This window comes from Oncorhynchus mykiss, chromosome 17 (genome assembly GCF_013265735.2).
Source record: "Oncorhynchus mykiss isolate Arlee chromosome 17, USDA_OmykA_1.1, whole genome shotgun sequence".
In the NCBI taxonomy this organism is placed as follows: Eukaryota; Metazoa; Chordata; class Actinopteri; order Salmoniformes; family Salmonidae; genus Oncorhynchus; species Oncorhynchus mykiss.
Genome location: NC_048581.1, coordinates 52,723,127 through 52,795,215, shown reverse-complemented (window position 1 = coordinate 52,795,215; position 72,089 = coordinate 52,723,127). Strand labels below are relative to the sequence as shown.

Sequence of the window (72,089 nt, the reverse complement as noted above, 5' to 3'; positions counted from 1 at the left end):
GTTCATTTGTGTGCAAGCATGAGAACTGCATGTATGTGTGCCATCGTGGGAGTGTTCGTGACTCCAGGGTTCTTTTTCACAGTAGAAGTAGAATATCTACAATCTAGAAAAAAGTCTCAGAAAAGTTTACTTGAATGGGAATGTCCATTTTAGTAATTATATTTCTAGGTCTAGTATTGTGTGGATGTGTCAGATTTTAACATCTCAATATAGTGTTTCCTGGTCCCCATAAGGAAATTATATGGATCATTCATCAATGATTTAAAACTTGCGCAGTTGAGGTTGATGGATTAGCCATTTGGAAAACGACAATATTCCTTTTGATTAATTAAAGCTTTGCAGTACGTAGCACAATCCATCCACAAACTACACAAACTCTGACAATATTTGGGTCTCCAATGTGAAACAGCACTCTGCATACTATTAACTAAAGTATTACATAATACCCAGCTAGCACATTGGTTCCTTGGAAGTTGTGTTTTGGGTTTCACATTGGTTGTGGTAACGAAGCCATAGTTTTGTAAATGTTCTGAGAACTGACGTGAACATTTAGCCTCTTCTTGGAATGTTTATTTTTAAGTTGCAGGGAGGTTCTGAGAATGTTTTATTCTGATCCCTGGAAAGTTTTACTGGGAGGTTTTATTAAAGCTCTGATCATGGAAACTATAGGTTATTTGGAAGGTTTTTGAGTAACTTCCTTAAAACTTTAACTGAATGTTTCAGTCAAACTTTTAAGAACTCCAAGCACAGATAGGACACATGGACATTTATTTCCTTAGGCACTTATCATGCAAACATTTATTTTTTTCGTCCACTGTGCCACAAGGATGGAGCTAGCATGCCATGTTTTATTACGCACACAAAGCCCATTCCAATGGAAACAAGCACTCATTAAGATCAGGTGTGGCCAATTAGTGGACACGGCCAACACACCTGAACACACTTAACAAGCTAGAGGATAGAGAGAGTTTTATTGATGCTGAGAACAGAATGTATATGTTTTTAAATAACATTCTTAGAATGTTCTCTGAATGTTACTGCATGTTTGTTGTGGTTTGTATGGGAAGTTTTCTTGACATTATCATATCAAAACCTGTAGGAAACATTATGCTGAAGTAATGAAATTCCCACAGAATAGCGTTGTTTCTTTTTCTGTGACTAACTTGTTATTTCGTTATGTCATTACAGGCACAAAAACATTCAAATAAAGGCATGCAAAGATAACCCCGGCCCATTCCCCCCTCTCAGTCCCCATCCATTCTCCCGCATCCTCCCTCCCCACAGAGAAACCATGCTTTCCAAACCCCCTTAACCCCCACCCTTCCCACACCGAAGAAAGCATGACTCCCATCCCTTCCCATTCCAGCGAGCAACCGAGGAATCCCCTTAGATTCCCTCCAATCCCCCGCCCTTCTCCACAAAAACATTCTCTGAACTATTTGAGAACATACCCACTGTCAAACCCGAGGAGAGAATGCTCTTCGAACATTACCAAAATTGAAATGAAATGTAACCATGTTTGAACTTTTAGGAAATATTCTGTTAAAGTAATGAAATACCAATTATTATTTTTTGTCAAGTTCCTTAAACGTTGTGAGAATGTTCCAAAGCCAAGCAACTACCACACTCTCACCAAGCTCTAACAAACATTTGGTTCTCAGAACATTATTTGCTAGCTGGGTAGTCTTATATGCAATTCATTATACAATCTGAGTTTGTTTTTTCATTTGGGAGCTTATGAACGTTGCTTTTAGAAATCTCCAAGCTAATCACCAAGCTAATCAAGTTACACAATGCTCCACCAAAGAAAACTGTACCATATTGTATCATTACTCCCCCTTAAGCAGGTTGTTATTGTGTAAGGTAATGTATTCTCTATAGGTTACCTGGTCAATTAAAGGCAATAAATAAATCAATAGAACAAAGATAGCCATTTTTACATAGCCAAGAACATATTGCTGAGGAGCCCTAAAGAGGAAACAAGGATCAGAGAAGGAACCTCCTTGTAATTACACCATGGGGTTCAACAGTTCTAACTAGTTCCTTTAGCTACTAGTCCAGCACGGTGGATCCTTCTCCCCTGTAGTGAAGTAACTGTGCACCTCATGCAGGCACAGAGCAGTCAAGCCTCTCTCTCTCTCTCTCTCTTTCTCTCTCTCTCTCTCTCTCTCTCTCTCTCTCTCTCTCTCTCTCTCTCTCTTTGCACTTAGACTAAAAATAAGAAATCCCGCTGGCCCTGATATGAGTGCCAGATGCTCAGCGATAGGAGGAGGTAGCAGGTCCAACCGCAAGTACGTTCACACTGTTTCACACAGGCAGTCTGGTACTGTAGCAGAGCTTGGTTGGTGTAATGGTCTGTTAAACAGAGGGATTGTTCCAGATCGATCAATGGTGCTAAAGGAATAATAAAACCATAGAAGTGACACTTTGTTTACGCTCCACTGATACACAAACACATGTACTGCTTGTGGGGAAAACAAGCTGAATTCACACCATACAACTCGTCTTCACCATGCTACATCTACAGTGCAGGGCAGTGGACTTTGTTCCATTTGTTAGGTAGACTCCTGAGTGAAATGAGGTCTAATAGTAAAGTTTTGTTATTTTTCTTGCGAAAGATGCCACCTTCTTCTCCTTCTGGACCATGCCCCTACTTCATTCGTTCTACTTCCTTCTCTTCCTCCCCTTTCCCCCCTCCTCCCTCCCTCCATCCCTTCCGCATCCTCACCCCATCCTCCTCCCCTCTCCTCTTTTAAATCTATTAGTTAGGTATGAGAACAGATACAATAGTAAGGTTTTGTTCTCATTCTAACTAAAGATACCACCTCCTCCTTTTCTATCCTCTCCCCTTCCTCCCCTCTCTCCTCCTCTCTCTGTACTGGACTAATGCTACCCATGGTGCTGCAGGCAGAAGGCTCGGCTCAAGCTCAGCTCAGTGTGTGCTGGATCGGCAGGCATGACGCTTTCATTCTGCTGGCTGTTGGCACAGATGACCTTGAATCTGACAGGCGGTCTGGTGAACTGACTGGCTGACTCTTTCAGATGTTTCCTCAGTGAGCGCTTCTCTCTCTCCAGCTCTCCAGCTACAGAAACTCCCTGCAGGTAACAAATCATGCTTTCAAGGATTCCACATCCCCTTGACGACCCTTTAAGATGCTCTATGCCCTGGACGTTATATCATCTATGGGGACTGGACAGAGTCTACACCTCTAGCCTGAAAGGACGTAGATCTTATGTAGATCTAAAATGAGTGGACTGGTAATAATAGCCAGGATGATAGTATCCGTACAAAATAATATTTTTAATCTTCACATGAGTTAGACCTGTGGTTTTCAAACAGATTTGGTCTCTCATCCAGGGATTGACCAGGACCAACCCTGCTTAGCTTCAAAGGCAAACCAGCAGTGGGATGCAGGGATGCATGTAGATATTACCTCAACTACCTCGACACCGGTGCCCCCACACATTGACTCTGTACCGGTAACCCCTGTATATAGCCTCGATATTGTTATTTACTGCTGTTCTTTAATCATTTGTTATTTTCATCTCTTACTTTTTTGGGGGTATTTTCTTAAAACTGCATTGTTGGTTAAGGGCTTGTAAGTAAGCATTTCACTGTAATGTCTACACTTGTTGTATTCGGCGCATTTGACAAATACAATGTGATTAGATTTGCTAAGTTGCGAGACTGAATGTGCCACAGCTTGCAACTGGAAAAAAGCAGCGAAAGCAAAGGCCGGGTAACATAACCAAAAATAGGGAAAATTGCAGCAAAGAGGGAGGCACTTTATTTAATCACATTATCAAAAAAAATAAAAGATTGTTTTTGCACCCCCCCAATTTTTTGGGTTTTAAAGTATTTAATAGCAATATTTTGTTTTGCTATCAATACTTTTGGGTATTTTTTCCCCTTTTTAATATAATTATTTTTGTTTATACTAAGAATTGTTTGCAATACCAAGAACCTTTTTGGATTCCATGTAGAACCCTTTCCACAGATAGTAGTACTACATGGAACCCAAAAGGGTTTACCTATGGGGACAGCCTAAGAACCCTTTTGGAACCCTTTTTTCTTTAGATTATAGCTGATATTTCTCTTTCAAATCAGTTATGGCATGATAGCAATAGCCAGGGCCTGGAATGTGTTTCATAAGACGCTCGTTCTACAATGCCTTGCGTTGTATACCGTGGAAACAATATCAACTACTGCCAGTCGAATGCCCGCGGCCTTCAGTCAGCTCCACTGTCCTATAACACAATATTCTACAACTGGCTAGTTTTGTCTAGTCTCGTCTCTCCTTATGTCCGCTGTTATATCTTTCCCGGGAGACAAATCCCAGAACTAACATAACTTTCAAGTGTAACAGTTTCATGAAGGATAAACCATCCTTCACATAATATTGTAGATGCAGTGTTCTGCTAATATAACAATGTGCAAATATTACACTTGTTTTTCATATTCAATTGTCATTCACAGCCAATACAAATATGTCTGTAAATTATACTTTAAAAAAAAATACTTTTGGGTAATCTCTTTCCTTTTAATATAATTATTTTTGTTTGCAATACTAAGAATTGTTTGCAATACTAAGAACCTTGTTTTTCATATTCTATTGTCATTCACAGCCAATACAAATATGTCTGTAAATCTGGACTCTATCACATCATCTTGCCAGTGTCTCAAGTGCTGGCTCCAAAAAGGTATCTGTGAACACATACACACATAATCACTGTTCTATTGCCAATGTCTGTTAGAATATGTGATATCTGAAACACAAAAAAGATACTATGATGACCTTTGAACAAGTCAGACTAAACTACCTAATTCTGATCGCGAGTGACCATTGGTGAGCAGGTGAGAGGTGAGGCTGAAGGTGACGTCTTTGCCAGACCGTGCACACACACACGATGACATTATCAATGGTGGTTATGATTAGGATGGTGGAACCAACCTGATGGCAGCGTTCACCTTTCTATTTCAGGTCAGATATTATAAAATGTCAAGTGAAATAGAATGGTGAACACAGCGATCAGCTGGTTCCACCAGGCTAGTTTATGCTCTGGACATTATACGCATCTAAGAAGTAGAAAATAAGCAACAAATAATGTCAGTTTATATAAATTGTGTTTTGCAATGGGGTTATCAAAGTAATGAAGTGGGTTAACGTCTGTATTTGTACAAATGATGAGCCTCTGAAAGCTGTTGACCACTGACATTAGCAATGCTAATGTTAGCTAGCTAAAATATGGTGGTCCCCTCAATCTCAGTTAGCTGACTAAAGTTATTTGGCATCTAAAGTTAATCTTGCGACAAAAGGTTTTCCTACTAAATATTTGCCTTTGTTATCGTGTTTCAAAGCCAAATCCAAGTTGTGCAGGTTCCTACTTAAGTATCTTGCAATCTAGTTAGGTACCTACTTAGCAAGTTAAGAGGCTAGCTAGCTAGCTAACGTAAACTATTCTAGCGATGATAGTGATAATAATTATCAAAATATACATAACAACAGTCTATGTTCCAGCTACCAGTATATTCTCCACCACTGGGGACCAACAAACTCCAACCACCTGTTCTGCACGGGTAGGATCTTTCAGCAGAGCATGCAAACCACATTTGACTGTGCATTCTGCTGGAAGCAAACATTGTCGAACCGGAACCGGAGGTATGGTCAATCCGTATAGGTCTTAAACGGCCGTGATCCTATGAACGTGTTGGGGGCGATGAAACAACAGCCCCATTCAATGAAGGGAAAGAAAGTGGGTGGAGGGACCATTTGTACGTGGAGCTTGGTAAAAAAGGAGCGTGAATGGTTAACATAATTGTAATCCAAACACAATCTCCATTTACTGGTTGTGACACACTCAGGTTCCAGACTCTTTTTTTGAAAAGACTGACCTTGACTAAAATGATCCTATTTACACTTTGTGGTCAATTTTGACAATTGAATAAATGTTTCGGACTCATATCGATGCCACATAGGCTGTTTCAACGGGATAAGTTGGTTTTTAGGGGCAGTCATTCTTTAAAGCGGCAATCTTTAATAAAATAATTAACAAAGTGTTGTCCCCGCCACAGTTTCAATAAAAAGATGAGGGATGGGGCTGGAGAAATTACGGTACAACAGTTGAATTAAGCTCATGCAGCATTTAGACTTCATATCCTTCACGAATCACTGGGTACATATAATTAATTTATACGTGCAAAAATGGATGCAGCAACTAAGGCCCTTTAACAGGCCAGTGACCTAAAACAAATCTAACTTGCTATTTCAAATGTGAAAAACTTTCACAGGTAAACATCTCACTTTCACATGGGGATTACAAGTTCATATGTGAAAAACCATCACATGTGGAAGTTATTTTAATATGAAACGGCAAATTATGGTCCACCCACACAGACAGTTTGGTGAAGAACCTCAGGAGGCTAAAGAAATTTGGCTTAACACCTAAAACCCTCACAAACTTCTACAGATGCACAATTGAGAGCATCCTGTCGGGCTGTATCATCGCCTGGTATGGCAACTGCACCGCCCACAACCGCAAAGCCCTCCAGAGGGTGGTGCGGTCTGCCCAACGCATTACTGGGGGCAAACTTCCCGCCCTCCTGGACACCTACAGCACCCGATGCCATAGGAAGGCCAAAAAGATAATCAAGGACATCAACCACCCGAGGCACTTCCTGTACACCCCCCTATCATCCCGAATGTGAGGTCAGTACAGGTGCATCAAAGCTGAGACCGAGAGACTGAAAAACAGCTTCAATCTCAAGGCCATCAGACTGCTAAACAGCCATCACTAGCACATCAGAGGCGGCTGTCTACAGACATAGATTAGGAATCACTGGCCACTTTTAGAGATTGATCACTAGCCACTTTAATAATGTTTCCTTATCTGGCATTACTCATCTCATATGTGTATATTGTAATCAATACTATTCTACGGAATCTTAGTCACTTAACTTGTGTGTAAATATTGCAACATCCATCTCATATGTATATTTTTTCCTTTAATTTATTTGATTTCACCTTTATTTAACCAGGTAGGCCAGTTGAGAACAAGATAAAACAAAGCAGTGCGACAAATACAACACAGAGTTACACATGGGACTAATGTACAGTCGATAACACAGTAGAGAAATCTGTATACAGTGTGTGAAAATTAAGTAAGGAGGTAAGGCAATAAATAGGCCATAGCGGCGAAGTAATTACAATTTAGCAATTAACACTGGAGTGATTGATGGGCAGATGAGGATGTGCAAGTAGAAATACTGGCCAAAGAGTAGAAAAACAAAAACAAATATGGGGATGATGTACAGTAGGTAGTTGGATGGGCTATTTACAGATGGGCTGTGTACAGCTGCAGCGATCGGTAAGCTGCTCTGACAGCTGATCCTTAAAGTTAGCAGAGAACTGGAAGGAAAGGCTGCCAAAGAGGTGTTGGCTTTGTGGATGACCTGTGAAATATATCTGATGGAGCGTGTGCTATGGGTGGTTGTTGCTATGGTGACCAGTGAGCTGCGATAAGGCATAGCTTTACCTAGCAAAGACTAATAGATGACCTGGAGCCAGTGGGTTTGGTGATGAATATGTAGCGAGGACCAGCCAACAAGAGCACACAGGTCGAAACGGATGGCTCTGTGATAGACTGCATCCAATTTGCTGAGTAGAGCGTTGGAGTGTAACGCTTGTCTGTGGTGGAAGAAGAGGAGGACCAATGCGCAGCGTGGTAAGTGTTCATATCTTTTAATGAAGTAATAGAACTCTGAACAAAACAATAAACGACCAACCAACAGTCCCGTACGTACAGTGAATGACAAACACGAAACAGGAAAATAATCACCCACAACTCAAAGGTGAAACCAGGCTACCTAAGTATGGTTCTCAATCAGGGACAATGGTTGACAGCTGCCTCTGATTGAGAACCATACCAGGCCAAACACCGAAATCCCAAATTATAGAAAAAAGAACATAGACTGCCCACCCCAACTCACGCCCTGACCATACTAAAACAAAGACAAAACAAAGGAACTAAAGTCAGAACGTGACAAGGAGGCTATTTTGTAAATGACATCGCAGAAGTTGAGGATCGGTAGGATAGTCAGTTTTACCATGGTATGTTTGGCAGCACATGAGTGAAGGAGACTTTGTTGCGAAATAGAAGGCAGATTCTAGATTTAATTTTGGATTGGATATGCTTAATATGAGTCTGGAAGGAGAGTTTACAGTCTAGCCAGACATCTAGGTATTTGTAGTTGTCCACATATTCTAGGTCAGAACCGTCCAGAATAGTGATGCTAGTCGGGCAGGCAGGTGCGGGCAGCAATCAGTTGAAGATCATGCATTTCGTTTTACGAGCATTTAAGAGAAGTTGGACGCCACGGAAGGAGTGTTGTATGGCGTTGAAGCTAGTTTGGAGGTTAGTTAACACAGTTTCCAGAGACGCACCAGATGTATACAGAATGCTGTCATTTGCGTAGAGGTGGATCAGAGAATCACCAGCAGCAAGAGTGGCATCGTTGATATATACAGAGAAAAGAGTCGGCCCGAGAATTTAACCCTGTGGCAACCCCATAGAGACTGCCAGTGGTCCGGACAACAGGCCCTCCGATTTGAAACACTGAACTCTATCTGAGAAGTAGTTAGTGAACCAGGCAAGGCAGTCATTAGAGAAACCAAGGCTGTTGAGTCTGCCGATAAGAATATGGTGATTGACAGAGTCAAAAGCCTTGGCCAGGTCGATGAAAATGGCTGCACAGTACTGTCTTTTATCGATTAGCGGTTATGATATCATTTAGGACCTTGAGCGTGGCTGAGGTGCACCCGTGACCAGCTCGGAAACCGGATTGCATAGCGGAGAAGGTACAGTGGGATTCGAAATGGTCGGGGATCTGTTTGTTAACTTGGCTTTCGAAGACTTTAGAAAGGCAGGGCAGGAAGGATATAGGTCTGTAACAGTTTGGGTCTAGAGTGTCTCCCCCTTTGAAGAGGGGGATGACCGTGGCCACTTTGCAGTCTTTAGGAATCTCAGACGATACAAAAGAGAGTTTTAACAGACTAGTAATAGGGGTTGCAACAATTGCGGCGGATAATGGTCCAGGTTGTCTAGCCCAGCTGATTTGTAGGGATCCATATTTTGCAGCTCTTTCAGAACATCAACTGTCTGGATTTGGGTGAGGGGGAATAAACGACCAACCAACAGTCCCGTACGTACAGTGAATGACAAACACGAAACAGGAAAATAATCACCCACAACTCAAAGGTGAAACCAGGCTACCTAAGTATGGTTCTCAATCAGGGACAATGGTTGACAGCTGCCTCTGATTGAGAACCATACCAGGCCAAACACCGAAATCCCAAATTATAGAAAAAAGAACATAGACTGCCCACCCCAACTCACGCCCTGACCATACTAAAACAAAGACAAAACAAAGGAACTAAAGTCAGAACGTGACAAGGAGGCTATTTTGTAAATGACATCGCAGAAGTTGAGGATCGGTAGGATAGTCAGTTTTACCATGGTATGTTTGGCAGCACATGAGTGAAGGAGACTTTGTTGCGAAATAGAAGGCAGATTCTAGATTTAATTTTGGATTGGATATGCTTAATATGAGTCTGGAAGGAGAGTTTACAGTCTAGCCAGCTTGCAGTCTTTAGGAATCTCAGACGATACAAAAGAGAGTTTTAACAGACTAGTAATAGGGGTTGCAACAATTGCGGCGGATAATGGTCCAGGTTGTCTAGCCCAGCTGATTTGTAGGGATCCATATTTTGCAGCTCTTTCAGAATATCAACTGTCTGGATTTGGGTGAGGGGGAGGGCTTGGGCCAGTTGCTGTGGGGGGTACAGAGCTGTTGGCCGGGTTTGGGATAGTCAGGTGGAAAGCATGGCCAGCCGTAGAGAAATGCTTTTTGAAATTCTCGATCATCGTGGATTTATCGGTGGTGACAGTTTCCTAGCCTCAGTGCAGTGTGCAGCTGGGAGGAGGTGCTCTTATTCTCCATGGACTTTACAGTGTCCCAAAAACCTTTTGGAATTGGTGCTGCAGGATGCACATTTCTGTTTGAAAAAGCTAGTCTTTTGCTTTCCTAACTGACTGTGTATATTGGTTCCTGACTTCCCTGAAAAGTTGCATATCGTGGGGACTATTCGATGCTTGTGCAGTCCGCCACAGGATGTTTTTGTGCTGGTCAATGGCAGTTATGTCTGGAGTGAACCAAGGGCTATATCTGTTTTTAGTTCCAATTTTTTTGAAAGGGGCATCCTTATTTAAGATGGTGAAGAAAGCACTTTTAAAGAACAACCAGGCATCCTCTACTGACGGGATGAGGTCAATATCCTTCCAAGATACTCGGGCCAGGTCGATTAGAAAGGCCTGCTCGCAGAATTGGTTTAGGGAGCGTTTGACAGTGATGAGGGGTTGTCGTTTGATCGTGGACCTATAACGGACACAGGGAATGAGGCAGTGATCTCTGAGATCCTGGTTGAAAAAGGCAGAGGTGTATTTAGAGGGCAAGTTGGTCAGGATGATATCTATGAGGGTGCCCATGTTTACAGATGTAGGATACTGTACTCTACACTATGCCGCTGTATCTTAGTCCAATGCCACTCTGACATATATGTACAGTATACTGTATATATTGTTAATCCATCCCTTACTTAGATTTACGTGTATTTTGGTATATGTACTGAAACTGTTAGATATTACTTGTTAGATACTACTGCACTGCTTTAGGTAGAAGCACAATAATTTTGCTACACCCGCAATAACATCTGCTGAACACGTGTATGTGACCAATAAAATTAGATTTGATTTGATTTTCAAATGTGATTTTTTTTCCACATTTGAAATTGCATATCTGATTTTCACATGTGAAACTGCACATTTTACGTGTGAAACTGCGAACTGAAAGCATGTTATTCTCCTTAGATGTGAAAAGGTGGTGTTAACATACAAACTCTTAAGTGCAATGTGAAAATGTGGTTTCATTTGTGGAATTTAAGCTCAACGTGTTGACAACAGCTATTCCACCTGTGAAACTTTATATTTGACAAGTATTATTTTGAAAGGGTACAGCCCTCTCTTTAGAGTCCTGCACGTGTCAGTTTTTTGGAGCCGCATCCGCCCCGGGCCGGCCACATCAATTCCAAGCCCCCCCCCCCCCCCCCCCCCCCGATACCCGACCCACCTACATAGAATTGTTCTGAGAGCCGATCTGTGACCTGACAAATAACGGACATATATGAATGACTCCAGAGTAGGCCCTTTTAGGCTATTCCCCTTCCCCACATGAATTCATCTGTCTAAATCTGTTAAACATCTGATAAAAGGTAACCATGCCATGAGTTAAGAACGATATCTTCTGATTTTCACAATGCGAAGCAGTACATTGGAAATTCTAATTGCATTGTAAAAGAGCCTTCGAATAGGCTATAGGCTGCAAAAATAGCCTACATTAATTTTTTTAGGCTATAGGCTTCTCAAACGTTTACCAGCCACACAGATTTAAACTTTATGGGGAGGTTTCGCAGGCAGAAATCGATTTATGTCAGGACTTGGCTAATTCTACTTAAATCCATCCAAATAAAATAATGGCTTTCTGAGATGTTGCTTAACTTCAGATGAATTAGTTATAGACTAGGGAGTCCCAGACTAAGGTGACTAAGTTAAGTTAGGAAAAAGTAAGTAAGTGAAACCTGATTGGATTAACAAAGTGCACTTGGTACTGACCTGAGGATGCTTCAAAAACCAGGGATGGGACACTGTTACATGAGCATTGTGTGGAATTTGATCAAGTCACCTAAACCAAGCAATGGACGGAGGTAAAAGTAAACGTTCAAAACATTTCAATGACTGAAAAAACCTTTGTGAGCGAATTGTGTCAAACCACCCAATTATCGAGAACAAACAGCATGATTCATCGACAGAAATCAAGAAAAAGAATGCCTGGACTACCATTTGTAAAGAATTCAACTCAAATGAAAAAGGAAACAAAAGGATACAACAACAACTTCAGTTAAGGTACTGTATTTATTGTTGGCCCACTTTTACAAATCAGTCACTTTAAAATGTTTTTTTTTTCTTGTGTTACACAACACAGTGGAGCCTAAATGCATTTGTGTGACAGAAATGTAACACAAAAAATATAATACATACAGTATAATCAGAAGGTGTTCAGACCCATTCCTTTTTTCCACATTTTGTTACGTTACAGCCTTATTTTTAAATTGATTAAATAAATCAAATCTATCTACACACAATACCCCATAATGATAAAGCGAAAACAGATTTTTTTTAAATGTTTGCACATTGGACATGATTTGGAAAGGCACACACCTGTCTATATAAAGTCCCACAGTTGACAGTGCATGTCAGAGCAAAAACCAAGCCATGATGTCAAAGGAATTGTCCGTAGAACTCCAAGACTAGATTGTTTCACAGCACAGATCTGGGGAGGGGACGAAAACTGCAGATTGGAGGTCCCCAAAAACACAGTGGCCTCCCTCATTCTTAAATGGAAGAAGTTTGGAACCACCAACACTCTTCATAGAGCTGGCCACTTGGCCAAAATGAGCCAATGGGGGAGAAGGGCCTTGGTTAGGGAGGTGGCCAAGAACCTGATGGTCACTTTGACAGAGCTCCAGAGTCCTCTGTAGAGATGGAAGAATGTCCCAGAAGCACAACCATCTCTGCAGCACTCCATCAATCAGGCCTTTATACTAGTGGACACTCGGAAGCCACTCCTCAGTAAAAGGCACTTGACAGCTTGCTTGGAGTTTGCCAAAAGTCACCTAAAAGGTTCTCAGATCATGAGAAACAAGATTCTCTGGTCTGATGAAACCAAGATTAAACTCTTTGGCCTGAATGCCAAGAATCCCATGTGGAAGAATCTAGGCACCGCTCATTACCTGGCTAATACCATCCCTACGGTGAAATATGGTGGTGACAGCATCATGCTGTGAGGATGTTTTTCAGTTGCAGGGACTGGGAGACTAGTCAGGATCGAGCGAAAGATGAATGGAGCAAAGTACAGATAGACCCTTGATAAAAATCTGCTTCAGAGTGCTCAGGACCTGGGGCGAAGTTTCACCTTCCAACAGGATAATGACCCTTAGCACACAGCTAAGACAAAGCAGGGTTAGGGTTAGGGTTAGGGTTAAGTCTCTGAATGTCCTTGAGAGGCCTAGCCAGAGCTCGGACTTGAACCCGATCAAACATTTCTGGAGAGACCTGAAAATAGTAGTGCAGCGATGGTCCCCATCCAACCCGACAGAGCTTGAGAGGATCTGCAGACAAGAATGGGAGGAACTCCCCAAATACAGGTGCCAAGCTTGTAGCATCATACCCAAGAAGACTCAAGGCTGTAATTGCTGCCAAATGTGCTTCAACAACGTACTGAGTAAAGGGTCTGAATACTTATGTAAATGTGATATTTCACGTGTTTTTACTTTGTCATTATGGGGTATTATGTGTAGATTGATGGGGGGGACAATGTAATCCTTCAGAATAAGGCTGTAACGTAACAAAATGTAGAAAGTCAAGGGGTCTGAATGCTTTCCGAATGCACTGTAATTACTAATATCATTGCTATATTGTCTTGTCTTTCTAGGGTCCTGTGGAAAAACACAGAAATCTACTTAAAGAGGACCAATGCTGTTTCCCGTAGGGAGCGTTTCAAGACTGGTGGCGGACCCCCAGTAAGACCAGAGACAGATGAGCTGGGGGACTTGTTGACCGGGATCATTAATAGCCATCAACCCCTGGAAGGTATCCCAGAGGATTACCATTTGGACAGTTAAGATGGGGGACTGTTCCGATCCTCATTTGGTAGGACAGATTCCTTCAACATGTGCCGTTCCTGGACTGCAGGGATAATGTAACGTTGTCAGTCATCTCTTGCACTCCCAAAATAAGAATTATGTAATGAACTCAACTCTTGAAGAAATAATGTTCTCTAATGCAGCAATGTAATCTTTTTTCTAGAGGCAGATGATCACCATAGCTTGGAGGCGATTTGTCTTAACAGGATAAAGGTCGGCCCGCTACATCGGCAGCAGCCATGAGGGAGGTTGAGTCACTAACCTGGGCCAGAGGACAAGGGCAAAGAGGCTGAGCATGCATGAGAAACTGGCAATGGAATGTCATGAGTGTAACCTAATGTATTTAAAAGAAGAGCGTGATGTGACAATGTAAATCTGGCTATGAAGGAGGAGGGGAACATGAAGCAGCAGCAGTAGCAATGTTCTTCTCGAACCAGCACCAGTTCTGGGTCCTGATATTTCAATTTGTGATTTTTTTTGTTACCAATCCAGGGCTGTAGTTTGCTTCAATCACTTGGGCTATCTTTATTGTGAGAAGTGGTGCATAGCAAATGCATCTCTGCAGGCTTGTCCATTTTTATTATCGTTTGCCTCAACCATGGGAACATCTGGGTCATCCTCAGCTTCAATGCGAGGATCTGTACAGCCATGTTGTTTGAGGTAATTGGGAAGCACTGCTGTTGAAATTATGACAATACAGCATCTTTTTGGTTGAAAGTGCAATGTGTTTCTGAGAAGCTGGAAACGACTATTTCATACACCAAACATACGCTCTACTACACCTCTGGTACGGATATGAGCTTGGTTGTACCGTTGTTGCTCAGGTCCTATTGCCTGAAGGTAGGGGGTGAACAAGAAGTTGGTCTGTGCATACCCACTGTCACCAAGTATGATTCCACTATGATGTCCTCCTTCAAGCTGAGCATACAAAGAGGAATTTTGGAAAATCATTTAGTTGTGAGTTGCACCTTTCCAACATGCAGCAATGTTGGAGAACTGCAAATTGGGAGTGCACACACTTCATACATTTATTGAGAACCAATTTTGAAGATTCCTGTACCCTCATCATCTGCTGTAGAGGGATACTTGAAAGGAATTTGACATCATCTATACAGCCAATGACTCCAGGAAAGTTTCCATATTCATAGAACTCTACCTTGTAGTTGACTTCGGCAGCAGCTTCAGGGATCATGATGAAATTGTCTTTCAGTTCACATACAGCATTGCAGAATTTGTGGACTACTCTGTATACGGTCGGTTCACTTACACCACACAAATCTCTTGTTTCACAATGGAAGGTTCCAGATGCCGAAAACCTCAAGGTGATCAGTACTTGTAGGGAAGGATGGTTTGGTCTTCCCTGAAAAGAGTCAGCTGAAAGCCTTGGCTCAAGTAAACAAATAATGTCAGCTGTGTTTTCTTTGTACTGTAGATACGGAAACGGTCACGGAAATGGATGCAATCAAAATCATTCAGTGGGTTACTCCTGTCTATAACCCCCCTTCTGTCTGACCCTGTTGGTGCTCTCTGATCTGCATTGAAATAGTCCAGGTAATCAATTTCCTCCATTGCCAATGTCAATGTGGGACAATCCATTGATTGGAAGTTTAATGTAAGCCTTCACTTTGATCTAGATTAACACCAATCGTCCTTCTGGAAATCAAACTTTTTAAATCTAGACTAGTGCAAATCGGAGACTATTTTAAACCGTACCTGAGAAATGCAATTTCAGTTAGTCCAGTTTAAAAGTGCTATTTATTCTGGGTTTAGGCTTGATCTTTATCCGCGAAACCAGCCCTAAATGGCCTGAGTATGGCCTAAACTAACCACTAAGCCTGAATTAACATCATAATTAACTGATAATTAACTGACTTAATGTTAAATAAATGCCTGCTTTGTATCCATCTACCGGGTTGTTGTTTTCCTTGTCCACAGTGAGTCCAAAATCATTCCAAACATGGAAATTCACTTGGCAGCACCTGTTTCCACAAGGATGTATTACACCACAATTATCATACTTTTTGTTCTCTGGTTAGGCTACGTTAGCCATTTTAGCTAGGCTAGCCACGGTAAGTAAACTTGGCAATGTAGTTGTGCGTGGGGGGGGGGGGGGGGGGGGGGACATGAGCTCTGCATGTGGACAAAGTAGTAATGTTTCAGCACTACAAAAATAACGGACAGTTCCCTGCTCCACTCTGTGCGTGGCTGGTAGACCAGGCCTATAAACTTGCCTACGATGTCTGCCTCACCCCTCAAAGAATGGAATTTGCAACACAACAAGCTCCTGGGTAAAAAATGTTTTTATTTAAAACGTTTCCTACTCGCAATGTAATTGTTCTGTACCGCGAGCCGAATTCACCCACCAAATACCCACAGGGAACCGTGGGTATCCCACCAGATGCAGGACTCTACTGGGAGATCTAGCACTTGTTAGCGTACAGCTGCAGCACAAACTCTCTCTGTCTCTATTTGTCTCTTTCTGTCTCTCTCTTTCTCTGTCTTTCTCTCTCTGCACATAACAACATCAATAATAGATTGGAGTTTTCTCCCTTGGTCTGAGTGTACACTTTAATCTTCATGTGCATCAAAGTACGACCAGAGGAATGCAGGAGCTAACACAGACATTTAATTTCACTTTGTTTTTTATCAGTTGTGGAGTGGCAGGTAGCCTAGTGGTAAAGAGCATTGGGCCATTAACTGAAATGATGCTGGTTCTAATTCCCGAGCCGACTAAGTGAAAAATCTGTCAGTGTGCGTAAGCAAGGCACTTAGTCCTAATTGCTCCTGTAAGTCGTTCTGGATAAGTCTGTACCAGTCAAACTTTTGAACACACCTATTCATTCAAGGGTTGTTCTTTATTTTTAATATTTTCTACACTACAAATAGTGAAGACATCAAAACTATAAAATAACACGTATGGAATCATGGAGTAACCAAAAAAGTGTAAAACAAATAAAATTATATTTTAGGTTTTAAATTATTCAAAGTAGCCACCCTTTGCCTTGATGACAGCTTTGCACACTCTTGGCATTCTTTCAACCAGGTTAACCTGGAATGCTTTTCCAACAGTCTTGAAGGAGTTCCCACATATGCTGAGCACTTATTGGCTGCTTTTTCTTCACTCTGCGGTCCAACTCATCCCAAACCATCTCAATTGGGTTGAGGTTGGGTGATTGTGGAGGCCAGGTAATCTGATGCAGCACTCCATCACTCTCCTTCTTGGTCAAATAGCCCTTACACAGCCTGGAGGTGTATTTTGGGTCATTAACCTGTTGAAAAACAAATAGTCTTCTAAGCACAAACCAGATGGGATGGCGTATCGTTGCAGAATGCACTGGTAGCCATGCTGGTTAAGTGTGCCTTGAATAAAATAAAATGAATCACAGACAGTGTGAAGCAAAGCACCTCCACACCTCCTCCTCCATACTTCATGGTGGGAACCACACATGCAGAGATCATCTGTTCACCTTCGCTGTGTCTCACAAAGACACGGCCGTTCGAACCAAAAATCTCAAATTTGGACTCATCGTACCAAAGGACAGATTTCCACCTGTTTAATGTCCATTGCTCATGTTTCTTGGCCAATGTAAGTCTCTTCTTCTTATTGGTGTCTTTCAGTAGTGGTTTCTCTGCAGCAATTCGGCCACGAAGGCCTGATTCACGTAGTCTCTTCTGAGCAGTTGATATTGAGATGTGTCAATTACTTGAACTCTGTGAAGCATTTATTTGGGCTGCAATATCTGAGGCGCAGTTAACTCTGATGAACTTGTCCTTCTTTCCCCATTTTTTTAACCTTTATTTAACCAGGTAGGCCAGTTGAGAATAAGTTCTCATTTACAACTGCGACCTGGCCTTTGCAGCAGAGAGATCTCTGGGTCTTCTTTTCCTGTGGCGGCCCTCATGAGAGCCAGTTTCATCACAGAGCTTGATGGTTTTTGTGACTGCACTTTAAGAAACTTTCAAAGTTCTTGAAATTTTCCGCACTGACCATGTCTTAAAGTAATGACGGACTGTCATTTTCCTTTGCTTATTTGAGCTGTTCTTGTCAAAATATGCACTTGGTCTTTTACCAAATAGGGCTATCTTCTATATACCAACCCTACCTTGTCACAACACAACTGATTGGCTCAAATGAATTAAGAAGGAAAGAAATTCCACAAATTAACTTTTAACAAGGCACACCTGTTAATTGAAATGCATTCCAGGTGACTACCTCATGAAGCTGGTTGAGAGAATGACAAGAATGTGCAAAGCTGTCATCAAGGCAAAGGGTGGCTTTTTTGAAGAATCTCAAATATAAAATATATTTTGATTTGTTTAACACTTTTTTTTGGTTATTATATGATGCCATATGTGTTATTTCGTAGTTTTGATGTCTTCACTAGTATTCTACAATGTAGAAAATAGTACAAATAAAGAGAAACCCTTGAATGAGTATGTGTGTCATAACATTTGACTTGTACTGTATGTATGTTTTCCTATAGATACATTCAGTGGACATACAGTATCTTCTGATTTTTAAGTTTATTTTGTTATACCTTATACCTCAAGAGCAGGTATTGGATGTCTACAGTAACACTTTGGAACATGTTGCAAAAATGCATATTTTTACACTCCAAGTCACCTCACAGACTTGGAAGTTATAATAACTTTGCGGGAGTTAAAATAACTTTGCAGAATAAATTATTCCATTCTCTCGACAGCAAAAAGGGAGATAGATCAGTTAAAGATATTGTGATTTAGTGTGGCCTTGTTCTTGAACCTCTTCCCCTCCCCTACTCTCTATCTCGTTTTACTCCCTCTGATGTGACTCTGCCTTGAACACCCCACTACTGACACTGCTATAATCACTTCCTTTATAGGACTCTTTTGTAATTCCCTCTCAGTCCATCAGCCCTTTATTTCCCCGCTCACTCTCTCTACATCCCCCTCTCTCTCTCTCCCTCTCTCCTCTGCATATCCCATTTCTCGGTTTGAATACAGAGGAGTACTAATCACGCGGTTGAGAAGTTTAATATCTTTCTGAAACATTTCCTTCTTTTATAGGCCAATATTGACTGTTGGTCAGGGTGGTGTGAATGTTAGCCAATCAGCACCCTCTCTCTCTCTATCTCTCTCTGTGTCCTTGAATGTATGATTGAATCTCCTGAGTTCTGCTATAATTGCATGAAGAAAGGACTAAAAAGCAACGAAAACACATTTGACGTGATCCATTCATAGTTGTGAAATGGGAATTGACTGTATTAATCATCAGTGCTACATGTTTTATAGAGAATGTACTTACCAAAACAAAATTATATTCAACGGAAATACATAGACTATTTTGTTTTGAAACTTCAAAGCTGTATGTTTTTGTTCTCTCGTCTCCGTGATGCATTTTTCATGCAAGGCCTTTCTTCTTTCTTTTTCCTGTTCTCTCCATCTCTCTGTTCCTTTATTACCCCCCACACCCACCCCTCCGAGTGCCATTGATTGACACAGAAGTGTTTAGTAAAGTGCCCCGCTTGAGTGGCCTTGCCTGAGATCCAAACACTTGCATTGGCTCCCCTAGCTATGGCCTAGTCTAAAGATCAGTGGGCTGTAACAGTCTTGTGATTAATGAAGACACGGCTTTCAAACCCCAGTCAGACACAGAATTTAAACAAGGAGGAAGAATGTAGCTTCATCATAGTGTCCACTCAGTCACAACTCCTGTAAACCAGAACTGGGTTTCAAATACTTGAAAAAGAATGCCAAATACTTTATCTGTGCCTGTTTGAGCTTGTCTGGCTTAAGTATGTGTTATAAAGGTTTTGTATAATTTCAGCGAGTAGTTTTGAATCTAGTGTTTATGAGCCAAAACGAGCCCCGTACGCCCGAATACACAATAAATTACTCTGTGGTGTGCATGTGGGGTCTCATCCCGCAACTTCATAGGACAATACTGTGTTGACGTGATCCTGCCTCCCACTTTAACCTTACCACCTCATTGGTCATCCTTCTACCTGCCAATCAACATTGTCCATCGCGTTTGGCTGTTGCAGGCTAGTTCCCATTGTAGCTTCTGTTGTAGCGCGTGATCTCATCATAGCAAAACTATCCGTTAATAAAATCCCCAAACTGCAAATCCCACCCAGCTGGCACTCCCAAGGCAGATGCAAGCAAACGCTCAAAGGATTTTACAAGTATTTGAACCTATGTCTATATTAAACAAAAAGACAATCACATATCCTAGACTTATCTTCCCTCCAATCCAACATGGAGGTCAATTTCTGAAGGTTTCTCACACATATTTCATTAAATACCCCTTCATATCCTTGACAGGGGTTTGAATCTTCTCCTGGTTGTTAATTGTCTTATAGTAAGTACTACAGGGATGGGGCTCAGTCATTATTGAGACATTCAATATGTTTAATCTGCACATTTTTTAATTGCTTTACATTTCTGTGTGGTTAACAGAGACATTTTGAAAACCCGGAGTAGAAAAAAAATCACATGACGCTATACTGGTAATCAATCACCAGAACAAGCATTTACATATTCATGCTTTGATCTGCTGCTGTAGCTGCCTGCCCCGGGTACAGGCTGAGATGGTGCAGGCAGTGGCTCAGCGATTTACAGCTAGCTTCATTCACTCTTTTTTTCTCTTTGTCCCTCGCTCTCTGTCTCGCTCTCACCCTCTCTCTCACCCTCTCTCTCTCTCTCTCTCTGTGTCCTCTCTCTCTCGCTCTGTGTCCTTTCTCCCTCTCTCTCTCTCTCTCTCTCTCTCCCTCTTTCTTTCCCTCTTTCACACACATGCACACACACACACACGCACACAGTCTATCTCTCTGCTCCAGACATTCATCAACGAGAACCATTTTAAGCATGCTTGGGATTTTTCCAATGCATTGTTTTTAGGGCATGTGCTAAATCTACATACTTTATGTATCATTGTTATTTTACCTTACCTTACATTGACGTCTGGGCTTGCAATGTATATAAATAAGATTAAGTGTTTTTTAAAAGTCCTGCACTTCATGAATTATGTATGTCACCTTTAATTTACCATCTGTGTTTTTGAAATGTTGTGCTGAAGCTGTCTTTAAGCCCTCATTTCTATGACATTTATTCACATTTAGCATTGGTTATTTTTTCTGAAAACTGTGTTTGTTCTGTTTCATCAATGCATTTTTGTTTGTTTATACACCAATATGGTTCAGGGATGTGGTCTGAGGGTTCAGGGGTGTGGTCTGAGGGTTCAGGGGCGGAGTCTGAGGGTTCAGCTACATGTTAAGGTAAAGTACCAGCAGAGGGCAGCCTGGTTGGTTAAATGATGGAGGCTTTGAAAGTCTGCACAGGTACAGTAGTTGTAGCTGTCGCTGAGGATCTTTTGAAATATTTAAATGCTGGGAGTTTTTTTATGTGAGATTGACGGAATAGGATCAGTGTAGTAGAGTAGCTATCTCACAGAGTGCTGCTTTGCTCTACGAACAGACGATGCAAGTCACTCGCTTTGGAAAGGATATTATTCACATGAAGGTTCATTCTACAGCAACAATACGTAATTAAACGATTCCTGTTTTGTGTTGAGTGTGGCAATTTTGCATGTATGAGGTTAACACGATTGTTAACATTTGACAGTGTCACAACTGAGGTGACTTTAGAGCGGGAACCCTTATTTCAGAAGGGCTAACACAAATCCTTCTTCCCAGAGATTGTATCACCCTACTACCCACAATCCCTCATCATAAGCTAGCTTCTTATGTCTGTCTGTTTTCCCAAGCCCCTGACCCAAGGACCGAAACAGAGACTGGTTTATCCAAATCAAATCCCAAACCCAACAGAACACACACTCTCTCTCTCTCTCTCTCTCTCTCTCTCTCTCTCTCTCTCTCTCTCTCTCAATTCAATTCAATTCAATTCAAGGGGCTTTATTGGCATGGAAAACATATGTCTTTTCTACTGTCAAGTTTACAACTTCACTATTACAGTGGAATGTTTTGTCCAGAAAGTTGTCTAAAAGGGATTGGATTAGTTGTTGCCTAATTGTTTTTTGTTAGGTTTCCACACTACATTCCTTCCATCTATAGCATTTCTTAATATTACTCAGTTCCTTTGGCTTTGACGCCTCATGATTGAGTATTGCTCTGTTCAAGTAGAGTGTGATTTTGCTGTGGTCTGATAAGGGTGTCATTGGGCTGACTGTGAACGCTCTGAGAGACTCTGGGTTGAGGTCAGTGATAAAGTAGTCTACAGTACTACTGCCAAGAGATGAGCTATAGGTGTACCTACCATAGGAGTCCCCTCGAAACCTACCATTGACTATGTACATAACCAGCGTGCGACAGAGCTGCAGGAGTTGTGACCCGTTTTGGTTGGTTATGTTGTTGTAGTTGTGCCTAGGGGGGGCATATGGGGGAGGGAATGCTGTCACCTCCAGGCAGGTGTTTGTCCCCCTGTGTGCTGAGGGTGTCAGGTTCTTGTCCGCTTCTGGCATTTAGGTCACTTCAGACTAGTACATGTCCCTGGGCCTGGAAATGATTGATTTCCCCCTTCAGGGTGGAGAAGCTGTCTTCATTAAAGTATGGGGATTGTAGTGGGAGGATATAGGCAGCACACAGGGGTACATTTGTCTCTTTTAAGATATTTCCTTTTGAATTTCTAGACAAATGTAAATTGTTCCTGTTTTGATTAATTTAATGGAGTGAGATAGGTCTGCTCTTTATCAAATTAGCATATCCCCTGAGTCCCTTTCCTGTTGTTTCACACCTGGTAGTTTGGTGGATGGGACTACCAGCTCTTTGTAACCTAGAGGGCAACCAGTGGGTAAGTCTCATCTATAGCATGTTTCTTTTAGGATGACAATGTCTGTATTTCTGATTTCTTTGATGAAGTCCAGGATCCTGCTCTTTAGGCCAAAGGCAGATGACCTCAGGCCTTGGATATTCCAGGATGAGATAGTGAAGGCTTTGTGTTCCATAAAGTGTCTGATGTTGTTGGTTGTGTGGTTTGGCCTCCGGCCAGTAAGTGTGAGCAGAGCCTGCTGAGCATCTGCTACATGCCATTGGCTTGGGCTAGTGTAAGAGGGTTGGGCTAGTGTAAGAGGGTTGGGCCTGTTTGTCTGCTCACGACCTGGGCGTATGTGCGACTTCCATGTTGAGGCCCTCTTTGCGGGGCTGGGGTGCATGGGGTGGGCAGGAGGGGCATAGGTCTGATCTGAGGGGGCCTAAATGGGGTGTGGGCATGGTTGACTTGGGGGGGGGGTGTGTGGATGTGGCTGGTGGTGTTGTGGTCTGGATGTAGGTCCTGTCGTTGTGGGTATGTGTAGGTCCTGGGGGGTCCCGCAGGTCCGGGAGAGTGTCTCGCTGGTCTGGGCGGGGTGTCTATTGATATGTTGCTCCTGTGTGAAGTGTTGGGGCTGCGTTTGAGAGCAATGCCCTTTAGGGTCCGGGCGAAGGTGGGCACTGCTGCCTTGTATAGGTGGACCTGGTCATAAAGGCTGTTCAAGTCCAGGGTGGAGTGGTGGGCCAGGTAAACATTTGGTTTTGAGGCACAGTCACAGGAAATACTTGCGTTTACCCGCCGTATGGTAGCAGGGTGGAAGTATTTTCGTGGTACGTGGGTAGATATAACCACTTGTACATTGGGGAAAGTAGAAGAAGCTTTTTCAGTCACTCCCTTGAGTGCTATAGCCACCCTTTCCTGCTGTGCTCTCAGGTTGTTTGTGCCTGTGTGTATTATTATGTGGCTGGGTGAACCTAGTCTCGCTCTGTCTCTCTCTCATTCTCGCTCTCTCTCTGAAAGTAAATACACACACACCCCTTATGAACGTTACTACATGCATTCAACATTTCTACAAATCACTAGGTGGTGTCTAGGTTGATAATGACAGTTCCACCTCTGTCGTACTTTCCATGACTTTCTGGATACATATGATAGATTATTTTAACGACATATTGCTGAGGCAGCCAATCAGAACTCCTCTCAGCTAGCCCCTGACCAATCAGTACTCCTCTTAGCTACCCCGTGCTGTCCTTTATTCTTTCTGTCCTTTTCACTCAGTCTCCCTCATAAACAGAAAAGAAACACACACAAGTCATTGGCTGATGTTTTTACACGAGTCATGTGTGTCGATATCAAACCATAAAAATATGTACCCTGCACATTCTTCGTGTGTTAGACTCGTTTGCCTCAGATGTCAGATGGCTGTTGGTTTTACTCTCTTCAAAAGGGAAGGGCTTAAAGATACATTTTTATAAGAGTCTGCATTCTGCTCCATTTTAATGTGAAGTGGAACTGGAAGCACCAAAGATCCTCTCCTCTCCTCTAACCTGAGCCTCAAGCCTGCTGTCAGCTGTTTTCTAAATATAGCATCCCATCCCATCCTGCCCAGGGCCTTGGCTGGTCTTATGTACAGTTATTAAGACAACATTAACTCCTTTCGCTCTCATCTCAATGTTGTGCATTTCAGAACTTAGTGTGAATCATCATCTCTGCTCATCATATCTCTTTTGGGTCATGGAGGTTTGTGGAAACTGGCTGATTTCCACCTCCGCTTCTCCTCTTCTCCCCCTTTCAGTTTTCAGGCTGAAGAGATGGAGGGGGTAGAGGTGGAGGGAGGGAGATGATGCCGGAAAAAGGATCCATTAATAATGCAGTGAGTGGCTGTAGCCCAGCCTTGACACAGCCCAGCCTCCACACGGCTTCAGCCACCTAACCTCCACATAGTTTCAGCCCCCAGCCCAGGCTTCGACACAGCCCAGCCTCTCCACAGCTTAGTCTACACATAGCCCAGTCTCTCCACAGCTCAGTTTCTCCACAGCTCAGTCTCCCAGCCTCCACACAGCCCAGTCTCCCAGCCTCCAGACAGCCCCGCCCAGTCTCCTAGCCTCCACATAGTCCAGCCTCCCTACAGCCCAGCCTCCCAGTCTCAACACAACCCATCCTAGCCTCCACACAGCCCAGCCTCTCCACAGCACAGCCTCCACACAGCCCAGTATCTCCACAGCCCAGCCTCCACACAGTCCAGTCTCCACACAGCCCAGTCTCCACACAGCCCAGCCTCCCAGCCTCTCAGCCTCCACACAACCCAACCCAGCCCAGCCTTCCAGCCTCCACAAAGCCCAATCTCCCCACAGCCCAGCCTCCACAAAGCCCAGCCTCCACACAACCCAGCCCAGCCTCCCAACCTCCACAGAGCCCAGCCCAGCCTCACAGTCTTCTTTACTTGTCCTGGATACATGAAAGACATCAGTAGACAGCAGCATTGTTGTGTTGGGCAGTTGTACCACAATATAAGCCACTGCAGAGAGGGGGAGAGAGAGAGATGAAAAGAGAGAGAGAGAGATGAAGAGAGAGCGATAGATGAGGAGAGAGAGATGAAGAGAAAGAGAGACAGAGAGAGAGAGCGATGAAGAGAGAGAGAGAGAGACAGAGGATACCCAACAGACTGTGCTACAGCAAATCGTCACAGTTGATTGTCGCCCTCTCCTGGTCAAACAGAGAGTCAACAGCTTCCACCCTCATTGCTTGTAATTGTGTTTATTATGGATCCAGCAACAGCTGCTCTTCCTGGGGTCCGGCAGAAGTAAGGCAGTAATACAATTTAAGAACATTACAATACATTCATTACAGAATTCACAACACACTAAGTGTGTAACCTCAGGACCCTACTCCATTACCACATATCTACAACACAAAATCCATGTGTACGTGTGTGTATAGTGCATATGTTATCATGTGTGTATGCATCAAATGAAATCAAACTGTATTTGTCACATGCGCCGAATACAACAAGTGTAGACTTTACCGTGAAATGCTGACTTACAAGCCCTTAACAGTGCAGTTCAAGAAGAAGAAAATATTTACCAGGTAGACTCAAATAGAAAGTCATAATAAAAAGTAACACAATAAGAATAACAATAACGAGACTACATACAGGGGGCACCAGTACCGAGTCAGTGTGCGGAGGTACAGGCTCGTTGAGGTAATCTGTACATGTCGGTGGGGGCGAACGGACTATGCATAGGTAACAAACAAACACCAAATAGCAGCAGTGTACAAAGGGGGGGGGTTCAATGTAAATTGTCCGGGGACAATTTTATGAATTGTTCAGCAGTCTTATGGCTTGGGGGTAGAAGCTGTTGAGGAGCCTTTTGGTTCTAGACTTGGCGCTCCGGTACCGCTTGAAGTAGCAAAGAAAACAATCTATAACTTGGGTGACTGGAGTCTCTGACACAACCTATTATATAGGTCCTGGAAGGCAGGAAGCTTGGCCCCAGTGATGTACTGGGCAGTTAGCACTACCCTCTGTTGCGCCTTACCGAGCAGTTGCCATACCAGGCAGTGATGCAACCAGCTCCTGATGGTGCAGCTGTAGAACCACTGGGCAGCTCGCGTCTGGGTTTCCCTTTGTAGTCCGTAATAGTTTTCAAGCCCTGCCACATCCGACGAGCGTCAGAGCCGGTGTAGAAGATTCAATCTTAATCCTGTATTGACGCTTTGCTTGTTTAAAGGTTAGTCTGAGGGCATAGCAAGATTTCTTATAAGCGTCCGGATTAGTCTTGAAAGCAGCAGCTCTAGCCTTCAGCTCGATGCGGATGTTGCCCGTGATCCATGGCTTCTGGTTGGGATATTTACGTACAGTCACCATCGGGACGACGTCATCGATGCACTTATTGATGAAGCCGGTGACTGAGGTGATACATTCCTCAATGCCATTGGATGAATCCCGGAACATATTCCAGTCTGTGCTAGCAAAACAGTCCTCTAGTGTAGCATCCGTGTCATCTGACCACTTCCGTATTGAGCGAGTCACTAGTACTTCCTGCTTTAGTTTTTGCTTGTAAGCAGGAATCAGGAAGATAGAATTATGGTCAGATTTGCCAAATGGAGGGCGGGGGAGAGCTCGTCTTACCAGAGGTAGCATCTCTGTTCTGCTGGTGCATGGAAAATCCAGCTAGCTCTATATTGTCCATATCTTTGTTCAGCTACGTCTCGGTGAAACATAAGGTGTTATAGTTTTCAATGTTCCATTGGTAGATTAATCTTAATTGTAGGTCATCAATTTTATTTTCCAATGATTGCACTTTAGCAAGAAGAATGGAAGGCAGAGGGAGTTTACTCGCTCGCCTCCGGATTCTCAGAAGGATGCCCCATCTGCGGCCCCGTTTCCAGCGTCTTTTCTTCACGCACAAGGCGTAGATCTGGGCCTGTTTCGGTGAAAGCAGGATGTCCTTCTTGTCGGACTCGTTAAAGGAAAAAGTTTATTCCAGTCCGCGGTGAGTAATCACATTTCTGATGTCCGGAAGTTAAATTCGGTAATTTGAGGCAGTAGCAGCAACATTATGTACACAATAAGTAAAAAAAATAAGTTACACAAAATGCTAAGAAAATAACAAAATAGCACAATTGGTTGGGAGAATGTAAAACGTCAGCCATGTTCTGCGGCGCCATCTTAGTATGGCCGTGTCTGTGCATGTGTCTTTGCCTATGTTTGTGTTACTTCACAGTCCCCTCTGTTCCATATGATGTATTATTACCTGCTTTTAAAATCTGATACTACTGCTTGCATCAGTTACCTGATGTGGAATAGAGTTCCATGTAGTCATGGCTCTATGTAGTACTGTGCCCCTCCCATAGTCTGTTCTGGACTTGGGGACTGTGAAGAGACCTCTGGTGGCATGTCTTGTGGGGTATGCATGGGTGTCCGAGCTGTGTGCTAGTATTTTAAACAGACAGCTCGGTACCTTCTTTTTGTCAACACCTCTTACGATAACATGTAATGATGATGTCAATCTCTCTTCCACTTTGAGCCATGAGAGATTGACATTCATGTCATTAATGTTAGCTCTCCAAGGACTTTTAGGGGCCAGCCGTGCTACCCTGTTCTGAGCCAACTGCAATTTTGTTGCACCTGACCACACTACTCCAGGTGCGACAAAACCAGGGCCTGAAGGACCTGCCTTGTTGACAGTGTTGTTAAAAGAAGGCAGAGCAGTGCTTTATTATGGACATACTTCTCCCCATCTTAGCTACTGTTGTATCAATATGTTTTGACCATGACAGTTTACAATCCAGGGCAACTCCAAGCAGTTTAGTCAGCTCAACTTGCTCAATTTCCACATTATTCATTACGAGATGTAGTTGAGGTTTAGGGTTTAGTGAATGATTTGTACCAAACACAATGCTTTTAGTTTTGGAAATATTTAGGACTAATTTATTCCTTGCTACTCATTCCGGAACTAACTGCAGCACTTTATTACATTTTTCAGTCATTTCATGATCGATAATGTCAAAAGCTGCACTGAAGTCTAACAAGACGGCCCCCACAATCATTGTATCATCAATTTCTCTCAGCCAATCATCAGCCATTTGTGTAAGTGCTGTGCATGTTGAGTGTCCTTCCCTATATGCGTGCTGAAAGTCGGTTGTCAATTTGTTTACTATGAAATAGCATTGTATCTGGTCAAACACAATTTTTTTCCAGATGTTTACTAAGAGTTAGTAACAGGCTAATTGGTCAGCTATTTGAGCCAGTAAAGGGGGCTTTGCTATTCTTGGGTAGCGGAATGATTTGAGCTTCCCTCCAGGCCTGAGGGCACACACTTTCTAGTAGGCTTAAATTGAAGATGTGGCAATATCGTCCACTATTATCCTCAGTAATTTTCCATCCAGATTGTCAGACCCCGGTGGCTTGTCTTTTAATGATAGACAACAACAAAAAATGTCACCTCTTCCCCACTGACTTTACGGAATTCAGAAGTACAATTCTTGTCTTTCATAATTTGGTCAGATATACTTGCATGTGTAGTGTCAGTGTTTGTTGCTGGCATTTCATCCCTAAGTTTGTTTATCTTGCCAATGAAAAAGTCATTAAATTAAAGTAGTTGGCAATATCAGTGGGTTTTGTGATAAATGAGCCATCTGATTCAATGAATGATGGAGCTTTTGTCTCCAGTGGTGCTCCAAAGCTTTTTTACTATCATTCTTTATATAATTTCTCTTTGTTTCATAGTATAGTTTTTCTTTCATTTTCTTTAGCTTAGTCACGTGATTTCTTAATTTGCTATACGTTTGCCAATCAGTTGGGCTGCCAGACTTGTTTGCCATACCTTTATCCTCATACCCCTCAACGATACATGTTTTAAATTCCTCATCAATCCAAGGGGATTTAACCATTGTTACAGTCATTTTCTTAATGGATGTGTGCTCATTAGTAACTGGACTAAGCAATTTCATAAATGTGTCAAGTGCAGCGTCTGGTGGCTCCTCATTACACACCACAGACCAGCAAATATTCTTTACATCATCAACACATGAATCACTACAAAACTTCTTATATGACCTTTTATATATTAGGCCCAGAACTTTTATCTATATTAGGCCCAGCCTTTGGAACTTTGGTTTTCTTAGGTATGGTTATTATATTGTGATCACTACATCCGATGGATTTGGATATTTCTTAAGTGGGTAGCTTGATGAGAGTCAGTCAATATTTAAATCACCCAGAAAAATACTTCTCTGTTGATATCACATACATTATCAAGCATTTCACACATATTATCCAGATACTGACTGTTAGCACTTGGTGGTCTATCGCAGCTTCCCACAAGAATGGGCTTTAGGTGAGGCAGATGAACCTTTAGCCATGTTACTTTTATTTAACTAGGCAAGTCAGTTAAGATCAAATTCTTATTTTCAATGACGGACTGCCTGTTCAGGGGCAGAACGACAGATTTGTACCTTGGCCGCTGGGGGATTCGAACTTGCAACCTTTAAGTTACTAGTCCAACACTCTAACTTCTAGGCTACCCTGCCACACTTCAACAGTATTAAACATTAGATTGTCTCTAAGCTTTACAAGAATGTGGTTCTTAATATAGACCGCAACACCCCCGTTGGCATTTCTGTCTTTTCGGTAAATGTTATAACCATGTATTGCTACCACTGTATCATCAAAGGTATTTTCTAAGTGAGTTTCAGAGATAGTCAGAATATGAATGTCATCTGTTACATGCAAGTTATTGACTTCATACCTTGTTTCTCACACTGCATATGTTAATATGGGCTATTTTTAGCACTTTTCTGGGTTGCTTGATTGTTTTCAATGCTTTACTGGGAAGCTTATCAGAAGTACACTTGATAGTGTAGCATGAGCTGCACAAAGTGGTCTTCCTACAAAGGCACACCGCCTCAGTGCTAACAGTGTAACTCTGGTTCATACGCTCATGATTAGTGCATCCAATAGCTGTTGGATTAACAAAGGTATACATGGCAATTAGGGGGACATAAATTAGGTTACTTACATTGTGTCTGCCAACGCCCCTAGGATAATGTACATTTGATGCAGCATTATGACAACCCATTGTCACTTAGCTGGTCTTGGGTCATTTATAAGTCATTGTTTCAAAGCAGGCTTGAAATGTGTGGACAGAGTCCAGGGGCCAAGAAGGGCAATAGGGAGCACATTATCACAAAACATTATCCTAAACATAACCCATCAATTATCCTACCGTTGCTGTTTAATATGAGTATTTTAGCACAGAATATCCTTATTTGTACATTACTTATAATGTTGGAATTACAAATCACTTAATTAAGGCCTAATATATGGCTAATAAGACATTATACAGATAAGCTACTTATATACATACCTATAAACTACAAATTAGTGGCTAATATGTGTACCTTTAAATAAAGTGTTACCGTGCACTTTCATACATGAAAAGGAGAGCCTATTAATTGCAGGGCTCATGTCTGGCGTGGGGTGGTCCAAGGCTCAGAGATTGGCCTCAGAAGGGTGGTGGATAAAAAAGGTTGGGAACCCCTTGCTTCCATGGGCCTTAATGAGGTAGAGTAAAGTCACATTTCGGATGTTAATCCAACCAGAACCCTTAACTTTGAACGTTTATCACTGAGTACAGTATACTTGGGAGAAGAAGACAACCCAGCAAACCAAAATTGGTTCTGTGAAGGTTCCCAGAACATTCGTTAGGTCACGGAAAATGCTCTCGTAACACAAAATAAAATCCAGTCGTAATGATGGTTGTATCTCCAGCTCTACATGCAAAGACTCAATCATGGACACTCTTACTGACACTTGTGGCTGCTTTGTGTGATGTATTGTTGTCTCTACCTTTTGCCCTTTGTGCTGTTGTCTGTGCCTAACAATGTTTGTTTTCCAACATCCTCAGGACACGGATAGACTTCCAATTTTGACTTCAATCTTAAACGACCTGGCTGCTCTCTGTTCCTCCTGCTGTAAGGTGGGTTTCAAAACATGCTTTTAGAGAAAATCCTTTATTCTCCAAATCCAACCTTTGGACCCATTATCAAATCATCCACACATGGCTATTAATAGGACAGGAGCTGAGCAGCCTCATCAAGGCAGTCTGCTTGGGAGTTAGACTGGCTGGCGAGAGGAGTCCCTCACACTAACTAGCCAACCTGTCACTGTTATCAAAGACAAGGCAGCCGTAAAGATTTGTCTTTGTCCCCCAATCATCAAGACCAGCACAGTCATATTCATGACACTTTATCTGCACTACAAAGTGCAACATGACCAAAAATATAAATGCAGAAATCATGAATTTCAAAGATTTTACTGAGTTATAGTTAATATAAGGAAATCAGTCAATTGAAATGAATTAATTTGGCCCTAATATATTGATTTCACATGACTGGGAATACAGATATGCATCTGTTGGTTTCAGGTATCTTTAAAAAAAAAGTTAGGGCGTGGGTCAAAAAACCAGTCAGTACCTGGTGTGATCACCATTTGCCTCATGCAACACGACACATCTCCATCTAAACTATAATTGATCAGGCTGTTGATTGTGGCCTGTGGAATGTTGTCCCACTCCTCTTCAATGGCTGTGTGAAGATGCTGGATATTGGCAGGAACTGGAACACGCTGTCATACACGTTGACCCAGAGCATCCCAAACATGCTCAATGGGTTACATGTCTGGTAAGTATGCAGGCCATGGAATAACTGGGACATTTTCAGCTTCCAGGAATTGTGTACATATCCTTGCGACATGGGTCACTGCACACTCCCTCAAAACTTGAGATATCTGTTGCATAGTGTTGTGTGGCCTTTTATTGTACCCACTACAAGGTGCACATGTGTACTGATCATGCTGATTAATCAGTTTGATGGCTGAGAGGTAGTTTCATGTGTGTCTACTTACTTGACCAGGAGGTATGGTAATGGAGTGAACACCCAGGCTGAGCATCCTGGCAGATGGCCTACGCTTTTTTGTTGACCTGGATGGTGTGTGTGTGTCAGATACCTCAAAAAGGAGGTATCTGACAGAACCAATGCTGCTCCATCTCTTCTCCCCCTCGGGCCTCTGGCTCACCTGACTCCCTCCTAATGTGGGCTCATCCCTGGGTGGTGAATAGTCATGACCTGGTCCTGGACAGACATCAGTGATAATCAAAGCAATAATATGAAACAAAAGGAGCCGGTGAAAAGGGTCACAGGTGTGTTTGTACTGTAGGTGCCTGTATTAAACAAATGATTGGACTCTCATTGAACTGTTTAATGTATTGGTGGGGGCTGTTTCCATAGTTTCATCACAGCAGGTCAGACACCCCACTCCAACTCTCTATTCCCATGTCATGATGTCATGATGTCCCACGGGATGGCCAAACTTTGACATGGCTGGCAAAGACTTGGGAATAAATATATGTATTGGGTCGACTTTAACAGTAAAAAATGTACATCTTATAACTTTCAAACATTTTCCTCCGGTACTTTTGTGTACTTTTAGCTTCTGAAAGTAGCGCCCGTGAGCCAAAAGTGGTCCCCAAAAATGGTGTACTACTGTATGTCACAAATGTGTAGATATGTGCACCACTTCATGGCTCTCTCTCTCTCTCTTTGCTGTGTGTGCATCTTCCTAGCTGTCACTCAAACGGTGAGGGGCTGAAGCTCATTGGCTGACACTCAAATTGTTGGGGGGCTCGCCCACATGGGGGAATATGTAAGGAAAATGGCGCTGCAAAGCTTTAAAAAAAAGTTGCTTTCAAAATAGTAATTTCATGGCTAATTGAGGTAAGACAGTAATTCATCTCATAGATTATGTAGGTACAGACTACACATCCAGCCCAAAGTGGGAGGTTTAAAAAATATTTACTAGTCGCCTAAGTACCCGAGCATGTCTTTAAGTAGCAGAGATAGTGTGTGTGTGTGTGTCCCACTCACTGTTCAGAGTAATTAAATCATGAAGAACACGCCTTGGGACAGGCTCATTCATCAAACCGCAAGCTCCATCCCTCTGCTTTTATTCTTCAGGTCTGTTTCACTCATAATTTCTCCAGAAGGCTCTGCGAAAGCCACAAAACTCAATATTATCATTACGTCAAAGACAGACGGACAGTGGACAGAGCAAAGGGGGAAAAATATAGTTTGTTCTTGTTTTCCAAGCCTCTCAAGTAGCCTCACACTGGCTTTAACTGGCACAACCGGAAAAACGGCCAAAGGCAAAGCTTCCCTTAATTAGCAAAATTCTATGAACTTTCACATCCCAACAGGATTCTTCTTTGGAGTGTGTGTGCACTTCTTTGATTGAATATTCCCCTTGAGAAAGGGACAGGTCATTTATGAGATTGTGTATCCTGGCTTTGAAAGGCAATGTGGTTCTGTAGAGATGGAATGTTTCTGATTGTGAGCCTGTTCACTTTAATTAGCGTGTCACTGTGAATAAAACAAATCTATATTCATTAGGGCCAGAGTGGTGTGTGTGTGTTCATCAAGGCCAGAGTGGTAAAAACTTGGCACAGGATCTAATAGGACACCTCGTTAGATCACCTACTTCACTGCAACATGACCCATATGGAAAATAATAATGAAAATCAAATAATAATTTTGTAGGGCAGAAGAAGATTATTTGTACAAAAATAAAATAATTACTCTAATAAGGATCTGGTAAGATTTTGTATGTTTTGCCTTATACGCGGAGTGTTCAAAACATTACCAACAGCTTCTTAAAATTTAGTTGCACCCCCCATTTTGCCCTCAGAACAGCCTCAATTTGTCAGGGCATGGACTCTGCAAGGTGTCGAAAGCATTCCACAGGGATGCTGACCATATTGACTCCAATGCTTCGCACAGTTATTTCAAGTTGGCTGGATGTCCTTTGGGTGGTGAACCATTCTTGGTAGACACGTGAAACTATTGAGAGTGACAAATCCAGCAGCATTGCAGTTCTTGAACACTCAAATTGGTGCCCCTGGCACCTACTACCATACACCCTTCAAAGATACTTAAATATTTTGTCTTGCCCATTCACCGTCTGAAAGGCACACATACACAATCCATGTCTCTATTGCCTCAAGGCTTAGAAATCTGCAGTGGGCTAAATCAGGGCAACACAGATTGATTCTTGGTAGTCTTAAACAAATCTACTTTAAAACAAAAGTATACACACACATGGTTATGGGCTTAAAATAATTACATCTGTACCATGTCAGATATAGAGTTGAAATGTATTACATTTTGAGATTGCATCCCAGTATTACCCTTTATATAAATCACAGAAGACTGAAATATAACAAAACTGTTGACATTGAAACACTGGATTTTTGTCCGTTTTTATTCATTATGAAAAATATGAATAACATTCCACCCATGAAGCCGAAGAAGGAGCTTTTAGTCATTGACTGCAGGAAAGGGCTACCCTGTTTCCTCCCCTTCATCTACACTGATTGAAGTGGATTTAACAAGTGACATCAATAAGGGATCATAGCTTTCACCTGGATTCACCTGGCCAGTCTATGTCATGGAAAGAGCAGGTGTTCCTAATGTTTTGTACACTCATTGTATGTCAGTGGTGAATTTGTATATGTCTTGACTTATATGCCTCATATGACATACACAATTGAATACATTATTGTGGTGAATTACCTACAAAGATATGGTATGACATATTTGAGACAAAATATATTAATTATACGAGTCATCTATGATATTATAAGAAAAATGTATGTTCTGAGAACGTAACCTCTACAAAATCTCCTTACAGGTTTCACATTATTTTAGGGTTAGGATTAAGTCAACATAATATGTTTGTATATTATACAAAAACATGACAATTACTATGTATATACATTTTAACATATGTTTTTTTCTGTGGTTAAGGCTAAGCAACACATCCTACTTACTGGCAGTGGCGCCCCAGAAATGTTCCATATGGGTACCAGATGGGGCCACTGAAAATCTTGGGGTGGCACACTAAAACCAAAAGCTATAACTGAATTTCAGAAATTATTTTATGCTGTTGTAGTATATAGGCTAGTTGAAGACTATGTCAATATGAGAGTTAAGGTATCGCACACTGATATACTTTGGTTTCTTATTTTACAGTGAATGTTACTAATTATCCCGATGCGCATAGACTAATACCGGTACGTTCCACAACAATCCTGTTTTAATGTGTCATGTATCTGTATATACATGTGCCGGGCGATTCATTGTTCTTCAAATAGGCTTGTTGTCCCTTTGCTTAAAAAGACAAATATACACCTTTAATTTGATGGAGTACATTGAGGAGCAAAACATTTACTGGGAACAAGCCTACTCAAGTTTAGAAACACCACACAGAGGCCTCCAACTATTTTCAATACAGCTTTATTGTAAACGAAAATATTACATTATGTATGTCCAAAAATGGCAAGGGTCACAGTAATGTCCCAAATCTCATTAAAGAGATAGACCTCTCTATAACTGTTCAATGTGTCAACAAGAGAATCAACAAGGCTAACAGCCGTGCCCAAATTGAGTTGTGGGGACTGTAAAATGTCTGACATGTTTAATCTCACCAAAAATATTGGTGCATTGTTACGAGGCCAACAAACTTTAGATCTATTTGGGCTAATAGATCTCTTGCCTCTATGGCTCTGTCACCATTTCTCTCTTCAGATATATCTTTCAGTAGACGTATAATGGCTGGCAGTCTGTACCTCACTGTCTTGCAAGCATTGTACCTCCATGCCCACCATGTCTCTATCAGCCTTTGTAACTCTCTCTCGGGGCCCCCTGAAACATCTCCCTCTGTACCCCTAGCCACCTTTGGTGCACATATGACCCTGACACAAAGACATACAGTTTCTGTGAAAGAGAAAAGAAACAATAGGCTTCAGGGATGCATTTCACACTGTCAACTAATACTATATTTAAGCAATGTGCATTGCAGTGAACATAAAAAGCTAATGGGGCCTCTGATTTAATGTGTGCTTGCACACCTGTGTAGTACATACTGACCCATTGTAATGAAATACAAAGGACATCTGTTCCTTCTTGCTAATGTCTTTGGTCTCGTCGACCATAATTCTGAAAGCCTCACTTTGTGCAACTTCACTAGTTATGCGGACCATTTCAGCCAAGCAATCAATTATTTCGTTTTGTGTTCTATGGCCAAGGTGTGTTGCATTTCTTTGACTTGTCATTTTCTTTTGACTGTGTGATCATGCTTGGCTAGCAGCTCCATAATAGAGAGGAAGTGTCCTTTATTCTGATTCCTCCGTTTCTTTATGTGCTCTCTGTGCAACGTTTTGCGTAGCTGTGAGGTGCAGGGTTTCTCCAACAGCTTTAATGTGCTCTCTTTTTTCCCTCATTAATTTATTATATTCTGCATTTAAGGAGGCTGAGAGAGAGCATTTGCTTGCATTCAACTTTTCATATTCTGCCCATGCTAACATAGCATTAGTATGTGATTCTGATTTGGCATGGCCTACAAAACCCCCCATCTTTGTAAGTTTCCTTTTTAAAATGTAATTTATAATAACCCCTCTTCAGATATAAACACTGAATCACCTGAGGAGGGAAGACTGAAGTGCCGGCAGGCATAGCAGTGGGCAGAGTCTTTACTCTGAGAGTACTCCAGCTCTTTCATGAAGCTCCGTCTTCCATCCCCCTGAAGGGTCCAAGGGAAAAACTTCAGATGTGGCTGTTTGGGCCCCTCTGCTCTTGACTGGTATATATCTAGGATGAAACAAGAGGCAAAATCAGTTATTCAGATTTGAAAATAATAATAACAATAATAATAATAATAACATGAGTAGTGAGCCACTCGCCATAGTAATTACCAATTACATTTGTAATATTTGCCTATAGACAATTCTATTCAGACTATTCAAACTCTAATACCAATAAACATGAATCAGAAGGCTTTATGTGATTATTTAATGACTCATAACTAAATGTAGACACGCTATAACCATACATTTATCCAGATAACGTTAGTCTCTAGCCAGGTGGTGAGGGTAGGCAACAACATCTCCTCCCCGCTGATCCTCAACACTGGGGCCCCACAAGGGTGCATTCTGAGCCCTCTCCTGTACTCCCTGTTCACCCACGACTGCGTGGCCACGCACGCCTCCAACTCAATCATCAAGTTTGCGGACGACACAACAGTGGTAGGCTTGATTACCAACAACGACGAGACGGCCTACAGGGAGGAGGTGAGGGCCCTCGGAGTGTGGTGTCAGGAAAATAACCTCACACTCAACGTCAACAAAACTAAGGAGATGATTGTGGACTTCAGGAAACAGCAGAGGGAACACCCCCCTATCCACATCGATGGAACAGTAGTGGAGAGGGTAGCAAGTTTTAAGTTCCTCGGCATACACATCACAGACAAACTGAATTGGTCCACTCACACAGACAGCATTGTGAAGAAGGCGCAGCAGCGTCTCTTCAACCTCAGGAGGCTGAAGAAATTCGGCTTGTCACCAAAAGCACTCACAAACTTCTACAGATGCACAATCGAGAGCATCCTGGCGGGCTGTATCACCGCCTGGTAAGGCAACTGCTCCGCCCTCAACCGTAAGGCTCTCCAGAGGGTAGTGAGGTCTGCACAACGCATCACCGGGGGCAAACTACCTGCCCTCCAGGACACCTACACCACCCGATGTCACAGGAAGGCCATAAAGATCATCAAGGACATCAACCACCCGAGCCACTGCCTCTTCACCCCGCTATCATCCAGAAGGCGAGGTCAGTACAGGTGCATCAAAGCTGGGACCGAGAGACTGAAAAACAGCTTCTATCTCAAGGCCATCAGACTGTTAAACAGCCACCACTAACATTGAGTGGCTGCTGCCAACACACTGACACTGACTCAACTCCAGCCACTTTAATAATGGGAATTGATGGGAAATGATGTAAATATATCACTAGCCACTTTGAACAATGCTACCTTACATAATGTTACTTACCCTACATTATTCATCTCATATGCATACGTATATACTGTACTCTATATCATCGACTGTATCCTTATGTAATACATGTATCACTAGCCACTTTAACTATGCCACTTTGTTTACATACTCATCTCATATGTATATACTGTACTCGATACCATCTACTGTATCTTGCCTATGCTGCTCTGTACCATCACTCATTCATATATCCTTATGTACATATTCTTTATCCCCTTACACTGTGTACAAGACAGTAGTTTTGGAATTGTTAGTTAGATTACTTGTTATTACTGCATTGTCGGAACTAGAAGCGCAAGCATTTCGCTACACTCGCATTAACATCTGCTAACCATGTGTATGTGACAAATAAAATTTGATTTGATTTATTTGATCCATTTCATTATCAGGGGCACTGTCACACACTTCACCTGTGGGTCCAGGAACGGGTTGAATAGCTCGAGCTCTAGTTGCTGCCTGTTCCGCACTTTAGTGTCATGTTGCTGTCTGTTGTTCTTCACTGTGCTCTGTCATTGATGCTGCCTGGGCCTGTTCATTGCTGTCATGTTCTGCCTCTGTTCTGTCATGCTCTCTCGCTGCCTCTGCCTGTTCATTGGCTTCGACTGCATCCTCACTAACGCTAACCCTCTGCTGCTGCTCCCCTGTACTACTTTTCTTCTTAAAGCAAGGAGAGATCCGTGGACTTTCTCTTCATTGCCTCCAAATTGACAATGCTACAGTGACTAATCGTAGCTAGTAAGCTAACGCTATACCAGCCCATAACATCAGCTTGCTAACGTTAGATGCTCTGGCAGTCCTAAGTTCATCAGGTGGTTTGAAAATCGTTCTAGAAAGCTACGATAACTAACTAAGCTGCAGAGTAACCTTAAGGAATAAATGAGCTAGCTAAGTTCCCCCAATGCCTAATTTAGCTATCTAACTTTGCTAGCTCGCTAACTAACGTAAGCCAGCTAGCTAGCTAGGTAATTCGACACCGTCAAAAAAAACGAACAGTTTACTGAATACATCACTTTTTTTTTGTATAATTTGTTGTACCCATTAGCAGTCTGGTGGTCTCAACTTAACCAGTTGAGCTGAGCAGCAGCAGTCCGGGGGAGGGGTGACAGAGGTTGGAGTGTGACGCAATGACGGGCGGTCAAAAGCAGCTGGCTGGCTATGCATTTGTTATTTTCTTTCAGATGAACTGTTATGAAAAATATGCATTATTGATTTAAATGAATAGTACCTCATGTAAAATATCAGATAGAGGCATATTATGCATACTCAAAAGCATATTATGCATATGCGACTCGCGGGGCCAGTGGCCCCCCCTGACCACCCCTTGGCAGAGCCACTGCCTACTGGACAGTTGATATAGCTATGCATCTGGTCTCTCATCCAGGGTTTTAAATAAAGCCCTGGTTAGCTTTGTTTTTCTCACTACCTACTACCAATGTGCTATCATGACAAATATTAAGTTCCTCGGCGTACACATCACGGACAAACTGAATTGGTCCACCCACACAGACAGTGTGGTGAAGAAGGCGCAGCAGCGCCTCTTCAACCTCAGGAGGCTGAAGAAATTTTGCTTGTCACCAAAGCACTCACAAACTTTTACAGATGCACAATTCGAGAGCATCCTGTCGGGCTGCATCACCGCCTGGTATGGCAACTGCTCCGCCCACAACCGTAAGGCTCTCCAGAGGGTAGTGAGGTCTGCACAACGCATCACCGGGGGCAAACTACCTGCCTTCCAGGACACCACCCGATGTCACAGGAAGGCCATAAAGATCATCAAGGACAACAACCACCCAAGCCACAGCCTGTTCACCCCGCTATCATCCAGAAGGCTCGGTCCGTACAGGTGCATCAAAGCAGTGACCGAGAGACTGAAAAACAGCTTCTGTCTCAAGGCCATCAGACTGTTAAACAGCCATCACTAACATTGATTGGCTGCTGCCAACATAATGACTCAACTCTTACTAATCTCATATGTATATACTGTACTCTATACCATCTACTGCATCTTGCCATCTTTATGAAATAGATGTATCACTAGCCACTTTAAACAATGCCACTTTTATATGTTTACATACCCTACATTACTCATCTCATATGTATATACTGTACTCTATACCATATACTGCATCTTGCCTATGCCGTTCTGTACCATCACTCATTCATACTGTATATTTATCTATATGTACATATTCTTCATCCCTTTACACTTGTGTGTGTAAGGTAGTTGTTGTGGAATTGTTAGGTTAGATTACTCGTTGGTCATTACTGCATTGTCGGAACTAGAAGCACAAGCATTTCGCTACACTCGCATTAACATCTGCTAACCATGTGTATGTGACAAATAAAATTTGATTTGATTTGTTGAGAAATCTGAAAGCAGATTCACTGCTACTATCAAAGTCATTCCTCCTCCTCCTCTTCTCTCCTCCGTCTTCCTCCTCTCCTCCTTCTCCTCTCCTCCTCCTGTCCCCCTCTCTCCTCTTCCTGTCCTCCTCAATTCCTCCTCCTCTTCTCCCCCTACCCCTCCTCCAGTCCACCTCCTCTCCTCCTTCTCATCTCCTCCTCCTCCCCCTTCTTCTGCTTTCCCCTTACTTCTCCTGATCCCGCTCCTCCTTCCAGCGGACTTCGCTTATTTTTTTCAACATGTCACATTGCATGTTTCAATGACATCAGACAGTGCTACGTAAGTGCTTTGAAATGTCAATGTCCCATGTACATGAGACCTTAGAAGGCATACCTTAAAGGTCTCTTTTATGTTTTTTTATATAATACATGCAACATTTCTATTATGCCTAAATGTTAACCACCCATATAATTGAGATATTACGGAATCTTCTATGAATCTTGTTAAGTGTATTTGCTGCCATATGTATTACATACAAGTAACAGGTAGAACATACACAAATTCTTCTATATCTTTTCCATTTTGGGAAACCATTTTGAAATGTATTGTGTCCATCATCCATCATCTTTCATTTGGACAACTCTCCTCCAATGGCCAATATGGTTGAAAAGGATGGATGAGAAGATTTTGGTTCAGCTGTGCAGTGGTTGTTTTTGGTATATGATAAATCCATTGTGTTGGCAATATATGGTGAAGTCAACAATTACACAAGCTCTTACATATCAAATCAACATGTTTTAAACCACAATAAACCTCAAAATCATGTGAAAATATATTAAGCTCAGCTTAGAAATCGGGAATAACTTCAACTTTGTGCATGGTCCATAATACGACACTAATTTAAGTATTTGGATCTACTTCAGCTCATGTAAATTCCAGATAAAAAGGGATAATATGAGATGCAAATTGGTGTCGGTTGAACACTAAGGCAATTGTTTGTTTTAATGTGTGTGTGCATGTGCGTATAGATGTAGAGAGTGTGTGTGTATAAAGGGAACTAATCCTCGGCTTAATACGAGTTGTGTCTTATTTTATGCCAGCACACTGTAATCCTAAAATGGAGCATTACTCCCTCTGTGTGAGTACACATATGTGTGCATGCACAGAGCTTGCTTGGGTCCAGAGACCGAGCTTGCTGGTGTCCAGGGGTGAGTTTCCATCCTGAATACCATGCCTATCATTGTTAATTCTGGATACTCCATTTCTGTAACTGTTCTCCTGCAGAGGTGATAGTCATTTCAATATATTTGCACACCAAACAGCAGAGCACCATAATCTGGCACTGTGTTATCACGGTTTTAAGACTTTACAATATTTGGCCCTTGGGGCGGCAGGTAGCCTAATGGTTAGAGCCTTGGTCCAGTAACCAAATGGTTGCTATATCAAATCCCTGAGCTGACAAAGTAAAAATCTGTTGTTCTGCCCCTGAAAAAGGGGCCTTCAATGTAAATAAGAATATATTCTTAACTGACTTGCCAATTTAAATAAAGTTTAAATAAAACATTTAGCCTCAATAAAAAATACTCTGACCTTGTTTTTGTCTGTGTTCAGCAGGTGTGTGTGTGTATGAATCTGTTTAGGATGCATTTCCTCTGTCTGGCTGTCACAAGCGAAAGTCTTGCCCTAAATTCCCTCCAAACACCCAAGATGCTCCAACTTCCTGTCTTTCCTGGGAATTCCCATGGCAACCCAGCCAGCCTGCATGAGTGGGCATAGCTGGACCAGGAACTGGAGCTCATTCATATACAGTGTATCTAGCTATTCCACTAATCTGTTTATTTATCTATTTGTTTTATCTATCTGTTCGCAGATTCCCCTTTTCGTTCGAATCTGGGACATGGGGACACAAAAGGCTTTTAAAAATGTAGTTCAGAATGTTCTTTCTGTGTTGATCATCCATGTCTGTCTCTATCCCGTAATGTTATCCCTTAAATCAAATCTCTCTCTGTGCTTTGTGGGAGTGATAGGGGAACTGATTTCCCCTCATTTGACACCTTAACTTGAACTGTAAACAGTTTTGTACTTGCATTGCATAAAACACAATGGAGGCTGTACTATCCTTTCATTGTATGTCAGTCGATAATTTATACACAACGTCTATGAATAAACATAATGGAACTAGTAATATAAGTCATTTGTCTTTATTAATCTGTGGGTGTATAGAGAGCAATAGTAATGGCTTTTCTAACGGAGGCTAACTCTTAAATGGAATGGCTCATTGGTCAAAGCCTATGGTGAAATTAAGTTTCTTTTGTTGGGGGTGGGGGTGGGGGGTTTGGCTTAGGATATCTTATATACATTTTTTTCATCAGCTAATGTTACTTTTTTTTAAGCATTTATGTAATCAAAACAAGCACATAAATGCTTCATAATTCATAGAAGTCATGTAACTGGCTGATATTATGTCATAGAATAAAACGTATAAGATGTCCTAAGTCTGTGTTAAACCTCATTCATTTCCCCATAGGCTTTGACCAACGAGCCATGGCTAACTCAGCTGGCGAGCTCTACACACGTGAAACAGGTGTTGGAGATGACCACTTGAGAGCTGTTAAGCAATGGATTTTTTTCCCATATATATGAAGTAAAGTACTTGCTTTTCAGAACAACATAATCATCATTTCTTGCAAACAGCTCCGTCAGAAGTTTATTTGCAGAGTTAAAGCAAAAACAACTAGTCCATGTAGAAAGAAATCCCCTTTGATAGGGCGGTCTCTGCCATCACATGTAAAAGGTAGCCTATTGAATGCAATGCAACTTATGATAACATACACTGAGTGCACAAAATATTAGGAACACCTTCCATGACGTAGACTGACCAGGTGAATCCGGGTGAAAGCTAAGATCCCTTGTTGATGTCACTTATTCAATCCACTTCAGTCAGTATAGATAAATGGGATGAGACAAGTTAAAGAAGTATTTTTAAGCCTTGAGACAATTGGGACATGGAGTGTGTATGTGTGCCACTCAGAGGGGGAATAGGTAGGACAAAAGACTGAAGTGCCTTTGAACGGGGTATTGTAGCAGGTGCCAGGCGCACCGGCTTGAGTGTGTCAAGAACTGCAACGCTGTTGGGTTTTTCATACTCAACAGTTTCCTGTGTGTATCAACTATGGTCCACTACCCCAAAGGACATCCAGCCAACTTGACCCAACTGTGGGATGCATTGGCGTCTTTGTCACCTTGTTGAGTCCATGCCCCCGAAGAATTGAGGCTGTTCTGAGGGCAAAAATGGGCGCAACTCAATATTTGGAGGGTGTTTCTAATGTTTTGTACACTTAGTGTATAATAACACATTGTTTTGTGAGAAACAAACTGCACATAGTTAAGAATATTGCAATTAAACCTCAACTGAGAACCAAATAGTTAAATTATCACATTTGATATTGTGTAATAGAAATAACTCACCTGTTACACTTAGAGAGTGTTGAATGTTCACCATATTGAACATGGAATGAATAATAAATAATTTGTTCAGAGTTGTTCAGACAGTGGATGTATAGTACAGTGTAAATAACATTATTCAAGTATTATTTTGTATTGTCTCTCAACTCAAACATTGTACTTGTAGTAGTAGTGGTAGTAGAATATACTTGTAGTAATATAGGTGATTGGAATGGTTGGTAGTAGAATTAGTCCCACAATTTGTGGTAGTTGTAGCAAGAAAGAACAAATAATAATTGAGAACTGTATTTTTCAGGACTTAATGCACTTAAGGTATAATCTCGGAATGCAACAACACACATAAACTCAATCAAATTAATAAAATGGAAACATCAAAAGAAACACACTACTTGTAGTCCCTTGAAGTGCTGTCTCTGTGTGTTTCTTTGACCCATTTATCATGTTATCCAATCGGTAGTTACAGTCCAGTCGCTGCAACTCCCGTACGGAGGGTCGAGAGCCGTGCGTCCTCCGAAACACAACCCAGCCAAGCCACACTGCTTCATGACAGAACGCCTGCTTAACGCAGAAGCCAGCCACACCAATGTGTCTGAAGAAACACCGTTCACCTGGCAACTGTGTCAGCATGCATTGCATCGCCTGGTCACGGCCAGCTGCGACAGAGCCTAGACTCGAACCAGGTTCTCTAGTTGCACAGCTAGCACTGCGATGCAGTGCCTTCGACCTCTGCACCACTCAGGAGGCCTGTCTCTGTGTGTTTTAAGGGCAGTGTGTAGGGGGCCGTACGGTTGCTCCACTGGACTGACATTGATGTGGTCTCCCACAGGGCACAGATGTCAGTACAACATCTAGTTTTGACTTACATTTTAGTTAAGTTGTCAACTAATGTGAATTCAATGTGAAATTAACCAAAAATGCTACCCTGTCATTAATTGGACCAATCAGTTTACCATGTTGATTCAACGTCATCACATTTAATATTTTGATTGAAATGACGTGGAAACAACGGTCATTGTCAGGCATAACAATAGGAGTGTCAAGACAGCACAAACAGATCTGGGACCGGGGCCTCGTTTCCCAGTTGCGATGTACTGTAACTTAAGCATTATGACGATCACATCAGATGCATCGTTATTTACGAACCAACTTTTTAATTGCGTTTCCTAAACAACCACTTTAAGAGAATGTTCGCTAAGGGCGTCGTTAGACCACGTGTCGACAGTGATAGGATCCAAAGAAAAGCAGCGCTGCTCTCGGAATCAGCTTTCTCCATTTAAATCATATCTTAACATGAGAACTATTCCACAATACTGAAAACAGATCAGCTACTAGAGAGATATTACCACCCATGGCTGTAAATAAGCTATTGAGGCAGCTTATTATGCTTACCCGATAATAATGCACTGAATCACAGATTGGGCACATCATTGTACAAATGTTGTCACACATCATGAAACACATTGAGGCAAAATATAACTAAATTGATCCCACTGGGCACACACTGATTGAATCAATGTTGTTTCCACGTAATTTAAAATAAATTATGTTGAACCATCTGTGCTGAGTGGGATTGAACATTAAATTATTTCAATATGATTTAAATAGGTTATATGGGCCGTTATAGGCTATCGATCTTTTAATGCAGGTTTTCATTTGCAGGTTTTCATTTGAAGCACCATTTTATCCTTCACTTGTTTGTAAAATGTGCTAATACTTTGGTAACTTTGTATCTGTAGTCAACTTCGTTCTGAAGTTATTGTCAGTCACAGTCAGACAGACAGCCTAAACATCTTGATCTTCTATGAATAAAGTGACGTGGAAGGGCAAAAAGCATCCAACGATGCACTTTGGCTCCTCTACAAGTGGTCTGGATCCCTCGTAGATGTGCAAAGTTTTCCTAATGAAGGCTCTGGGAAAAACCTTCGCTGCTAATGATACATCGCAAGAAGGTTCTTAGCGATGATCTTAACGCTACGACGGCTCTGGGAAATTACGCCCAGGCTAATTTTGCTGCTCTAGGTCAGCGATCCTGGGGAAGTTTGCACTGCCATTACAGCAGTCAACTACAGTAGGTGCCAGTGGCATATGTATCTAAGAATATTGTTGATTAACTGAAATCCTCAGGTATCTGCCCTGGTATCCTGAACTCAGCTGTATGCCCAGTCTTGTCCAGGCTGTTCCTGCTTCTAGTATTCCTGTGGTGCAGCCATTACCGAAGTCAATAAGGTTCCAGTGGCCCGATATAAAGGTGTTTTAACAGTTTTAACTCAGTAAGTCAGGTGCTTGTGTCCATACAGTAACAGTATATCACTGGGGTCCAGGTTAGTATATCAGGGGCGTTTTAATTGAACTCCTCCGGTATCTGTCCAGGTATCCTGAAGTCAGCTGTCTGCTGCGCTGTCTGGTCCAGGGTGTTCCTGGGGCTGGATGTGCAGGTAAAGCTGGCTCTGGTCTCCACCGTACAGCTGGTTCTCTGGAGGAACTGCAGGAAGTTCTCGTGGGCCGAGCCCTCGTGGCCACTGGACAGGGCCAGCCGGGTGGAGTAGCAGCGCCGCAGCTTACACAGCTCCTCCCTGATCTGGCGGTTCAGCAGCCCATAAAAGAATGGGTTGACGGTAAAGGAGGAGTACGCTAGCCAGGTGACGGCCTCCTCTAGGTCAGGTGGGACCTTGGGCGGGTTGTTGATAGTCAGGTGCAGGTGGAAGGCGAAGTAAGGCAACCAGCAGAGCAGGAACTGGCCCACAATGACCACCAGGGTGAAGGCGGCCTTGCCCCCACCAAAGGGCCTTTTTTGGTGGAGCCTCCTGGGGGCGTTGTGGGTGGTGATGATAGTGGTCTGGCTGCTGATGGAATCTGATCGGTGTTTAAGATGGCTGGCGGTCCAGGACGGTAATGGTCCATGCTGTCTAGCCGCCACGCGGGCCACTTTATAGACGTTACAGTACACAGCAAAGATTACTGCAGCGGGCAGGCAGAAACAGGCCACTGTGAAGAGGACAGAGAAGGCCCGGCGGTGGCCGCTGTGGCTCCAGTGGAGAGAGCAGTGGGCGGCGCTGATGGAGCTCAGGCTGCCGTAGCTGGGCCAGCCGAACACAGTGGCCAGCCCCAGGAGGGCTGAGGCTACCCAGACCAGGACCATGATGGCTGTGGCTAGCTTCAGGGTCATCTTTACCTCGTAGCGCATGGGGTGGACAATGTAGTAGTAACGCTCCACGCTGATGGCCGTGATGGTGAAGATGGAGGCTGTAATTCATATCAAATCAAATGTTGTAAATCGCTACACACAGTACAACAATCAAATGAAAGTGATAAAAAGAAACAGAAGACAAAAAATGAGAGATTAATATTTGAACATAAAAAACACAAATCTAAATCAAACAACTGATTGCTTAAAGTCATCAGAAATGGTACCCCATCCACTGTATAGTGCACTACTTTTGACCAAAGTCCTGGTGAGTAGCAGCCCTACATTGTGTCTGTCCCTTGTACTTTACCTGCGATGAGGAACACGTTGAGGAAGACGTACACCTGGCACTCCAGCACTGTGAACACCACGCTGGCGAAGTACGGCGAGCTGGACACAATTCCCAAGGGCATGAGCAGCACGGCACACAGCAGGTCCACCGCACACAGGTGGCACACAAAGGCAAACTTCCTGAATTGAATGATTTTAACTTTATTAATCCCCAGAAAAGAAGCAATATACACCCTAAGTCCCGCTCAGGTAAATTATCAGCATTATCATCATACTGCAGGCCCTTCAATCAAAGCATCGGCCCCATGGTACAGTTCTAGACAATCTTGTATCTATGCCAATTCAAGTTAGCCCTATGGTATTTTCAAATAAGGGGTCACCAACTAAGCATAGTTCGAGGCATAGGCCTAATGGTTCTGTTCCAGGCAATCTGGTATCTATTACATTTCAAGCCAACCCCATGGTATTTTCTAGTAAGGGGTTACCTGTTGAACATGGCATGTTTGTAATAGAAATCCCGCAGCACCCTATCCACTGGACTGATTAATGTCAATGCCAGAAGTTTGATTTCTAAAATGTATTTGATTGTAACTCTGGCTTCTCAAACATTCTGGTTATAACTGAATCTTTGCTAAAGAAGTCCATGTCGGACTCTGATGTGTATCTGACAGGTTATAACATTTTTAGGTCTGATAGAGTTGGCAGAGGAGGGGGTGTCGCCGTATACATACAGAGCAATTCAAATGTGTCTGTATCCATCACCACCTCTGTCCCTAAGCATTTTGAAGGTCTAGTCCTAAATGTAGGTCTAGTCCTAAATGTGGAACTCTGACATTAGTGGTAATTTATTGCTCTTCCTCAGCCTCCATATGTGCCCTTAACAAATTGTCTGACCTGCTGTCTAACTGTCCAACTGTTTAATCAGAATTGCAGATAGTGATTGATCTTAATCTAGATTGGTTGATGCCAGTATGTGATGGGTTGAAATATATTTGTATTGAGCTAAATCTAACTGAGCTGATAACTAAAACAACTCACAACGTCTTTAAATACCTAGACAAATTGACTCAATTAGATATTATTCTAACAAATGCCCCTCATTAATTGACAGCAAATGGGATATTTTCCAATGAGTATACAATTTAAATCTCGCTCACACATTACTACAAAGATACATTTTAGGAATTTAATTTTTTTTGTGTGTTTGAGATGGGGTTGAGTGACTGGGGGGTTGTGTCAACTATCAATGACTTGGATCAGGCCCTTAATTTTTGTATTACTCTGTTTAACAATGTTGCAGATAAATGTGTGCCGTACATAAAACTAAGGGTAAAAAAACGATGTAATCTTTGGTTTACTCATGAATTGTCTGAGGAATTACAGGAAAGAATTGTAGCTTGGGCTAAGACTAGACGGACTGATTCTACATCTGATTGGCAGTCCTTCAGACATTTCAGAAATAAGTGTCTATCCCTGGTAAAAAAAAAAAAAGAAAGAAAGCTAAATCAACAAATTTCTTGAATTGTGTATCAGAGAGTGGTGGTAATCCAGACAATTTCTGAAAAGTGGTCAAATCTTTGAAAAAAAATTCTAAACAAAATTACAATTTGAGATGCTTTTCATATTAACCATTCTGCTTCAGCTGGCCACGCGTTTAAAATGATAATCTAATCCCATAGAGGGAGTCTTTTAGTCACCTCAGACTCACATACTTTATTTTCATTTCAACCCTTTGATGTCTATGATGTACTAAGTGCTTTGCTAAAGATGGATGTTAAAAAAAATATTGGGTCTGATTCACTTCATCCCTTCTTGCTGCCCCACATATTGCAGAACCACTGACCTATATACGTCCTCCCCCTACACAAAGGAGGAGATCCTTCTAACTACTGTCCAATTTCCAAAATGTATTGCCTTTCCAGTTTTAGAATCCCTGAATAACTTTTAGCTAATAACTCTTTTAACTTCTCACTCTATTCTTAACGTGTACCAATACGGTTTTAGACCTGGACAGGGCACAGTTACAGCTGCTACACTTGTTTTAGATGATGTGGTAAATTGCTTGGATCAAAACATTTATTGTGCTGTCTTATTTATCGACCTTTCCCAGGCCTTCGATACCATTTCCCAGGCCTTCGATACCCTTTCCCAGGCCTTCAATAACCTTTCCCAGGCCTTCGATACCCTTTCCCAGGCCTTCGATACCCTTTCCCAGGCCTTCGATACCCTTTCCCAGGCCTTCGATACCATTTCCCAGGCCTTCGATACCCTTTCCCAGGCGATACCCTTTCCCAGGCCTTCGATACCCTTTCCCAGGCGATACCCTTTCCCAGGCCTTCGATACCCTTTCCCAGGCCTTCGATACCCTTTCCCAGGCGATACCCTTTCCCAGGCCTTCGATACCCTTTCCCAGGCCTTCGATACCCTTTCCCAGGCCTTCGATACCCTTTCCCAGGCCTTCGATATCTATTCTGACATTTCACATTCTTAAAATAAATTGGTGATCCTAACTGACCTAAGACAGGGAAGTTTCACTAGGATTAAATGTCAGGAATTGTGAAAAACTGAGTTTAAATGTTTTTGGCTAAGGTGTATATAAACTTCCAACTTCAACTGTAAATAATGTTGGTCTATCTGTTAAAACGTGTCATATTCATCTGCATGCAGATGACACTGTTATGTATGCCATTGCCCCAACTGTCGAACAGGCTATTTTAAAGCTGCCATTTGTTTTATAACTCGTGACAGTTTTAATACTCACCACTGTATTCCTCATCAAAAGGTTGGCTGGTCCTCATTAAAGTCCTGTAGATCAATTTATTACTCCCTTTTTATTTACAAAGCCCTTCTACACAAGCTTCCAACTTACCTAACTTCATTGCTAACATATAAAAAATGAGATGCCAAACCCATTCACAGGGTTGGTTAACTCTTCAGATTCCTCGGAGTATCCACGGAATTAGGTAAATCCTTTTTTCATTTCATGCCCCAGATTTTTGGGATCACTTACAAAATGCATTACATGTGGATTCCCTGGTGCCACTAAGGCGTTTTAAACCCCTGATGTTAAAATTGTTCACTAAGGTGAGCAATTGTTTTGATTGATTTAGCAACTTGTTTATGATGGCTGTGATGTGCGTGATGTTCAAATGTAAGATACTTCTTGATGTATCTTGTTAAAAACAGTGGCAAGAAAAAGCATGTGAAGCCTTTGGAATTACCTGCATTTCTGCAAAAATTTGACATAAAATTGGATTTGATCTTCATCTAAGTCACAACAATAGACAAACACAGTGTGTTTAAACTAATAACACACAAATTATTGTATTTTTCGTGTCTATATTGAATACATAATTTAAACATTCACAGTGTAGTTTGGAAAAAAGTATGTGAACCCCTAGGCTAATGACTTCTCCAAAAGCTAATTGGAGTCAGGAGTCAACTAACCTGCAGTTGAATCAATGACACGAGATTGGAGATTTTGGTTAGAGCTGCACTGCACCCATAAAAACATGCACAAAATGTTTGTTTGCTATTCACAAGAAGCATTGCCTGATGTGAACCATGCCTTTAACAAAAGAGATCTCAGAAGACCTAAGATTAAGAATTGTTTCCTTGCATAAAGCTGGAAAGGGTTACAAAAGTATCTCTAAAAGTCAGTTCAATGTAAGACAAATTGTCTATAAATGGAGAAATTTGAGCACTGTTGCTACTCTCCATAAGATTGGCCATCCTACAAAAATGACTGCAAGACTGCGCAGAATGCTCAATGATTAAGAAGAATCCTAGTGTCAGCTAAAGACTTACAGAAATCTTTGGAAGATGCTAACTTCTCTGTTGATGAGTCTACAATATGTAAAACACTAAGCAAGAATTGTGTTCATGGGGGGAACCCATGGAAGAAGCCACTGCTGTCCACTGCTGAAGTTTGCAAAAGAGCACCTGGATGTTCCACAGCGCTACTAGCAAAATATTCTGTGGACAGATGAAACTAAAGTTGTGTTGTTTGAATGGAACACAACACTATGTGTGGATAAAAAAAAGGCACAGCACACCAACATCAAAACCTCATCCCAACTGTAAAGTATGGTGGAGGGAGCCTGGACAGCTTGCAATCATCGACGGAAAAATGAATTCCCAGGTTTATCAAGACATTTTGCAGAAGAATGTAAGGCTATCTGTCTGCCAACTGAAGCTCAACATAAGTTAGGTGATGCAACAGGACAACAACCCCAAAAAACAGAAGTAAATCAACAGAATGACTTCAACATTCGAAAACATGCCTTCTGGAGTGGCCCAGTCAGTCCTGACCTCAACCCGATTGAGATGCTGTGGACTGACCTCAAGAGAGCGGTTCACACCAGACATCCCAAGAATATTGTGGAACAGAAACAGTTTTGTAAAAAGAATGGTCCAAAATTCCTCCTAACCGTTGTGCAGGTCTGTTCAGCAACTATAGAAAATGTTTGGTTGAAGTTATTGCTGCCAAAGGACGGTCAACCTGTTATTAAATCCAAGGGTTCCCATACTTTTTCCAACCTGCACTGTGAATGTTTACCTGGTGTGTTCAATAAAGACATGAAAAATTACAATTGCCTGTGTGGTATTAGTTTAAGCAGACTGTGTTTGTCTATTGTTGTGACTTAGATGAAGACCAGATAACATTTTATGACCAATTTATGCAGAAATCCAAGTCATTCTAAAGGGTTCACTTACTTTTTCTTCCCACTGTATATATACAATACCAGTCAAAAGTTTGGACACACCTACTCATTCAAGGATTTTTCTTTATTTTTACTTCTACTTTTTTCTAGTGAAGAACTATGACTCATGAGAACAATGAAATAACACATATGGAATCATGTAGTAACCAAAAATGTGTTTAACAAATAAAAATATATTTAATATGTGAGATTCTTCAAAGTAGCCACACTTTACCTTGATGACAGCTTTGCACAATCTTAGCATTCTCTCAACCAGCTTCACCTGGAATGCTGTTCCAACAATCTTTAAGGACTTCCCACAAATACTGAGCATTTGTTGGCTGCTTTTCCTTCACTCTGTGGTTCAACTCATCTCAAACCATCTCATTTTGGTTGAGGTCAGGGGATTGTGGAGGCCAGGTCATCTGATGCAGCACTCCATCACTCTCCTTCTTGTTCAAAAAGTCCTTACACAGCCTGAGGGTGTTTTGGGTCATTGTCCTGTTGAAAAACAAATGATAGTCCCACTAAGCGCAAAACAGATGGGATGGCGTTTCGCTGCAGAATGCTGTGGTAGCCATGTTGGTTAAGTGTGCCTTGAATTCTAAATAAATCACTGACAGTGTCACCAGAAAATCACCCTCACACTATCACACCTCCTCCTCCATGCGTCACGGTGGGAACCACACATGCAGAGATCATCCGTTCACCTACTCTGCGTCTCACAAAGGCACTGCGATTGGAACGAAAAATCTCAAATTTGGACCAAAGGACAGTCTTCCACCGGTCATCAGACCAAAGGACAGATTTCCACCGGTCCAATGTCCATTAATCGTGTTTCTTGGCCCAAGCAAGTCTCTTCTTATTATTGGTGTCCTTTAGTAGTTGTTTCTTTGCAGCAATTCGACTATGAAGGCCTGATTCATGTTGTCTTCTCTGAACAGTTGATGCTGAGATGCGTCTGTTACTTGAAATCTGTGAAGCATTTACTAGGGCTGCAATTTCTGAGGATGGTAACTCTAATGAATTTATCCTCTGCAGCAGAGGCAACACTGGGTCTTTCCTTCCTGTGGCAGTACTCATGAGAGTCAGTTTCATCATAGTGCTTGTTGGTCTTTACGACTGCACTCAAAAGACACTCAAAGTTCTTGAAATTCAACACATTGACTGACCTTCAAGTCTTAAAGTAATGGTGGACTGTTGTTGCTCTTTGCTTATTTGAGCTGTTCTTACCATAATATGGATTTGGTATTTTACCAAATAGGGCTATATTCTGTATACCAACCCTAACTTTTCACAACACAACTGGTTGGCTCAAATACATTAATAACCTCTACAGGATACTTGTCCCCCTGCGGGACGGTTTTAACCTCTCTAGGCTAGGGGGCGGTATTTTCACGTCTGGATGAAAAGTGTTCCCAAAGTAAACTGCCTGCTACTCAGGCCCTGAAGCTAGGATATGCATATTAGTATATTTGGATAGAAAACACTCTGAAGTTTCTATAACTGTTTGAATGATGTCTGTGAGTATAACAGAAATTATTTGGCAGGTGAAACCCCGAGGACAAACCATCCAGAAATATTTTGTTTTGAGGTCACTCTCTTTTCAATGAGTTTCTATGTGGATCTAGATTTCTAGGGCACTTGCTTGCAGTTCCTATCGCTTACACTGGATGTCAACAGTCTTTTGAAATTGGTTGATGTTTTTCCTTTGACAAATGAAGAAGTAGGGCTGTTCAGAACGAGGGTCGAGTCTAGTGTACTGTTGTGGTTGGGGCACGCGACCTGAAAGCTTGCTCCACTTTGTTTTTATCCGCTATTGAACGCAGATTATCCCATCTTAAATTTGATTGATTATTTATGTTACAAAATACTTATAGTTGTATTAGGAAAGTTCTTTGAAATGTTTGGACAAAGATTACAGGTAACTTATTAGGTCTTTTGTAGTCATGTTGCGCGAGTTGGAACCAGTGTTTTTCTGGATCAAACGCGCCAAATAAATGGACATTTTGAAGATATAACGACAGAATTAATCAAACAAAACTACCATTTGTGATGTTTATGGGACATATTGGAGTGCCAACAGAAGAAGCTCTTCAAAGGTAATGCATGAATTATGTCGTTATTTCTGAGTTTTGTGTCGCGAAATATGATTGTCTGTGTTTGTTTGATGGGGTGCTGTCCTTACATAATCGCATGGTTTGCTTTCGCCGTAAAGCCTTTTTGAAATCTGACACTGTGGCTGGATTAACAAGAAGTTAAGCTTTATTTTGACATATTGGATGTGCATTTTCAAGAATGTAAAATATTTACAATCCTGTAGTTTGAATTTGGCACCCTGCACTTTCACTGGATGTTGGCCAGGTGGGACGGTAGCGTCCCATCTAGCCTAGAGAGGTTTAACGTACGCTAATGTGATTAGGACATAGACATATCTAATATGGGCAGAAATCTTAAATTCTTGTTAATCTAACTGCACTGTCCAATTTACAGTAGCTATTACAATGCAATAATACCATGCTATTGTATAAGGAGACTGCACAGTTATGTACTTGAAATTGCATCAATAAACCAATTAGGCACATTTGGGCAGATGTGATACAACATTTTGAACTGTACGTGGTCTAAAACTTTGCACATACACTGGTTCCATCTGGTGTTCAAAATCTAAATTGTGCCTCAACTGTAATAATACATTGTAGCCTTTCTCTGGCGTTTTAAAGATGATGGACAGATTAGATCTTTTACCAGATCTAATGATTTATATTCTCCTACATTAATTTCACATTTCCACAAACTTCAAAGTGTTTCCTTTCAAATGATATCAAGAATATGCATATCTTTGCTTCAGGTCCTGAGCTACAGGAAGTTATATTTGGGTATGCCATTTTAGGCAAAAATTGAAAAAAATTGGTTTTTAATAGCCTGTTTAAATGTCTAACGTCAATTAGTGACAGACTCATTACTTCCAAGCAAAGTACATTTTTTGTCTCCTTGTCCTCAGCTAAAGAAGGTTGTAGCACAGCCTGAATGTCGTAGAGACAAACCAAATATATCCCATATGCATCAGAGTTGTGACTTTCCCCTGCATCTTACAGCTTGTTTTTAGTGTAAAGCATTGCGGTGTTGTTTTTGATCGCTTTATACAATCAGGTCCATTAAACTTGTTTTCAAATTCTTAAGTTAACAAAGGGTAGGCCTATGCTTTTAGCCCTTTACTTTAACAAAAGCCACAGTACCCTCACATACCTCCTCAATTCAAGCCCTGGTTTAAACTTAACACACCAAGCTCTTCACTGACACTGAGATATTTAAGGAGTGCATGATGACTGAAGGACCTGGCTGACCAAATCTATGGATAGTAGACTATCATTTTGCCTGTCCAACAGGTAGGCCTACCTCTTATTTATTGAACAGGAAGAAATGGGCTACAACACAAAGCCCTCCTGTTGTTAGTAGCCTACATTAAAACTAAAATGAAGAATGTTTAAATTAATTAGGTGTTCTCAAATTAGCCTACTTTCAGCACCCATGTGCTGTCCATCGCCACGGCTGCCACTTCATAGTAATGTATGTATATTACTCGAATATGGGTTACTGTGAGGTCAATAAAAACTCGGATGAATTGCTTCATTATGGGCAATGAAACATAGTTTTTTATTCAAATCAATTATTGCAATAGCAACCTTACCTCCGGTCCTCCTTCCCATTTTTACAGCTTAACAAGGTATCAGTAGGCCTAGACTGTGCGCACATATAGCATTTTTGGACAAATTGACTTGCCTCCTAAAGTGCCACGGTACAGAGCACAGTCATTGGTTAGGCGGCACAAAAGGGTTTACATCAGCAAAAGCAGGGCAGGCTGGGCTCATGATTGGGAACGCCTATCCATTGCAGTGTGTGATGTACTGTAGTCTAGTTTTATATACACCATCTCAGCAGGGCAAAGTCTATGAAATATAACTTTGCCATGTGCTTCTCCAAGCAAGCTCTTCGTATAGCCTTGGCCTAAGCCCATTTTATAGGCCAGCCTTTCTCAAAGCTTTTGTGCCAGGGACACCATAGAGGTGTCAAGGTGTTTTCAACAGCTAGTCTGTTGCAATATTTTGATTTTGTTGCAGCAAGAGAGGAGACACTGGTCTTACATAAGTAGGTAGAATGAAGGGGGTTTTATGTCTTCACTGCCATCTTGTAGAGTTGCGGGTATTCTCTGCTGCTGAACAGCCAGAACGTGGACAGACACATCTCATTCAAATGAGCGTGCAGGCCTTGGTCACAGGACAGCTCCAATAGTTTATCATCAAGAACCGGTGATAAGCTGTGGCATGCTGACTAGACCGGGCAAGCACGTGCGTCATAGCTTGATATTGCTAGCGAGTTTGTCCTGCGATATAATGTATTTCATATTATTTAACAAGGCAAGTCAGTAAGAACAAATTCTTATTTGCAATGACGGCCTACCCTGGCCAAACCATAACCCGGATGACGCTGGGCCAATTGTATACCGCCCTATGGAACTCCCAATCACGTCCGGTTGCGACACAGCCTGGAATCAAACCAGGGTCTGTAGTGATGCCTCTAGCACTGAGATGCAGTGCCTTAGAGCGCTTGTTCACTTGGGAGCCCCATATAAACATTGGGTTGTTATTTTACCTGAAATGCACAAGGTCCTTTTTTTCTGGATCTTTGTAGAATTTAGACCCAAAATCATGTGTTCTCTACTCCGCCAATTAATCTACAGATATCAGTCTTTTTCTTTCTTCTTCTTCTTCTTCCGTAGACTTTATATGGAGGTTGGCAACCAACTTTAAGGTAGTCCTCGAATTTGAGCAGAGTTTTGCTTAGATGTGTCCCCATCAATTTACCCATGTGATCCATATCCACATCACCCACGTCAGCCAGAGTTGAGAATATATATAAAATGCATATAAAAAAAACATAAAAAATGCCTCTATACACTCGGTCTCTCCAGATGCCCAGTTTTTTCTTGAAATCAGCAATTTTTTTAATTTGCTTGGGAAATGTCACTTGCATGTTCCTGCATGGATAGGTTGAGCAGCTGTCTCGACGGTAGGCCTACAGATCCCGATACAATGGTCCCAATGTAATTCATGACCCTTTATGTACTCATTCAGAACATTGACTATTTCACCTGCAGTTGTATTTTGAGGCAACTCTTTGCAACAAGGAAATTATTCATACATGTAGCGAGTATATACAAGAAGCGTGCATTTCAAATGTCAGTCGTCTCATCTAATTGGATTGCAAAGTGTGGGCTCTGTCTAAAACCTGCATGTGATTCAACATAATCTGCCACATCCTGGATTCTACGTGTGACAGTGTCATTGGAAAGTGGGATTACACTGATCTTTGTAGCAGCAGTTGGGTCTAAAACCTCTTGGCAAGGATCCACAACTGAGGGCATGACCATATTTTCAACTATAGTGAAAGGAGCCTGGAAAATGTTATGAGAGAGGAAATATGAAGCCTTCTGACACGCCCTGGCCATAGAGAGGCTTTTATTCTGTATTTTGGTTGGACGTAACAGAACTACCCACCACCAAATAACCAAGCAGCGTGGCCAGGAGGAGCAAGGATCCTGGGCCCGGGAGAAGAGTGAGTGGAGGACTTCACGGACATGGGAGGAGGTTATGGCAGGGGACTAGACCCTGCCATGGAAACAGGCGGAAACAGCAAGGGAGGAATGGCGGCGATACCAGGAGTCACGGCAACGAGGCAAGCATGAGAGGCAGCCCCAAAAAATTGTGGGGGGGGGGTTACACGGGGAGGGTTACACGGGGAGGGTGGCAGAGTCAGGGTTCCGACCTGAGCCAACTCCTCGTGCTTACCGTGGGGAGTGAGTGACTGGCCTGTGCACCATGCCTATCCGGTTCTGCGCACCATGCCTTCAGTGCGCATCCACAGCCCGGTGCGCGCTCCCCACAGTGGTCGTGCTAGAGTGGGCATTCAGCCAGTTCCTGGCCTCCGGTGCGTCTCTTCGGCCCAGGTTATCCTGCGCCAGCTCTACGCATAGTGTCCCCGGTTCGCCAACAAAGCCCAGTGCGGCCTGTTCCAGTTCCCCGCACTTGCTGGGCTAAGGGGGGTATCCAGCCAGGACAAGTTATGCCAGCTCTGCGCTCTAGACCTCCGGTGCGTCTCTTCGGCCCAGGTTATCCTGCGCCAGCTCTACGCATAGTGTCCCCGTTTCAGCCAGCAAAGCCCAGTGCAGCCTGTTCCAGCTCCCCGCACTTGCTGGGCTAAGGGGAGTATCCAGCCAGGACAAGTTATGCCAGCTCTGCGCTCTAGACTTCCGGTGCGCCTCCACGGTCCAGTGTGTCCTGCGCTGGCTCTCCACACTCACCGAGCTAGAGTGGGTATCCAGCCAGGACGTGTTGTGGCAGCTCCACTCACTAGGCTGCCAGTATGTCTCCTCAGTGCGGTGAGACCTGTTCCGGCTCCACGTTCGAAGCCTCCAGAGCCTCCTTTATTCTCTATTTTGGTTAGGCCAGGGTGTGACTAGGGTGGGCATTCTAGTTTCTTTATTTCTATGTTATCTATTTCTTTGTTTTTGGCCGAGTGTGGTTCCCAATCAGAGGCAGCTGTCTATCGTTGTCTCTGATTGGGAATCATACTTAGGTAGCCTTTTCCCCACCTGGGTTTTGTGGGTAGTTGTTTTCTGTATAGTTTATTTGCCTTACAGAGCTGTTAATTTTTTCACTTTGTTATTTTGTTTGAGTGTTTTGATCAATAAATATCATGAACACTTATCACGCTGCACTTTGGTCCATGCCTTCTGACGAGAGACACCTTCAGTAAACTCTCATTGTCTGTGAAATTATTGTGCAGCATTTTTGCTTGGTTGGACTTTTCTTTTTTGTAAAAATACAAATCTGGTTCATGCTTGAGATGTGGATACTTTGTTTCTAAATGTCTGCAGATTTTCGATAACTTCATAGCATTGCTACTTAGGCAAGTCTGATATATCCCAGAGACTAGTTTTGGCAGGCAGGTCTCATTTGAATAAAATCCAGAGAGAAAGAGAGCATGCAGGTTGCACAGCAAGGTTAGCTTGTGTGTGTGTGTGTGTTTTTTGTGTAGCTATACTTAGTTATGGTGACACAATTCGCTTACTGTGTCATGCATAGTTCAGCGCATTGGGAAAGTAGGTCTACGGCAAGTATTTATTTGAGTCAAATAAGTTGCAGACCACAACAACACAAAATACATCATATTCAAGACAAATATGCTGCAGGCCTGCAAGCATTCCTCCACAGAACTGCGCTGGGGTTTGAGAAAGGCTGGTATAGGCTATAGATAAGGATGAGGGGCATCATTGGGCACACATGAAATGCTATAGTGAGCAACTAACTCTCAGACCCTGAGCAATATGACATTTAATCTATTACAAATGACATGACCCTCCCTTAGACAAAAAAAATACTAAAAATACTAAACCCTCCCCCTGACTGAAATTGAAAAAGCATGACCCTCCCCCATTTTCCTCTGGGTAACTATTGTGTAAATTATACCTCTCCCTTAGCCTATTTAATTAGCCTGGGGAGATGCACTTACTGTACTATAATGTTAAAATGAGGTGAAATCAAAAGTTGTTTTTTTACACACCGTCATAATTTAAATGATATCACTGCCAATGTTTTGGCTTGGTGGTCCCAAAAATGACCTACAGTAATTTACGAAGTCGAATTAGGAACCACTTTGGCCACCCTGTGGACTAGATGTCATAGCCATGTGTTTCTGGAGTATTGTCAGGCATTACATGCATTTGAGCAAAGATACAAATGTATGTACATGTATTTGAAATACATTTTACTTAATATATTGAAATGTATTTTTTTCTGTATGTGTTCATTAGAACAAATTGAACTTTAGCACTGATGTCTGGTGAAACAAGTACAATAAATATGTATATATATATATATAAATTCCAGAAGATACAACTCAATTATTTAATAGTATACGCAATAGAAACAAGGAGATTGTGCATACATTATCAGTACATTAGAAAGTCATAGGGGACCCAAGTTCCTTTTATGATGTACAGTGTATCTGTTTTCATGCATTTATAATCTGGTGTATTTTTTTAACAGCCTGCCAGCCAAAACAAGATGGCCACAACGGAAATAAGTTGCAAAACTGTTTTGTGTTATTCTTGTTGATGACGCATTGTATTCACTTATGTGTTATCCTTGATGATTATCAATTGTGGTTGAATTATGTTTTTAAATGGTCAAATAAATCAAATCAAAAAAGTACCAAAGTACCTGAGGTGCGGGGCTTTGACCACCACCACCAGCACGGCTGTGTTAGCCAGCAGCGCCACCACGTTCAGGGTCACCATGAAGAATATCCCTGTCAGGTCCTTGAAGCGTGTCTGGGAGTTGGGCAATGTGCCCAGCTGTCTGCTGGGGGCTGAAGGGAGGGGCGCCCCCAGCCCCCACCACAGGCTCTCATTGGCTGTCGTATCATTGAGGTCAGGGGTCAGAGGTGAACCAGAGTGTTCCATAGTTCACAATGAGAGTTCCAGAACAGACATAAAAAGCGTTCCATTAGGCCTAGACTCCCCCATCTTTCACTGGTGTGGTGAGCCAGAGGATTCCTTCTGCTTAAGAGTCAAACGGTTAAACTACGTTTCCCTGTTGGAAGAAAAAGGAAGACATCGTCAATGGACTGGTTGTGTTTTTGGGGATACTTCTGAATTGACAGTAAAACATCATCAGCCAAGTTTTGTAGACCAATGTGTATTTCACCTTGAAATACACATTGGCAAAAACAACACAAACACTGACATCATAATTCACCACTGCAAGAGAATGATGAGATTATCTCTGCATGCTAAGCCCTGTTCCGTTTTCATTATTGCAATGTCACACTTAATACTCTCAAGGGATAATAACAACTATTTAACATCAAATCCACAACGGAAGTGACATTTTTCTATTGTTTAGGAATATAATTTGCTTTCATTTTGTAGACACTTCACTGTTGGCCTATCCGTTGTGTTCACAAATATCCATAGATTTTTTTCCCCTCTGTGTTGATACTGCCCATTAGTTTCAACACAGTTGATTGACACAGGTGTCTACTACTATCGACCCTAAATCTATAGAAAATGACATCTGTAACATTTCCCTTTGGATTGTGGGACTATTTATAAAAGAAAGGATGCTCTCTCTCTCTCTCGCCCCCCCCCCCCCCCCCCCCCCCTCTCTCTCTCTCTCCGTAAGAGGATAGGAGGATAGGGACCTGATCAATAGGAATAATTCATTGAGGAGAGGAGGACACTCTCCCTCTCTCTTTTCTCCTCCATCCTTCTATCGTTCCCTAACCTTTTGAAATGGAAGATAATGAGCTTGCTTGTTTTAGCCATGCAGCTGCGGGGGACTGGCACTGTTGATTAGTATGTGCCCAGTGTCACCCTGACTGCGTAGGGCCTGCATAGGGCCATCAAAGACACACAACCTCTCACCAGAACAGACTTGATCTCCATCTCTATCAAATACAATATAGTTCAATGAACACTGTGTTCAGCTTTCGGTAACAACAATGTACAACATAGGCCTCGTCACATTAACATTTCACTTGCCCCTGTTTATCAGAACTGTACGTGCGTATTGAGTGCCTTCTTATGTACTGTAGCTGTGCATCTAAACCTTTTTAAGGTCTGTCATATGTCAGAGGGACAGTGATATCAAGTGTGTGGGTGACTTCAAAGCAACTTTATCCCCACACACATGGCTCACATATTATGCTCTGCTCCCCTTCATGTGTGTGCCATGAAGATAAGAGGGACGCAACCACAAAAACCCCAACCTTCAATGTATTGCTGTTCCTGCTTGTTTCACTCACTCACACACCCACCCACCCACGCACACACACACACACACACACACACACACACACACACACACACACACACACACACACACACACACACACACACACACACACACACACACACACACACACACACACACACACACACACACACACACACACTGTCACCTGAAACACGGCTGTGCAAGGAGCATCATCAGTTTCCCAGAACCTATGACTATGCATGCTGTTCTGTTGTGTCCTATTTCCATGTGCTTGCTGGTAGACTAGTGCTGCTCTACTGATGCTCTCTCCCTCTGTAATCGGCTCTGGTGGCCGTCCGGCGGATTGGCAAGCCGTGTTAGTAATGAGATTTATCCACAGTACAAAAAGGACGAGTCAGTGCATGTACGTCTTTGTGTACATTATGTAAGGATGTCCCCGTTATCATCCTGTCCTAGTGTCAAGCCTACATACAGCATTTGGCATCTCCTTTAAATGCATAAGTTAGGCTTCTGAACTGGACATTTTAAGCCATGCAATAGTATTTGGTTCAATATCACTTCTTTCTCAGGAAGATTACTTTTATAAAAGTCTATTATAAGTATTTTGTCTGGCAAAATGTATGGTTTTCTTAAATGTCTAGCCCAGGACAATTGAAAAAAAATTACTGTCAGTTTCAGGAGACCAAGAGGGTATTATGGACTTGAATGAATGATCTAGTACAATTTGATTGAAATGAAAACATCTGCCACAAATAAATCACACCTCTTTGGATGTGAGACATCCTCCTGATGATCAGAATACAACAGTCTTTAAGAGGTTGTTGTGCATCGATTAACAACAGTTAGATTCTGGGTTAAACTTGGAACATTGTTATACTCAGAGGTATAGTATATGAGGAGTGATAGAGACTGGTTTTTACATCAGAAGTTAATGGTTATCTGTAGGAGTCAGATGGCTTTGGAATGTTGGGTGGGCGGGAGGAAGTCACAGGATTGCTAGGGGATACAGGTGGAGATCTTTGGATTAGGCATCAAGGGGGTTGAGGTCAGGTCAGATCCCCTTGAGGGAGAAACAATGGTTTATTACCCTATTACTTTGTCTTCCTGTCGAATAATAGATGTAAGGATTGGAGAGAAGGAGGAGTGCATCTAAACTGGAGTATATATACTTGTGTTGGTGGAAACATGTTTTGTCTAATGCAGCTGTATTGGCCCTCTGGGAAAAATGTAACTTGGTTTAAGCTTTCATAATGTCCGTTGAGTTTTTACTCTTCTGGGAATTAGAACCTAACACACTCAACACACTGAGCTCCGGCTAAATAATAGGCTACCCAAGCTTATATCAACATGTAAGCTATCTTATCTTATTCTTATTGTATATCTAAAATCAAATTACACAATAAGTGTTATCAACATAGGCACCACTATAAAGTGGTATTTATTAGTATTTATAGTATTTATTTCAGGCACCAAATTTAGTTGGTTAACCTGGACTTGCTTACACACACAGGAAAGAAACCTTTTTGTTTTAAATGATTCAAGTCAATGTTTTTATCATTAAATCATAACTCACCTGACATGAGTTGTGAATGGATGTTTATCATAAAAACATAAAATCCTCCCGTCCAACTCCCACTCCTCTTGAGTTATGTAGGGTGAACTACGTGGATTGTCCAGGGGGTTTTCTGTTCCCAGGTGGACTGGAATTCCATTATGTATTTTATGTATCCAGGCCTGCCATAAGGCTCTGAAGTCTGGGTCGGTGCCAACAGATGCTAAGACAACAGGTGTACCCTTCCCTAACCCTCCAGACCTCTTTCAGTACCTATCAACCTCTAGATCTGACACCAAGGATGGCTCACTAAAGCTTGGCGCTCTGCTCCTTCTGCTCCTGGTCCACGATTGATAAGTATCCCTGATGGACGGATGTCCTGTGGGAAGGACTCCTGGGTAGGACTGGTGTCAGAGTAGAGGAGCGATAGACTGATAGGTGATGTGCAGACTAGGGAACTCAGAAACTGTCATGTTGTCTTGTCTCTGTCCTTTCCCTTCACCCTGTCTCCCTCTGCTGGTCGTGTCAGGTTACCTTTTCTCCCCTTCTTTCCCCCAGCTGTTCCCTGTCTCCTCCTAACTACCCATTCACCCCGTTCCCCACCTGTTCCCTTTTTCCCTCTGATTAGGTCCCTATATCTCCCTCTGTTTCTGCTCCTGTCCTTGTCGGATTCTTGTTTGTTTGTTTGTGTCATTCATGCCTGAACCAGACCATCGTCGTGTTACTGTAACCTTGTCCTGTCCTGTCGGAATCTGCCTGTCCGTCTGAGCCTACGTTTTGTTTTCGTCATTAAAGTAACTCTGTTTTGTTAATTCGCTTTTGGGTCCTCATTCACGCACCTTAACAGAAGAATCCGACCAAGAATGGACCCAGCGACTTCGGATCCTCTCCACTCAGCCGTCGAGATCCAGGGAGCGATGCTAGGCAGACACGAGCAGGAATTGTCTGCTGCTCGACATGCCGTTGAGACCCTGGCCACCCAAGTCTCCAACCTCACAGAACAGGTTCACCATCTCCGCCTCGATCCACCGGCCACTTCCAGGGCTTTCGAATCTCCGGAGCCCAGAATCAATAACCCGCCGTGTTACTCTGGGGAGCCCACTGAATGCCGCTCGTTCCTCACCCAGTGTGATATTGTGTTTTCTCTCCAGCCCAACACTTACGCCAGGAGCACTGCTCGTGTCGCCTACGTCATATCTCTCCTTACTGGACGGGCTCGTGAGTGGGGCACGGCAATCTGGGAGGCAAGGGCTGAGTGTACTAACCAGTATCAGGACTTTAAGGAGGAGATGATACGGGTTTTTGATCGATCTGTTTTTGGGGAGGAGGCTTCCAGGGCCCTGTCTTCCCTATGTCAAGGCAATCGATCCATAACAGACTACTCTATTGAGTTTCGCACTCTTGCTGCCTCCAGTGGCTGGAACGAGCCGGCTTTGCTCGCTCGTCTTCTGGAGGGTCTCCGCGCAGAGGTAAAGGATGAGATTCTCTCCCGGGAGGTTCCTTCCAGCGTGGATTCCTTGATTGAACTCGCTATTCGCATTGAGCGACGGGTTGATCTTCGTCACCGAGCTCGTGGAAAGGAGCTCGCGTTCTCCGTTGCCCCCCTCTCCGCATCACTACCATCTTCCTCTGCCGGCTCGGGAGCTGAGCCTATGCAGCTGGGAGGTATCCGCATCTTGACTAAGGAGAGGGAACGGAGAATCACCAACCGCCTCTGTCTCTATTGCGGTTCTGCTGGTCATTTTGTCACTTCATGTCCAGTAAAAGCCAGAGCTCATCAGTAAGCGGAGGGCTACTGGTGAGCGCTACTACTCCTGTCTCTCCTTCAAGATCCTGCACTACCTTGTCGGTCCATCTACGCTGGACCGGTTCGTCAGCTTCCTGCAGTGCCTTAATAGACTCTGGGGCGGAGGGCTGTTTTATGGACGAGACCTGGGCTCGGGAACATGACATTCCTCTCAGACAGTTAAGGGAGTCCACTGCCTTGTTCGCCCTGGATGGTAGTCCTCTCCCCAGGATTCAGCGTGAGACGCTACCTTTAACCCTCACTGTTTCTGGTAATCATAGCGAAACCATTTCTTTTTTGATTTTTCGTTCACCTTTTACACCTGTTGTTTTGGGCCATCCCTGGCTAGTTTGTCATAATCCTTCCATTAATTGGTCTAGTAATTCTATCCTCTCCTGGAACGTCTCTTGTCATGTGAAATGTTTAATGTCTGCTATCCCTCCTGTTTCCTCTGTCTCTTCTTCACAGGAGGAGCCTGGTGATTTGACAGGGGTGCCGGAGGAATATCACGATCTGCGCACGGTGTTCAGTCGGTCCAGGGCCACCTCTCTTCCTCCACACCGGTCGTATGATTGTAGTATTGATCTCCTTCCGGGAACCACTCCCCCCCGGGGTAGACTATACTCTCTGTCGGCCCCCGAACGTAAGGCTCTCGAGGATTATTTGTCTGTAGCTCTTGACTCCGGTACCATAGTCCCCTCCTCCTCTCCCGCCGGAGCGGGGTTTTTTTTTTGTCAAGAAGAAGGACGGGTCTCTGCGCCCCTGCATAGATTATCGAGGGCTGAATGACATAACAGTTAAGAATCGTTATCCGCTTCCTCTTATGTCTTCAGCCTTCGAGATCCTGCAGGGAGCCAGGTTTTTCACTAAGTTGGACCTTCGTAACGCTTACCATCTCGTGCGCATCAGGGAGGGGGACGAGTGGAAGACGGCGTTTAACACTCCGTTAGGGCACTTTGAATACCGGGTTCTTCCTTTCGGCCTCGCTAACGCTCCAGCTGTCTTTCAGGCATTAGTCAATGATGTCCTGAGAGACATGCTGAACATCTTTGTTTTCGTTTACCTTGACGATATCCTGATTTTTTCACCGTCACTCCAGATTCATCTTCAGCACGTTCGACGTGTCCTCCAGCGCCTTTTAGAGAATTGTCTTTTTGTGAAGGCTGAGAAGTGCACTTTTCATGCCTCCTCCGTCACATTTCTCGGTTCTGTTATTTCCGCTGAAGGCATTAAGATGGATCCCGCTAAGGTCCAAGCTGTCATTGATTGGCCCGCTCCTAAGTCACGCGTCGAGCTGCAGCGCTTTCTCGGCTTCGCGAACTTCTATCGTCGTTTCATCCGTAATTTCGGTCAGGTGGCAGCTCCTCTCACAGCCCTTACTTCTGTCAAGACGTGCTTTAAGTGGTCCGTTTCCGCCCAGGGAGCTTTTGATCTCCTCAAGAATCGTTTTACATCCGCTCCTATCCTTGTTACACCTGACGTCTCTAGACAGTTCGTTGTCGAGGTTGACGCGTCAGAGGTGGGCGTGGGAGCCATTCTTTCTCAGCGCTCCCTCTCTGACGACAAGGTCCACCCATGCGCGTATTTTTCTCATCGCCTGTCCCCGTCGGAACGTAACTATGATGTGGGAAACCGCGAACTGCTCGCCATCCGGTTAGCCCTAGGCGAATGGCGACAGTGGTTGGAGGGGGCGACCGTTCCTTTTGTCGTTTGGACTGACCATAGGAACCTTGAGTACATCCGTTCTGCCAAACGTCTTAATGCGCGTCAGGCGCGTTGGGCGCTGTTTTTCGCTCGTTTCGAGTTCGTGATTTCTTATCGTCCGGGCTCTAAGAACACCAAGCCTGATGCTTTATCTCGTCTCTTCAGTTCTTCAGTAGCCTCCACTGACCCCGAGGGGATTCTCCCTGAGGGGCGTGTTGTCGGGTTGACTGTCTGGGGAATTGAGAGGCAGGTAAAGCAAGCGCTCACTCACACTCCGTCGCCGCGCGCTTGTCCTAGGAACCTTCTTTTCGTTCCCGTTCCTACTCGTCTGGCCGTTCTTCAGTGGGCTCACTCTGCCAAGTTAGCCGGCCACCCTGGCGTTCGGGGTACGCTTGCTTCCATTCGCCAGCGTTTTTGGTGGCCCACCCGGGAGCATGACACGCGTCGTTTCGTGGCTGCTTGTTCGGTCTGCGCGCAGACTAAGTCCGGTAACTCCCCTCCTGCCGGCCGTCTCAGGCCGCTTCCCATTCCCTCTCGACCGTGGTCTCACATCGCCTTAGATTTTGTCACCGGACTGCCTTCGTCAGCGGGGAAGACTGTTATTCTTACGGTTGTCGATAGGTTCTCTAAGGCGGCTCATTTCATTCCCCTTGCTAAGCTTCCTTCTGCTAAAGAGACGGCACAAATCATCATCGAGAATGTTTTCAGAATTCATGGCCTTCCGTCAGACGTCGTTTCGGACAGAGGTCCGCAATTCACGTCTCAATTTTGGAGGGAGTTTTGTCGTTTGATTGGGGCTTCCGTCAGTCTCTCTTCCGGCTTTCACCCCCAGTCTAACGGTCAAGCAGAACGGGCCAATCAGACTATTGGTCGCATCTTACGCAGTCTTTCTTTTCGCAACCCTGCGTCTTGGTCAGAACAGCTCCCCTGGGCAGAATACGCCCACAACTCGCTTCCTTCGTCTGCAACCGGGCTATCTCCTTTTCAGAGTAGCCTCGGGTACCAGCCTCCGCTGTTCTCATCTCAGTTCGCCGAGTCCAGCGTCCCCTCCGCTCAGGCTTTTGTCCAACGTTGCGAGCGCACCTGGAAGAGGGTCAGGTCTGCACTTTGCCGTTATAGGACGCAGACTGTGAGGGCTGCTAATAAACGTAGAACTAAGAGTCCTAGATATTGTCGCGGTCAGAGAGTTTGGCTCTCCACTCAGAACCTTCCCCTTAAGACGGCGTCTCGCAAGTTGACCCCGCGGTTCATTGGTCCGTTCCGTATTTCTCGGGTCATTAATCCTGTCGCAGTGCGACTTCTTCTTCCGCGATACCTTCGTCGCGTCCACCCGGTCTTCCATGTCTCTTGTGTTAAGCCCGTTCTTCGCGCCCCCGCTCGTCTCCCCCCCCCCCCCCCCCCATCCTTGTCGAGGGCGCACCCATCTACAGGGTCCGCAGGATTTTGGACATGCGTCCTCGGGGCCGTGGTCACCAGTACCTTGTTGATTGGGAGGGGTACGGTCCGGAGGAGAGGAGTTGGGTTCCCTCTCGGGACGTGCTGGACCGTGCGCTGATCGAGGATTTCCTCCGTTGCCGCCAGGTTTCCTCCTCGAGTGCGCCAGGAGGCGCTCGGTGAGTGGGGGGGTACTGTCATGTTGTCTTGTCTCTGTCCTTTCCCTTCACCCTGTCTCCCTCTGCTGGTCGTGTCAGGTTACCTTTTCTCCCCTTCTTTCCCCCAGCTGTTCCCTGTCTCCTCCTAACTACCCATTCACCCCGTTCCCCACCTGTTCCCTTTTTCCCTCTGATTAGGTCCCTATATCTCCCTCTGTTTCTGCTCCTGTCCTTGTCGGATTCTTGTTTGTTTGTTTGTGTCATTCATGCCTGAACCAGACCATCGTCGTGTTACTGTAACCTTGTCCTGTCCTGTCGGAATCTGCCTGTCCGTCTGAGCCTACGTTTTGTTTTCGTCATTAAAGTAACTCTGTTTTGTTAATTCGCTTTTGGGTCCTCATTCACGCACCTTAACAGAAACAGCACAGCTGGCTGGCTAGATGGGGGAGGGGCTAGGCACCAGTCAACGTTAGAATCACATCATCAACAGAGGATCATTGGTGAGGATGCTTTTGTGAAACTACGCCCACCCTCATTGTCCCGCCCACACTGTCTCTTTCTCTCATCTCTCAGTCAGTATATGGCTGTGACTGTCACACATTGAATGGTATGCATCAGCCTAAACACACACTTCTCTGTCCTCCTCCTGTCGCTCCAGGACTCCCCTGGGTCCTAAGAGTACACACACACACACACACACACAGTTAGGGGTTCAACATGTTTTATTATATTTGGAAAACAGTTGCAAAAAGTAATTTAATAGCATCAGTGAAGACCAAACTGAATATTGTGAGATGAGTGGGAATTGGAAAGTCGTGTATATAACAGGCACAATGTGTTTTTAAGGCTATGTGAGTGAATATATCACAAATCAAATCAAATCTATAATATATATATAATCTACAGTACTCTTAAATCATTCCTAGGACCATGCCTCAGGACTACCTGGCCTGATGACCCCTTGTTGTCCCCAGTCCACTTGGCCGTGTTGCTGCTCCAGTTTCAACTGTTCTGCCTGCGGCTATGGAACCCTGACCTGTTCACCGGATGTGCTACCTGTCCCAGACCTGCTGTTTTAAACTCTCTAGAGACAGCAGGAGCGGTAGAGATACTCTGAATGATAGGCTATGAAAAGCCAAATAACATTTACTCCTGAGGTGCTGACCTGTTGCACCCTCGACAACCACTGTGATTATTATTATTTGACCCTGCTGGTCATCTATGAACATTTGAACATCTTGGCCATGTTCTGTTATAATCTCAACCCGGCACAGCCAGAAGAGGACTGGCCACACGTCATAGCCTGGTTCCTCTCTAGGTTTCTTCCTAGATTCTGGCCTTTCTAGGGAGTTTTTCCTAGCCACTGTGCTTCTACACCTGCATTGCTTGCCGTTTGGGGTTTTAGGCTGGGTTTCTGTACAGCACTTTGAGATATCAGCTGATGTACGAAGGGCTTTATAAATACATTTGATTGATTGATTCAAATTTGCTCCTTAATTATTTGTTATTTAAAAAATAAAAAATAAATCTTATTTTACATTAGCATTTTATTTATTTTTTACTTCAGTTTATTTTAGTAAATACTTTCTTAGTCGATGCACGGGTGCAGGGTTTTGTCCTTCTCCACAAAGAAGAACCCTGCACCGGCGGGGGAGGCAGAGGGACGGATGAACCTTGCAGCTAAGGAGTCCTCAATGTAGATCTCCATAGCCCTGGTCTCCGGACCCGACAGAGAGTACAGTCGTCCCCAGGACTGAGTGGTGCCTGGCAGAAGGTCAATCCCGCAGTCATAGGGTCGGTGCGGCGGAAGTGAAGTGGCCTGGGCCTTACTGAACACTTCCTGGAGGTCCTGGCAACTTCCGAGCCCACAGGAAGATGAGGTGGAACCTTGGACTGGCGAGTGAAATCGAATCTCCTGTCCTTCCTTCGTTCCCGTAGTCGCCCATCGATCCGAATGGTCAAGGTGATGAGCGAGTGGAGATGAGGGAACACTAAGTGCGAAACGCCCGAAAGGTCCCCGACTCGCCATCGAATCGTTCTGGGGGAGGTAAGCGGGGTTCCCGGGAAACCGGGGTGGCCGGGGAAAGGGCGCTGCTAACAGCCAGGTTACTGAGGGGCTGGGAGGTTACCGTCGTGGTAGGCTGCCTAACAGACAACCAGCGGAATTGCTCCAGCAATGTGTTCAACGCTCGGTCATGGCGTTCTGCCAAGGTCTGGAACCCTTCCATCAGACCACGAAGCATCTCCTCGGGCTTTCCAATGGTGGCTCTTTGGGAGGAGATGGCATTGTGGAGCTGGTGCAAGTCTGCTAGGTCAGTCATGGCCAGTTCGTACTGTCAAGGCTCAGGAGAAGTCCCTGATGCAGACAGTGTCGAAGTAACAAAAGTTTATTACTAGAACAGAGGGCAGGCAAAACGACAGTTCAAGGGCAGGCAGAGGTCGGTAATCCAGATCAGAGTCCAAAAGGTACAGAACGGCAGGCAGTCTCAGGGTCAGGGCAGGCAGAGGTCAATAGTCCAGTGTGATATGACAAGGTACAGAACGACAGGCAGGCTCAGGGACAGAGCAGGCAGAAATGGTCAAAACCGGGAAAACTAGAAAACAGGAACTAGAAACAGCCAGGAGCAAGGGGAAAACCGCTGGTAGGCTTGACAAACAAAATGAACTGGCAACAGACAAACAGAGACCACAGGTATATATATATACACTGGGGATAATTGGGAAGATGGGTGACACCTGGAGGGGGGTGGAGACAAGAACAAAGACAGGTGAAACAGATCAGGGTGTGACATGCACCGAATACAACAGGTGTATGTTACAAATAAAGTTTGATTTGATTTGATAGTCAAAATCCTTCTGATCAAAAGTGACATCCCACAACTACACTGCTACATACTGACATCTGTTGGAGGAATAAAACACTGCATTTACAGTACTTGCAATGTCAACAATTGTGTGATTCTAACCTGGTATATGGTTATGTTTTAATGGATCTCAAGTCTGTTCTTCAACAGTTTGTCTTCATTATTCAACTTTGTTCTGACGGCAGCTCAGATCGCACTGTAATCCTCACCAAATGTTATCCTCACTTGCTGTGGAAAATAATTTTAACATGTATTATCAATATATTTTATAATTTGAAATGAAAATAGGCTTTAATATGCGGTCTCCGAAAGAGGTGCCGGTTTAGTATAGGTACAACTGCCCCAGAGTCCCAGTAAGAGGACTGACAACGACCAGCAGGAGACAGGGATCAAATCCACACTTAATTTCACACCCAAGACAGGCATATACCACACACATTTACAGAGGAGTGAACTAACGGTAATGGATTATATGAAAGAAGATAATTAAGAGCATCTAACACAGTGGTAATAAGGTGACAACAATGTGCTATGGTAACAGTAGTGTACACATATTAGGTTTTTATTTAATTTAAATGTTTTATTTCACCTTCATTTAACCAGGTAGGCAAGTTGAGAACAAGTTCTCATTTACAATTGCGACCTGGCCAAGATAAAGCAAAGCAGTTCGACACATACAACGACACAGAGTTACACATGGAATAAAACAAACATACAGTCAATAATACAGCATAAACAAGTCTATATACGATGTGAGCAA

The 72,089-nt window shown here is 43.1% G+C and overlaps 1 protein-coding gene across 1 annotated transcript; it reads right to left on the bottom strand.

Moving 5' to 3' along the window:
• Positions 1-43,033: 43,033 nt before the first annotated feature.
• Positions 43,034-63,818, bottom strand: LOC110494075 (probable G-protein coupled receptor). The gene is made up of 4 exons (XM_021568772.2): positions 63,405-63,818; positions 60,275-60,646; positions 47,309-47,469; positions 43,034-47,057 (listed from the first exon to the last, which is right to left on the bottom strand). Exons 2-4 carry the CDS (start codon positions 60,514-60,516, stop codon positions 46,156-46,158), a joined length of 1,305 nt encoding a protein of 434 aa, XP_021424447.2. The 5' UTR covers positions 60,517-60,646; positions 63,405-63,818; the 3' UTR covers positions 43,034-46,155.
• Between the last annotated feature and the right edge of the window lie 8,271 nt (positions 63,819-72,089).

What these genes read in the sequence shown, in the direction of transcription:
- LOC110494075 (XM_021568772.2), bottom strand. Translation starts at nt 60,516, where the DNA reads ATGGAACACTCTGGTTCACCTCTGACCCCTGACCTCAATGATACGACA. An exon ending in GTCAAAGCCCCGCACCTCAG is followed by an intron (nt 47,470 to 60,274) that starts GTACTTTGGTAC and finishes CATTCAATTCAG; the next exon opens with GAAGTTTGCCTTTGTGTGCC. An exon ending in CAACGTGTTCCTCATCGCAG is followed by an intron (nt 47,058 to 47,308) that starts GTAAAGTACAAG and finishes TATGAATTACAG; the next exon opens with CCTCCATCTTCACCATCACG.